Consider the following 72,089-nt stretch of genomic DNA (forward strand, 5'->3'; position numbering starts at 1 on the left):
ATTTTGGAGGAAATGAATACTTTAAAACAGAAAGTAAAGTCTTTATTATTGATGAGTGACCAGTTTACTAAAATTATCAATGCACAGAGGAAATCTATTAAAGATAAAGGGCAAGTAGCATATGAATTTTAAAGAATAAGCTTACCTCTGACGTATAATTGCTAATTATATTGAACATTGCCTGAGTGGTTAAGTGTGAAATATACACTCAATGGCTAAAAAATTAGCAACCTTTATTAAATATATAGTATGACCATCTGAATTAGCCCATACACGTTGTGTCACGGGTTCCACTAGATGTTTGAAGGAGTCTAGATTCACTTGTATATATTAACTGTTTTATCTCTTTCACCAGTGGTTGTGTAGTAACTGTTTATAATATCCTGGTTTACAACAGCGGTCATATCAGTTGCTGCATCGTGGTGGGTAAAGAACTGCGAAGTCCAACTGCCGTTTCAAACATAATTCATACATTGTTAATTGGATTAAATCTGGAGAATTGGACAGCTAGGATAGATGTCGGTAATCTTGGGAATGTTCTTCGAAAAATTTACATACAATTTTTCCATGGTGAATAGTCGCGTTGTCGTCTTGAAAGAGTCCATAGCAATTCGAGTGAAACAGAAGAATCGCAGGGTAAAGTTGGCCCGATACGACTGAAAGACATTTATTGGAGGTAAGACGACTTTCTAACAGTATGCGCGGACCGATTGCGTACCAATAGAGTACAGCCCATACATTGATACCACCTCTAGCCGCTTGAGTGGTGCACATGAGACAGTCTGGATGCATGGCTTCATGAGGATCATGTCACACTTTGGCCCTACTTTTGATGCAAGAAAGTTTAAATCGAGAGTCGTTAAACTACGTTATCTTTTTCCAGTAACAGTGAATTTAGATGATTTGGAGCAGTTTTTATATAATTTATAATTTCTTTTTAATATCTAATAATTTCTTTGAGCAATTACCGCTACCTGTACCACAGCCTGCTATGAATGAGTTAATTACCAAATTTTCACTTTACTCTGTGGGAAATTCCAAATCACAGTTCTGCAGAGGTAAAGGTGATGAGTATGAGAAATAATATGTGAATAAAAGTTTTAAAGTAGACCATTTGAAACGCCATGTTTTGGCAAGTAATTTTCCCACTTATTTCCTCTTTCGCATCATAGAGATAGACCCAAGTTTCGCTAGCCCCTTTTCTTCTCCTATACATGTATTTTCCTGGTTCTCAAGACTTCGCTATGTTCTGTTTTTTAAGTTACCAGAGCAATGAAAAACAGGACATTACAAAGTCTTGTTCATGGTTGAACTTTAATGGCTTAGATAATTACACTCTGTCGAAGGCAGTGATTTAAGAAGAGGGTGGATTTTTAATTAAAACACGGAAAGCTGTACTAAGTATTCAGCAAGATACTCAGCACAACCTTCAACATGGCAACAAATACTGTAGATTAATTTACTTGTGTTATTATAGTATCATAATTTTCCAACCTGATCATATTTTGCACTATTGCTTGTAACCTGTAACGTGATGCAATCTACTTTGTTTTAAGTAAAGCATTCGATACGTTCCTATTGATTGTTTTTAACCAAACAAGAATTTATGGCATCAAGAATTTACCCCTTAACAGGTTGGCATGTCTCTTTAAATGTCCGTATGCATAGGTAGTATTACTTCTCATCTCTTTCAATTAAACGGGGATGTCACTTAGGGTTCTACCCTAGGTCCACTTTTGTTTGGAATTTTTTGAATGCTATTTTCATATTTTCTTGGATTGGTGCATCCGCATATGTCACTTCTTAATTATGCTTACAATATCAAAATTTTCTGCCCTATATCTGCTTTGTCTGATTGCATGAATTTCAGTTCGCTGGCAAACGTGTGTTCAGTTGGGTGAATTCTAATGGTCTTAACTTAACTTAGAAAAGTGCTTTATTCTTACTTTCCATGAATGTCATAAGACAATCTCTAATAACATTTGATTATCGATTGCGAACTAATTGTATTAATAGAACCTTTGACTTTCTGATCGTATATTATGCTTACTCAAACGATATTTAAGGAGTGCTCAAAACTGCTCCTATTATTACCAATTTCAAAATGTTTGTTCTCCCCATTCTGGAATATGAAGTTCGAGATTAGTCTCCTTATTGTGTTAACCACATTAAAGTTTTGGAAGGTCCAGTCGCGATTAAACTATTTTACTAAATCCTATAATGACTGGTGAGCCCATTTTCATTTTCGGCCTTTAGAACGTCGGCGCGCTATACTGGACTTCAGCCTTTGAATATTTAAAAATATTCTTCTTCTTCTTCAAGAGGAGTGCTTCCATTTACAATGGGTTTCTTCAGCCTACAAATTATTTTCTGGTAGGAATTTTTCTCTCCATAAGGTGCGGTTCAAGGTGTCTTGGTCAGTTAAACCTCGTGCTGTCATGCACTCCCGTACTTCATCCATTCATATCCTCCGAGGTCTTGCTCTTCTCCTTTTAAAAATATTAACCTTAATTGCCCGCCAAGACATCTTAGACACTTTCCAACATTTGTAATAGTCATATCTTGAACAAATTATTTAACTTCTCAGTTCTTTAATGGAGTTGTAAAATCATTCAATGACACGAGTTTGGACATCTTTTCATAAAATAGAAAATTCAAAAAAGATGCTTACTCTCGTATCCTAATTTCTGGAAATCCCTATCTAATTAATCATACATTTTCCTTACTTTGATTATTACGTAACATTGTACTCATTATGTATCATTTTTAATTTACTATTATTCGCTGATATGTTATTATTTTATTTTTATTAAAGAAATGAATAACAAAAATTATTTGGAAACTATTACTGCCAATTGTTCCCTAATGTTCTATAATTATAATATAAATACTGCAGCCATTATCAACCCACTGCAGGATGGAAGCCTCCTCAACAGTTCATGTTGAGGGAAATGGACCATAATCTGCCACGCTGGTCCAGTGCGGGTTGGCAGATCGACCGTATTTAGCAGTCAGGGGCTTGAACCCGGTCTACTCAAGGAATATATTGTTGTATATACACTGCATTTGCCTTTTAATATGTATTATATTACCTTTCACGAATTGTAACCTGTTTCTGGAGATAAACTCATAAAATCAGAATTGCATTTTTCAGCCACAGCCCTCTTTAACCGAAAAATAAAAGCAGCAGCGCTAAACTTAGACTCTAATCCGAGAAAATGAAAGCCATTTTATGATGCTTGTCATAGCGATTCCAGTTAAATCCTTGATCATGAAGAATGTCTCAAATGCATTACATCAAATACATAGTAACTGTTGTAGAAACGAACTAATTTACCAAATAAAATAACGAACAGTTCCTTGGATGCATCCCTTCATCACCTTCAGCAATGAAAATTGCTGAAGGTGATGAAGTCTAATCCAAATTACAACATTAATTCGCCGCATTTGCTTCGCGGTAATGAGTGGTTCTTTTTCTACAATTGTTTTGGTGACTTAACTATGTTTGCCTTTAAAATAAAGTATAATGATCTCAAACCATGTAGCACAACATATAATCAACAAAACATTATTCTGTTGAATACAATCACTCGATAGGAAAGCTGGCGAAATATAAATGTCAGAAAAAATATACATCCATCCATGCATCCTCCATCTCAATTGAGAAATTGCATACAAAAGTGTATTAATACAAATGTTTAAGCTCGGTAAACATGAAACATGAATGATTAACATGAAAAAAGTTCAAGTGTCCTAATGAAATTAGGCTAAAGCATCGCTCTTGGCAATTACTACAATGATTGCAATTTTCTTCTGTTATGTCACGCACAGCAAAGTTCAAAAGAAATTACATAAATTGTTTAATATTAAACACCAGTTTTTGCCATAGCCATATTTTGCTTGTTTTTCCTTTAGGCACCAAAGCGACTAAATACATGAGGGGAGGGACACTATACCATGTCTGTAAACTGTGTGGATTCGACGGTCCATCGTGATTCGGATTGCAACTTACATGAAATTTCAATACGTTCCTTTAACTTTTTTCCATCTCTGCTTAACTTCCACAATTTACGTATACGTATAGGTAACAATGGATAGATGTTATACAGATGTTCGCTTTCCTACTTATGTAATTCGAGATCTCCACTAATGACCTTCCTTGCTATCTATCCACATCCATATGTCTCGCAAGATGTCTCATATTCTTGTAAAATGCACCTGGTACAGAGTTCATCTTGGGAAAGAAATCAGTCACATGGACCAATGTCGGTGGAGGGACCAATATGGACAGGTTACCTTTCAATTACCTTACTTCAGATTAGGTTACTGTAAATTGCGTAGATTTATTCTCATTTCAAGAGAAAAAATTTTCATTACAGAATATCAATATGAAATTAAGCTACGATGGTCGCGCCGTCTAGTGTGAAACTTTGTTATAATCTTTTTAAGGTTATAACAAAGCCCCTGGAGGGCTCCTATCTTTTTATTCATTGTTATTGGTTAAATATGGACAAAGTCTCCACATCTTTTTCAAATTGAAATCTAAATTAACTTCCATACATAATGAAACGCGCACTGTATCATCTATATATATTTTTTCGGGTTACAAAGTTTAAGCAGCATATGAAAAATCTATGGGCTTAGTCCTGAAAAGGAAATAGACTTTCGGCGGGTTATTTCAGTATTGCACTACTCTTAAAACTCTCGTTTTTAAAAGGATTGTGAGAATAAATTTTCATTCTTAAAGTGATGTAGCGAGATTTTTATAAAGTTTATCTTTCCAATGTCATGTCATTTACCAGCAAAATTAGAGCTACTGAAAATGTTATTCAAATAACTTGTAAAAAAAAAAATTAGCATTTCCAAAAATTATTTTATGCTTACAGTGAAGTTTAAATATTTTTGAAAATTACATTTTTCATAAGCATAACACAGGGTATGTCAAAATTATGTTAACACTTATAGGGAAAAAAAATTGTCAAAATTATGTTCTTATATGGAATGAACATTTGAATTTTATTTATTTATTTATTTATTTTTTTTTTTCAGATATAATGGCAGATAGGTTAACGCTAGAAGAAAGAAGAGTGGTGATAAACTTGATGGAAGTGTTTCGTTCTCCAACCATAGTCCGCAACAAGTTCCAAGAACAATTTCAACGAGACCCACCAAGCCGTTTAACGATTTATCGTATATACGAAAAGTTTGTTCGAACTGGCTCGGTTGCGAACAACTACAAGGGTAATGCCGGACGTCCCAGAATAGGTAGAAGTGAAATGAATATCCTGTTGTTCAGCTATCAATTCTGAATAGTCCAGGAAAGTCTACAAAAATGATGCAGTTTGGAAACAGGGAGTTAACAGAAAACTGTGTGGAGAATTTTAACGCAGAACCCCAGAATGCGCCCGTACCGTATCCAACTCGTCCAAGCATCGACAGAAGGTCAAAAATGTGATCGTAAATGTGATCGTGTGGAATGCTGCCAGATTTTAGCAGAAATAGCAAACATCCAACCGGAAATTGTGTATCGGATGGCGTTCAGTGATGAAGCCACTTTTCACATTAGCGGTCATGTGAACCGAGACAACACAATCTTTTGGGGTATCGAAAATCCATGAGTACTTCGTGAGCACGAACGTGCCTCCCCAAAGGTGAATGTCTGGTGTGCTGTTACCGCTGCTAGTGTAATTGGGTCTTACTTTTTTGACACCCCCAACAGTGAATTCCGAATCCTGCTTACCCATGTTGCAGTCCTACGCCATCGATGAACTTCCACTGTTAATACACTTAGCGGGGTATTTTCAACAGGACGGTGCACCTGCGCAATTTGGTCGTATTGTTCGTGATTTCCTAGATAACACATTTCCACGAAGATGGATAAGATGTGGGCCTTTGCAATAGTCTCCCCACTCCCCTGATTTGACGCCCTGCGACTTCTGGTTGTGGGGTATGGTGAAAGAGAGAGTGTACAGCACGAAAGTTCGGAATATCAATGAACTCAAGGAAAGAATTACGAATGTGGTAACATCTATTCCCAGAGAATTATGCGTCAGGGCGTTAAATGCCACTTTCAATCGTTTCCTATTGTGTGTTGATAACAATGGACAACAGTTTGAGACCTTACATGCATAATATTCCACATATACAATACAATAAACGTTGATTAATGTTGATTACAATAAATGTTTTTTCCACGTGTTAACATAATTTTGACAATGTTTTTTCCATATAAGTGTTAACATAATTTTAACATACCCTGTATAAATACATTTCATTTCATAGTTAACGCTAGACAAAGAAACGTTAGTTTGTTAGTTTTATTGGTATAACATGAGTTCTATTCAAAAATCTTAGGTTCGAATCTCGTAGATGTGGAGAGTTTTTATTCTCTTTTATTTTTCGCACCATGGCCGAACTATTAGGACTCGGACGGAGAACACCAGATCATTTTTCCTTCTGCGAACTCAGATCTTTATATTAATTTATGAAAATAAATGCTTTTTAATAACTATAAACATGAACGATGATCCACAATGATCCAATGAAAAATCCAAACAACCTCAACCAATTAGTCTCCCTTCGTTTACGGGGCAACTGGGTAATGGGAAGCGAGAGAATCCAATGCTGATATTCAATATCTGATATTTGGTATACAGAGATTTTAAATTTATAAATTTGCAGTTCGTAACAGGAGTAAACTTGAAATTTGATTATCAGTTTTTAAACATTCGTACCCATTTGCAATTCTCTTTTGTAGCAATGCATACTTTAACATGCTGCAGCTTCAATCTGTAGGTTTTACTATTTCAGCATTTAATAATGAGAACAGCTTTAAACTGATTAAAAATTAAAAAAATATTTATGAAAATAAATGCTTTTTAATAAATATAAATTTTAACTATGAATAGTGTTACTTTTGAATCGCTTTATACATCAATACATATATATATATTTTTTTGGTCTCATTTTATCAAGATGCACACTGCTGTTCGAGTGAACCACTATAATATGCATCGTCATATAAATAAATAACATATCAATAATGATTTAACATAATGATAACAAAATACATCACATAACACTGAAATTTTAATAACATTACTCAACACAAATCGCACAAAGTACATCAAATGAGTCATCGTAACAGCATAACGGTAGACGATGATTATGATATGATGGAAATAATACATGATGTAATAACCATTATAACAAGATAATAATACCACAATATATGATAACCATAAGAATATAGTAATCAAAATAGCAGTTGCAATATAACCACAATCGGTCTGGTTATTTTCTGGTTCGTTTGTCGTAGTTTGTCTTGGGCCATGGTTACGAAGTTTTGCTTCTCAATTGCTCTGGGTTTCCCTCTTTCCTCTTCACAAACTGAAAAGTCACTGACGCATCATTTTTAAAAAATACTTCTGCATTCTAATTTTCTGGCATCATTATCGAACAGGAACCGCATCACTAATTCCTGAATTTGGCTAATTACTGAGAAATCTGAGGATGGAAAGAATCTAGGGAAACTAAAGACCGGTTAATGATTATTAAATATAATTACGATTTTAGATTGCGTGGGTTGTAATTTTGCAATAATAACTTCTTTATTCGGGTAAATGAGTTTTTTTTTTTGTTTGTTTTTATTCTAGCATATATTATTTTCTTATTTATTTTTTAATTGTACCACCACGCTTTAAAATTAATACAATTTACCATTCTGACCAGAATTAACGTTCTCAAATGCAAAATATGAAAAGCAACATAAAAGATTATAAAAATTAATAAATATCAATAATAATTAATAAATAAATTGGCGACTTCGCAATTAAATTTATGGGCGCATGTCGTGTTTGTAAAAGTCAAAATTACATCATAGAAACAATATGTTGAAGTTATAATAAATTTGGAATAACGACATCCTCTCAGAAAAAAAAAAAAAATATATATATATATATATATATATATATATCACATCAAATAAGAACCTGTATGCTATTTATGTGATACTAAAATACATAGGACCTAAGTGTATTAAAGTCATATACATAAGCATTTCTTTTCATTTCATATCATTAGGTTCATCTTATTATTTTTTTTTATATAAATTTATTGAGATGAAGTATGATCCACAGGTTAATGGGCGACTAAATCATGTCACTCGACCGTAAAAATCTAAGTTAACCAACGGTCTTCATTTGTTCCATTTTACTCGCCAGATGGCACCACGACACAATCAGCAAGCAGAAATTGCCCTGTACGCTCTCGGAAAATGTGCTCTACCTTCTAAAGGGCGTGCCAAATTTGGGAGTGGTGGAGGGGAACATTATTTTATCTCAAGGAAAAATATTTCTCCTTCCTGCCATCAGAAATTATATTTTTGCTTGGTACGAATATATGGGACCATGTTTTCTTCGTTATGAGCTCTCCTGGATGGTGCAGCTATAATCATCGTCCTACCTATCTTTTCGAACTGAAATATTTTCCACCAGGTGGAAAAGATTTGTTCGAATCCTGTCAATGAGGCGAGGAATTTTTATGGTCCTTTTTCACAAAGTGGCTGAGTTAGTCGGTCTCAGGAGAAGGGAGCATGGTCTTTTCTCCCGAAAACTCGGATTTTTCGTCCATCAGACAGCAAATCGACCACAGAACACACGCAATTTACATATCATACGGTATAGAGGCGATATGGCTTAAGTTGTTGATGCGCCTACAACATCTTCGTCATGGACAGTAATCATACTCATCAGCTGACGGAGAGTTTTAACTCAAAAGTAACGGCACTTTTCTCTTACATAAAGTTCTCTGTGAGCGCTTTAACATCATGCTTTTTTTTTAAATATAATTTGATGTTCTTTCGATATTTAATTAGTTGGCGATCCAAATCGTGGTTGTTGTTATTGGGTTTTCGGAGCATCGGTGACTAAGGCCATGTTGCTCCGTGCATATTGTCTGTAAATTTCGTGTGTTCTGAGGACGATTTTCTTTGCTGAACGAAAAACCCGAGTTTCCGGGAGAAAAAACCATTCTGATAAAAAATGATCTAAGACCGACTAACTCAGCCATGTTGAGTCCTCCAGTCATTGACGGGATTCGAACTCAGCTCTTTTCCACCCGGTGTGGGGAGGACGGTGATCCTACCAACTGTGCTACCCACGAGGGCTCCCAAGTCGTGGTGACAAGTCGCCCATCAATCTGAGGACCATGTTTCTACCCAGTACACTAGGCCATCGACTCATTGATGCAGCGGTAAAAGGCCCTGTACTAATATATTTACAGTATACGAATATTTTTATGGTAAAACTGGGACGCTGATCCTCTTATAAAGTTCAAATACGTAATGTACGCTTTGGGACAATGGTAAAGTAATAAAGCAGTGGTAGACAATTATTTTTATTGGGGAAGGAGCGAACGAGATTTCGAAATGATCACGTCCTAGGAGCTGCGTGAGATAAATTGAAAAATCATTGAAATCCATTTTTCGATCAGCTCGAAATAATATAAATGCTTGCCTCGTTAAATAGAAGTAACAGTAAGGTCATCAGTGTTCGCATCCCTATATCAGTTGGATTTCTCACTATTAAGACACGTAACATAAGCTTCATTTTCTCTGTCCTCTGACAAGTGGTCTCCTTTTGATGAATTCATCACTACTTAAATGTCCATTCTTCTAATTTATAATCTTCAATTAGCTAAACAAACGTTGCAAGCAACCGTGTTCGTTCAATTTTCATAAAATGTTGTTTTACATTTTGAGTTCAAATGCTGTCAGCTCAAGCAAAAGGCAATTCAAATTCTGTTTTCGATCTTATTGTTATACCAAATTCTACTTCCGATCCTGTAATGGCTGAGTTATGGCAATTTCTTTTGAGGTATATGCATACATATTTTAAATATAAAGGAAAGGATAATAGCTAGAGTTCATCCACATAAATATGTCTGTAAGAAATATTAAGCATCCATTACGGTTTAAATAAGACAGTAGTGATTTCTTCAATCTCGTAGTGAGATGCATTAAACACCACGCTTGGATAGGTCTCCCTGAAAATAAAAATAATAATAAATATATAAATAGGAAGATAGTAAAATATTGCGACAAGTACTGCAATACTGCAGTTAACTGAAAAAACATAAAATGTAAATAGGACTGGACATTTTAAATATTTTCATGCAGAAGATGGCGATTTCTGCAACTTACGTTTCGTTCATGAAGTCAACTGGCGTGACTACGACGGACTCAGGCTGAAGAAATGTGGAATTTCGAGAATCATCTTGATCTAATTTTTTACTCCAGTTCACCGAAATACTGCGAGGGTAGCCAATGTCTTTCTCAGTTGATAGCAGTTTGGAAATATTACCTCTCTCGAAAGCTCTACAAATGGATGGCAAATAAATCATAATTTATCAGAGAGAACGTCTAAATAAACACATACATCGAGGAATTGAACAAACAAATAAATAAACTAAATAAACAAATAAATAAAAAACAAATAAATTATGGTGTAGTTTTCTCCGGACGACATTTTTCCATGACAAACTCGATTTTCAATCTTGAACATTGCGTAGAGCGCCTTTCCATTGGTCCAGAGTAAACAAAGATGGGTCGCGCACCACTGCAAAAAATGTTTAGTATTCAAGGGTGTTAAGTTGGTTGGTTGTTATAGGGTTTTTAGCCGCAACAACTTAATGGGTCTGTAAATTCCAGTGGTTTGTGGTCGATTTACTGTTGCTCGGCGAAAGACCTAAGTTTTCGGGATAAAAAACCATGCTTTCCTCGCCTGAGACCTACTTAACCATGTTGTTAAAAGGCAATAAAAATTCCTCGCGTCATCGACGGGATTCCAACTCAGGTCATTTCCACCCGGTGTGGGGACGACAGTGATTATACCAACTGTGATAGCCACGAGGGCTGGTGTTAAGTGCATGTGAATGCAATTGTCGCATAAAGCGAAGCTCGTGGTTTCCGATGGACAATGAATACTTACGTGCAGTACTGATGTTATTTGAAATTCCGTGTCAGGTTCTGTAAGGCCTCCTGAAGATTGATGCAATTGCTCGCTTGGTGCTTCTCAGATTCTTATCCGACATTATTCGATCATGTAATATACACCGATGAGCCAAAATATTATGACCACTTACCTAATATGATGTTGGTCCTCCACGTGCAGCCAAAACAGCTCGTACCCGGCGAGGCATGGATGTTACAAGATTTCTTAATGTGTCTTGTGGTATCTGATACCAACACGTAACCAGCAGATCTTTTAACTCCTGTAAGGTCCATGGTTGAGACGCCGCAGATCGGAATTGCTGTTCCAACACAAACCACAGATGCTCGATGGGATTGATGTCTGGGGAATTTGGAGGCCATTTCTTTTTGGTTTGTTTAACAAACTTTCCTCTCTACCTCTCTCTCTCACTCAGGGTAGTGAGAGAGAGAGAGGTGGAGAGGAAAGTTTGTTAAACAAACAAGGTTGGTAGTTATTTGTCAAATCCGGTTGTCCTCTCTCCTAATGGTCTCTCTTCTCTTAAAGGCCTTAGTCGCGAAGGTGACTTGAAATTGTCCTCGCTTTTTGTGAGTTTTGCCTTGTCAATTGGTGGTGTGGAGTCTACTGAGAAGGAGAGCTCCTGCCTTAGATACTGGTAACAATGACAATCGTTGAGTACATGGTCAGCAGTTTCACGCTCACCGCAGTGACATTGTCATGTCTCTGTTAGGCCCAGTTGGTATAATTTGACGTTTATACTGCCATGGCCCATCATTAGGAAGGAGGTATATAGGCCAGGAGCTAGCCATAATTTTCCCTTCTTGATTAGCTCTTGCACGTTCGGGATGTATTGTCTTGTTGTTGCCCCGTTTCCGTGGTTGCCCAGGTGTTTTTCCATTTCTTCCTCGTCATATTCCTTATTCTTGCTTTTCCGTTTTCTTTTCAACTTGCAGGTTATCAATACTCGTGGGGATTCCTTTGTTTATTCTGTACTTCAGGTATCTGAATTGTACCTCTAGATTTGCTGGCATTTTCCCTAGTAGAGCTTGTAACGCCATTGTTGAAGTTGTTCGGCATGCCCTTGACATGGTTAAGAGCGCCAATCTTTGTGCCTGTTCCAGATATTTGGTTATTATCAACTTGTTTGCTCTATATCCACACGCACTCACTCCGTAAGTAAGAATAGAAAGGAAAACACAGTTATAATATAACCTTAGCGTGTGGGCTTTTAGGTCCCATTCTCTTCTGGTTTTTTGCTTGAGGGCCATCAGAAAGGTCTTGATCTTCTCTTTTAAGTATTTCGTGTGTGGGAGGAAGTTGAGTGTCCCCTGACGCCTAGGTATCTAGTTGTTTGTGTATATTTGATCCTTTGATCTTTGTACTTGATGAGTGGTGGGCGCTCTCTATCGAGTTTCCTCTTGAGCAGCATTTGCATCGTTTTTTGTGGATACGTTCAATTTGTGTTTATCCGCCCATATGGCAAGCTCTTCTAGGATTTGGTTTGCATTATTTTCTATCTCCTTCCTGGAATTGCTGACCGTGACAATAGTGAGGTCGTCTACGTAAGCTATTAATGTTGTCGATTCGAAGGTCTTATGGAACCAGGTGTCGAAAACAAGATTCCAACAGAGTGGACCCAAGACTGAGCCTCGTGGGCATCCCCTTGTGATTTTTCTTCTGATTTCCTGAACACAGCTCCGAACCATCACAAAAGTGATCAGAAAGCAAGGAGAAAAGCGGAACAGAAATGGCGGCTTCCCTGAACCTCGCGAGAGTACTCCGCCACCAGAGTGTGTCAAAGGCCCCTGCAAAGTCCACGAAGATGGCTAGAGGGTACTTGCTGTTAGAGTTATCTCTGGTGGCAATCAATTCCGAGATAGCGTCTTCTTCGGTGCTGCGTCCCAGCGTGAATCCATACTGCTTTGATGAGTATAGGCCTCTTGTTTTATAGGTATGAATCAGTCTGGCTGCAATGACCTTTTCCAGAACTTTGCCCATGATCCGGAGGAGGGCGATCAGACGGTATGAAGTAGGGTCTTGCTCAGGTTTGTCGGGACTTTTCAGGATGATTTTGAAGTTTGCCAGCATGGCGCAGCGGACCACTTTCCACGCCCTCTTCAGGACCTCCAAGGCGCCATGCCCCGGGAATTTCCCATTCCTCATAGTGGCTATGGCTTGGCCTATCTCCTCCAAGGTGAATGGCAGTTCCTCTGGGGGTCCTTGATATGCTCTGTTTTGTCGTCTCATTTCTTTTTGGTGTGATGTCTCTTCATGTTCCAGGTCTTGAGAGGTGATCGTGATCTTGATAGGTGATCTTGCACAGTTTTATCTTTCTTAAATGTATCTGTTCGACAGGCACCGTTCATGACCTTCGCAGGGGTTGACCGAATACCTCCGAGTGAACAGCGTACATTATTATCAAAACTGAATGATATAAAAGTATTAAAAAGAAACAAAAGGATTACTTACTTTGTTTTAAAAGTCCAGCTCTCCGTATCCTGCGTTCCATTAATTGTTAAGTGAAGCTCAAAATTAGTTCGGAACTCATTTTTTGAGCTAAATCGTACAAAATACTGATGAACTGAAATAATTCAAAAGGGGTGGTTATTATTTGAAAAATATCATTTTCACATAGTAGAATTTAAATTACTGTGAAATACTGTTCAAAAATTATATTATGGAAGAGTTTGCCACTCTTCCAGAAAAAGAAAACAGATTTAACACATTTTAAAATTTTTTAATAACTTTCATTAGAATTTTATATTTTTCCTTCGAAACACATTCCCTACACAATTCTCTCCATTTTCCTAATCGCAGCCTAATTAAGAGGAATTTATCGTAATTTTGCTATGATGGAATCCGATCGTCTTATGCCCATGTTGCTCATAACAAATTTGTCATTGCTTTTAAATACTTTAAAAATTCTGTCAAAAACATTGCGATCCTTACCACAACTGAGTTGTAATAGGAGTTGGATAAATTAGGTCGCATGTCCGAATGATAGACAGACAATTTACCAAAGATGTACTCAACTTTCAATGATTTTGAATTAGAATTGCGCGGGACATGAGTTGAACACAGCCTTGAAAGTTTGCTCAGCACTTTAATGCTCCATTATAAGTTCGCAGCAAACTTTAAAGCTGTGGGCCACAACAACACCATTCTAACCTGAACAATTCTATTCTAACAACACCATTCTAACCATTTGGATTAACAACTTATATTAGTTGTTAATCCAAATGGATTAACAACTAATATAAGTTGGGCGGGATACTTTGGTATCCCGCCCAACTTATATTACTAACGTGATCACGTAAATCGATTAGTAACAGAAAATTAACAGCTACAATAGAGCGTATATTCCAATTTTGGATATTAAACTTATATTCAGTCGTCAAAGGTGGTGTTCAACAACTCCATGTAGTTAGAATGGGCAATAGGGTACTCAATGCACCTCTTTCGTGGAAGGAGATGAATTAAAAGTTAATTCTAATCCACGTAACGATTTATGAGCATCCATATAAAATAATAACCAAACGCTTTGTGGGATACCATGCAGAGTCTGCGTATTTAATTCGCAGCAAGGGAGAAAGGTGGACGACCTAATTAGCTCAGATAAGCACAACTGCAGTGCGCATTTCGATTGAACTTATTGTTCAGACAGGTGGGAGGGCCAATTTACTCATCAGAAGTGCTCTCTGTGTGTACGATCATGAACTACATGCTTCTATAAAAATGGAAAAAAGAAAAAAACTGAAAGAAAATAGGTGTGCCTCGTGATTTTCCCAGATTATGTTATAATTATAACTGCTCTCGTTACTACTGTAGTTAATAATGAACTAAAATCGAAATGAAGCAATTTTCTCTTAAAGAAAAGAATAAATTGTCCAGTGAAAGCAGTTGGAGGTAGCAATACAAGGGTGTGTCCAAATTCGGAATTATGATTGACTGATATCCTTAATCGTTCATAAAATCGTCACTTTAATTCCTTTTTTAATATTTTACTACGCAGGACGTTATGCCCATTAAAATGAATCGTCCTAATAACACAACGAAAGTTCACGATCCGGAGATTTTTTATTCATGGTGGATTCAGTACATGTCTTTATACGTTTATTTGATTTGATTATTAGTGAAAAATATTTAAATACACAAGTGGTCATCCCATAAATACGAATCAATATTGCAATAGCATAAAATGTAATGCCCATTTCTATTCAGAGACGATTTGGGCTAAATCGTCATTTAAAAAAATGACGATTTAGCCCAAATTTACTGATCTTCTTCCTCTCTATATATATGTGTGTATTTGCTCACATTCATGAGTCTTACATAAAAATATAATAAAATTTCATGAAAATCCCGTCCACTGGGACGGACTCTCACATGCGGACGGACGGACGGATGGACATTGTGAAAACAATAGGCGCTTACACATTTATGCTAACGCTCCTAAAAATGGCTCATTCCTCGTAAATAGGATTTTGGTTTGAGGTTTTTTGATGCATCACCCACTTAGGCTATAATGCGCCAAAACCATCGTAAGTAGGAATAGAGTGATCGAATAGTCTATTTTTTCCATGAAGAGGAATTGGGCTCATTTCCAGGCAACTGAAAGTTATTTTAAAGCGAGTTTGCAATTAGTTAAATATTATATTTTTACTGCATGTACATTCATGTACTTGCAGATACGCCATTATATACTAATAGTTTGGCACAGTAGTGTACTTAGTCATATGACTAAGTACATCACTGTGCCAAAACAAACTTGAAATATATATATATATATATATTTCTTTTATTTTGTTTGTATTTGTCGTTGTCAACTTACCACAGTAAGGATAACTTCCGCTTGTTTGTAAATAAATTCTTTGAGTGCTTCCGGATTCAGAACTCAACCCATAACGATCAGAGTGCAATCCCATGACATTATATGTAGTTCTGTCATCACATACTCCGGCCTTGTAATTGTCATAAGAATCACACTCTGTCCCAACAAAACGGCAATCCTGGAGATTGATGGATATAAGAAATATATCAACTGCCCTGAAGTGATCACAGTAAAGGGACCGTGCTACACCTGCGGGAAACACAAAAAGAAAATTAGATAACCAAATACGGAACTCTATACGCTTAGTTCTAATGGTTTCAATAATATGAATTCATTTGGGGGAATAAGGATATTAAAAGAACACGGCCTGGCGATATGTCGAATAAATATAGGGCCATGATGAAAAAATGCCTCTGGTTAGGTCAGAATGTGTATTTGTCTGCAATTCTGACTAGATAGGATTGGAGGAATTATATGATGAAATCCTTGTGGATTAACTCAAGACATGAGAGAGTCTACAAGACTCTAGAGGAAAATTTTAATCAGAATGGTCTGCACTTGTAGGTAGAAGGAATTTATTTGGTAGAGATGGTATTCATTTGAACAAAGGTGGTGCAAGGGGCTTTGTCAATATCATTGAAGATACCTTAAGGGTTCAGAGAAACTGCTAGTTGGGGGAGAAGGGTAATAAATCATTACAAGCTAAAGGTTATAATGATTTATGCACCAACGTCGAGCCATGATGATGACGAGGTTGAAGAAATGTACACCGAAATTAAGCGTCTTCTAGATGAGCAGAAAACCCACTACACTATTATTATGGGGGACTTCAATGCTAAGGTTGGAAAAAGACAAAACAGTGCAGAAAGGGAAACTATAGGAAATTTTGGAATTAGTGAAAGAAATAAAAGAGGTGAAAGACTTGTGGAATTTGCAGAATCTCAAGGAATGTCAGTAATGAACACTTTTTTTAGAAAAGGGTGAACAGAAAGTGGGCATGGAATAGCCCAAATGGATTAGCAGCTAATGAAATCGACTTCATCTCACAAATAGAAGATATATTGTGAATGGTGTTACCGTCCTGAATAAGGTAAATGTTGGAAGTGATCACAGAATGGTAAGATGTACACTTGATATAGATGTAAGAAAAGAAAGAAAAAAAACTGACTCGAGTAAATAATATGAGGGTCTTTGAGATAACAGAAGGGGAGAAAAAGCGGTACGTACTGGAACTTAGGAACAAGAACAAGTTGGAGCTTCTGCAGACTGCTCAGGACCAAGATATCGACGAGGAATATAACAAATTTCTGAAAATGATAAGCCCTAGAAACCTTTATATAAAAAAGAAATCCAAAGAAGAAAAAATTAGTCAAGAAACACTTGTTATGATGAACCGAAAGCGACAAATGAAGAGCAAGATAAACACTAACAAGGACAAAATTCAGTATACTGAGTTATGCAAAGCCATTAGAAAGAGACACAGAGAGGACATAAGAAGATTTAATACAAGAAAAGTAGAACAAGAATTAAGGCAAAACAAAGAACTTAAATCAGCAGCCATGAGCAGTAATACAGAAAGACAAATGATACTGAAACTGAAGAACAGCAATGGTGTACTTATAAATAGCAGAGAAGGCATAATTCAAATAGCAGAGAAGGCATAATTCAAATAGTAGAGAAGGCATAATTCAAATAGCAGAGAAGGCATAATTCAAATAGCAGAGAAGGCATAATTCAAATAGCAGAAGACTACTATAGAGAATTATACAAGGAGCGAGGGAATGATGCCAGCAGTGGAGAAGGTGGATCGCAAATTAGTAACACATACAACATACCTGACATCCTTCCTGGTGAGATAGAATATGCATTGAAGAAAATGAAGAATCAGAAAGCCCGGGGAAAGATGAAGTTACTGAAGTTAAAATTGGGAGGAACAAACGACACAGAAACCGACAAGACTTCACAAAATGTATTAGAAAAGGCGTGACGCCTAAGGAGTGGAATAATGCAATCATAGTTTTGCTGCATAAGAAAGGAGATAAATCAGAAATTGGAAATTATAGACCAATTAGCTTGTTATCCCACATCTAAAGTTGTTCACAAGGGTCATTACTAACAGATTAGAAAGAATACTTGATGAGAATCAACCGAAAGAGCAAGCTGGCTTTAGGACAGGATTCTCAACTATGGATCACCTTCACGTAATATCACAGCTAATGGAGAAAGCAAATGAATATAAAACACCATTATGCTTGGCATTTGTGGATTATGAAAAGGCATTTGACTCCATACAGGGTAAGGCAATGTTTCGGGCACTGGAAAGACAAGGCATAGATACCCCCATATATTATGATTTTGAAGAAAATATACGAGAGTGCTACCTCCTTTATTAGACTAGACAAAGACAGTGGGAAATTTAAAATCGAGAAAGGAGTGCGACAAGGAGACACAATATCTCCGAAGTTGTCTGCTGCCCTTCAGGAAGTTTTCAGAAGATTAGACTGGTCGCAGAAAGGAGTCAATGTGAATGAAGAGTACCTAAACCATTTACGATTTGCAGATGACATAAGCCACGATACCAAAGAATTAGAGGAAAATCTTAATCAGTTATGCTAGTTAGTAAGGATTTTGGCTAAAGATGAATATGGCTAAAACAAAAGTAATGATGAACAGGTACGTCACAGGAAGGGATATAATCATTGAAGAAGCAGAAATTGAAGAGGTGGATTCATATACTTATCTGGGACAAGTCATTAGCTGTAATAATGATAAATGGCTGGAAGTCAAGAGAAGGTTTAATTTCGGATGGATAGCTTTCAGGAAATATGGTCACATACTGAGGAGCAATATCCCAATTTGTCTGAAACGTAAAATAATGAACCAATGTATAATCCCCACCATGACGTATGGAAGTGAAGCTTGGGCACTCACCAAAAGAATGGAAGAGAAGCTGAAAACTACACATCGAATAGTGGAACGCATTATATTGGGATTCAGACTGTTGGATAAGAAGAGAAACACATGGATTAGGCAACAAACTCAAGTAAAGGACATTCTTATCAAAACTAAAGAAATAAAATGGGCGTGGGCAGAACACATAGTTCGAACACTTGATGACAGATGGACTTAGAAAATAACAGAATGATATACCCAAGAGGAGCTAAAAGAAAACCTAGGCAACAGCGGAAATGGACTGAAGAAATTCAATAGTTCGTTGGCGGTAAATGGATGGCCATTGCACAAACCAGAAGGAAGTGGAAAGTTGCTGGAGAGGCCTTCAGAGTTGGAACAGCAACTCTGATCTGCGGCGTGTCAATCACGGACCTTACAGGAGTTAAAGGATCTGCTGGTGACGTGTTGGTACCAGATACCACAAGAAACATTTAGAAATCTTGTAGCGACCATGCCTCGGCGGGTACGAGCTGTTTTGGCTGCACATGGTGGAACAACATCATATTAGGTAGGTGGTCATAATGTTTTGGCTCATTGGTATGTTTACATGTTACATGATGATTCCTAACAATAAGGCGATTCTCGCTTTACTATACAGTAAATTACTTAGCTTAAAAGGGATGCCATTCCAAAACTGTGATCTTGAAAAACACAAATTACTTATTCAATACAAAGTGATAGAAAGCGGTGTTTTAATGAAATTACAAACAAATGGCAAACACGATGGGACACTGGAACTACAGGAAGAGTTACTCGACAGTTTATCCCGGACGTTACGTTTTTGGTTAATAGGCGTCTTGCGAGTTGGTTTACTCCTGGCTTGGAAGCACTGTTCTTGGTGACGGGCCATGGATCTCTGAATGGGAAGTTGTTTGCACTTTGACTGATTGGTGTCTGTGGCGCTAATGAGGACTGGTATCATGTTTTGTATGATTGTTCTATCTATGAGACCTATAGGACGGCACTTTGTGGAGTTATTGGATCTTTTGATACCTGGAGAGGAAGTTTTACTTCTCTCTGGGAAGCGTAAATTTGATGCTTTTCAAGAATTCTCGAAAGCAGTATTTCAACTTAGATCTCTGTATAGATAGTTGATATTTAAGTCTTAGTTCAACATATGCCTGATTGGTTCTGGATGCTTTGAACGAATGTGAAGGAGTCTTCTTCTTTTTTTTTATTACTCTGGACTGGGCCTCCAGAGGTTTTTTATATACATATATATATGTAACTGTTTTGCAGAGTCTGTATATAATGTACAACGAAACGAGGCGGATTTGAACGAACGTCCTGGGAGCTGTCTTACCTATATACATACATATTCAATACAAAGTAAACACAAAAAACGTTACCATCAAAGGCACTGTCACCCTTCCGGGTCGCTTGTGGCTTATCACATCCTGGTTGGTGAAAACCATCATTCACATAGAAGTCTTTATGCCCAGTGTTAGGGACTACATCCGTATAGCCTGAAATAGAATTTAAATAAAATGTTGATGGTTAGTTATAATGCATACGATACATTTGAAATTCAACTTGATTTTTGTTACAATCAAAAAATTCAAGGATTAGATCCAGTTCATACTTAATTATGTTTGAGAAGAGTGTATTGTTTATCTTACTACAGCCACGAGCCAAAAATTTAGAAACCTCTATGGCGTCAACAGATAATTAAACGTATACCACATGCTACGAAGTTGTATATTTGCACGCGGTTACTCCTAAGTTGCCACAAGGCATGATCACAAGTTCGTTGGTATCCAGTGCCAGATTAAGGTACGGGCTACCAGTGCTCTTGCCCGGAGGCCATTCTTTAAGGAGTGCCAAAACAGAAGAACAATGAGGCAAATAGATATCCTTAGTAAAGGGTGCCAAAAAAATCTTTCTGCCCGGGGCGCGGAAATGCCTTGGTCCGGCGCTTTTGGTATTAGATAAGTATTGACGCCTACCTGGAGCTTCTCAGTCGATCCGATTCATGAGAAAGATAAGTGATATTTCTGATTTTCAGGAAGCTGTTATCAACAATAAGTTATGCCGCCAACGCAATGATTGGTCTGTGGAACAGTGGAAAAAGATCATATGATCCACACTTCCCTACCGATCATATGATCGGTAGGGAAGTGTGGCATAAAACTCATGTGTCGTGAAACACGATAATGGAATTATCCATCATGAAAAAATTGTACGTGAATGGTTCGAGGAACATTCCCAAAATTTCTAACATCTACCTGACGGGTAATTCTTTAGATTTCATTCCAATATATCCCAGACATTCTGGGATATGTTGCAATGGACAGTTCAGCTTTGTAGTTCTCTTCCGGCCACAATACAGCAGATGAAAAATATCCTGATGGAGGAATGGTCAAATCTGGAGCCAGACTCCTTCAGAAATCCAGTGGAATCCATGCCACAATCTGTACGGACTATAATTTGGGTGGCCATACTAGATATCGAATAAAAGCTTCTGATTTATTTACTTGCCAGTGAATGTACTTATTACATAAATCGCAGTCCTATAATCTGTCTTCTAACACGTAATGATTGCAACTTCGAAGCTTTATCTGGTATTTAAATAATTGACAGATAAAGTCGACTCTTGTTCCCATGCTCTTCAATTTATACGTTAATGATTTACGGTACTTTATTATCTAGAAAATGTTGTATTCCGACTATCTGAAGTTTTATAAAATTACTGAAGTTTGAAATTTCAAACAATTTGAAATTTCTAAATGTATATCATCAATCTTCGGAGGAGTGAATCAATGGATCACCTTGTCGATAAGCCAATGATTTTATCAAAATAATTGGCTTATCGACAAGTTATAACGAAAACTGATGACAACTCTACAAGTTGGTATAGTGTGGCATTAGGAGAAAGTTACTGCCTTAGATTAAAAGACAATTGAAATGGCAGAAGACAGAGGGTGGTTATAAATGGGTACAACTCTTCTTGGACTAATGTTATTCGTGGAGATCTTCAGGGTTCATTGGGCCCTTACTGTTTACAGTATTGATTAACGATATTAATTTAGGCACATCACGCTTAAGTCTTCAGATGATTAAAAACGTTAGTAGGATGGTCATTGAAGGGAATCGAGGCATATAACGGTAAGAAGACCTAGAAAAATTAGGCAGATGGGCTGAGAAGTGGGAATTGAGGTTTAAATATTCATAAACGCATAATACCACACATGAGCAACAGTAAACCTAGAATAACATATCAATTAGGTTGTGCTACACCCAGAGGAATTTTTATGGACTTTTTTTTTGCAACATGGCTGTTAGTCGGTCTCAGGAAAGGGTAGCTGGTTTTTCTCCCAGAAACTCGGGTTTTTCGTCCAGCAAACAGAAAACTGACCACAGAACACACTCAATTTACAGACAGCATTTATGGAGCAATATGGCCTTAGCCGCTAATGTTCCTAAAACCCAACTACAACAACGACACTGTGCCACATCCAATCTGGTGGAGAACAAAAGAGACCTAGGGGTAATTTTACAGTTCGACATGAACTTCTCTGAGAGTGCAGACAGGCTGCTAGAAAGCTCATGGAGTTCTGTCAATGATACACAGGAATTCTGCCATTAGGGACAAGGTGGTAATTGTCCCGTTGTACAAAGCATTGGTTTAGCTCTGGAGTGCTGCATACAGATCTGGAAGACTCATTTTAAGAAAGATGTGGTTCTCTTGGAAATAGTTCAGAGAAGAGCAACCATATTAATGAAGAACACAAAGGGTACTTTTACCACAAAAGACTTCAGGTCTATTAAAGAGCAGCACTTGCAAACTAAGCACAAGAAGAGTTCAAGGCTTTAAATGGATTGAGTAAACTTAATGATGACGGTAACGCTTTCGCGGACAACGCAAACAAGGGGACATAAATTTATATTGAAAAAGTATAGCTGCGGGGTAGACGCGTGAAAATTTATTTTCAACGAGATTAACTAATTGGTGGAACAAACTACCATCTGGTGTTGAGGAAGTGGTCTGAATAAATTCAAGGAAAAATGGCATATTATCACAGGGATGGACAGATGAGTTTTTTTTTTTTGATAATAATAATACTGACACCTCATCGCCTTCGATACTTTGGCACTCGACGTACACTGAATCCAAAGTGATAAATAAACTCAATTTATGCGTACCGATAGATATTGAAAATACGACATCAAATTCATTTTATTACTTTAGCTTTGCACTTGACTGATTTAACAATAAAGCATTCGTTTCATCATAACAGTCCGGTATCTGACGTGTTTTCAACGACCTGAAATACAAAAGCAGCAGCTATAAAGTAGATGGCAGCAGAGGAACGAATGAATATGTTCTTTGTTGTCTGGGAAGGGTGAGGAAGAGATATCTGAACTTGACAGAAAAGAAATCATTCTCATAGCCTATTTTCTTTTCAGACACTATTAGGAAAGATATGTTGCCGATATTACGTCCTACTGACCTAGTCAAAAGGAATAAGACATGGTATGTTTAAATAAACAGTTCGCTGAGTAACCTACTTCCGTTCTTATACGAAATTATACAATAAAGTGGTTTAAAGGTCGGCTTTAGAAATTGCAGTCATGGAGTATTTTAATAAATTTGTGATCTTAACTACTTGATGTATGTACGCGTAATAAAAAAGGTTTTGATCATACGAATACTGTTCTACACTCCTAAAATTGTCTATTATTTTTGCACCCATTGCTGATAGCATAGTGGCTATTATCGCTATCCTTTCATACCCGGGTTTGGAAAAGGCCCGGGTTTGAATCCTACCAAGATGGAACGATCTTTGCGGCTTTTTCTGTTCTGTGACCAACTTAGTAGATTTCGGATAAGCGTATACCGTCCCAAAAACCCTCAATTTTATCCAGGGAAACAGGCAAAAAATGTTCTATGGCTATAAATACACGCAAATTATTTTAAGTTAAAATGTTATTTTCGCCTTACTGGACGTGTTTTTCCCCTAGATAATCAACAGTTTGAGCTAATCCAACAGACAAGTTTAGAAGTCAATGTGGAGTAAGATTGTTTCCGATGGCTTACAGAAATCTAACATTATCATCCCATGCTGATCCAACGCTGTCCAACGCCATGAGAGTTAATTACAATTTAAAGAACGTCTTTAGAGACATTTGGTGGCTCAAATTCGCTTGGTTTGCTGTTTTTCGGTTCCTCGTTTGGAGAAGTCTAGGTTCAAATCCTTTGGTGACTAAAAAAATCTGAAAGTATTTCTATAAAGTTAGTTTTGAAGTTATAGCAACAAAAATAAAAGAAAATAAAAACCACGAGCCGCATACACGTTATACAACAGTTTCAATTTTCATGTAGCTAAAGATTTGATCATTATGTATTCATCAGATTTGGAAGAAGAATTCATTGACGAGTTTGTAATTTTCAACCAAGATATATGTAACAAAATTGATTAAATCAAATAGTCGAAAATATATTTGGGGCATGTAAATCTATCTTTCTACAGCAGCAGAAAGATAATTTTTGATCTGCTTGTTTATGAAGCAGATCAAAAATTACATTCGCTCAACTATGATTCAATATCGCTTGTCTTCTTTGGCTCTTCTCTGCATTGAAAGCTAACGTCCAGTATCAAATTTGATGACGTTTTTAATGATTTTACTAAAGCTGAAGAAAGAAATTTCGTTTTTCCTTGTAGGCTTTAGGCAAATCACCCTAAAGTGGTTAATGGAAAAGGCGGTTCTTCTCGACCTGCCACCAAGGAACTTATTCTTGCCTGCAAAGTTCTCGAAAAAAAGTTCTCCATATTATAAACAGATTCGAATCGGAAACGTTTCGAACTGTTCCCAAATGGAGCCGAATGATAAAGCTATTCAGCCTTGAATAGCAAGGATCACCTTGCTATTCAAGGCTGATCACTACATCCTTGAATTTGGTGATCAGCCTTCAATAAAGGCTGATCACCAAATTCAAATTAAGTGGATCTTTCAATTCACCACTTGAATTGAAAGATCACCACACTCACCTGAAGCTTCTCCATTACCACCGAAGCTGTAAATTACATCTACATAATCGGCATCGGATATATCGAGCCTTTCCTTCAGCCGATTATCAGCAAAATATGTTACTGTCGGGTCCAGCGCTGGAAGAAAATAAGGGAAAAAATAATAAGAATTGTATTCGATGATAACGCTTTCCTTGAACAACATAAAACAACCTATTAAACAAACTGGAAAATAAAAAATTAAAAAGTAAACATTTTCCACGGAGGATTTAAAATTAATATAAAAACTGAATTTATTTTATTCAAATACAAGGTATTCAGATTTTCTCTTAATATATGACAAAAATTGGGTTTCCCTATTTACGATTGTTTTTTTTTTTTATTTGAAATGTGGGCTAGACAAGTACCACACACTAAGAATCTCGTTTAATAAAGACAATTTTTTCAGACATACCTAAAGGACAAATAAATATTTCTTCAGAAATATCAAAAGGTGTTAAATGCGATCTCGTTACAGATGGAGTGCCAACTGTAATAAATTAATACAATCACGAGTTATAAATACACATGGCATACTTTTTCAGCTTTTTTCACATTTTATTGATAACAGAATTCCATTAGAATTCCTACTCATATAACTGTAAAAAAAAATTTAATCCCGAACAAAAGGGTTGTTGACACCAGTAAAACTCCATTACCAGGGAACTCCGATACTTCGGTACCTTTGCGAAACTCGTTAACATTTAGCTAAGTTTCTGTTCACTTTTAGAAATTCTAAATACAGGAAAATCAGAAGATCAAAAAACTTTATTAGTTTTTCTCTTACATATGATTTTTTATTTAGAATATTCGAATTATGATTTTCTCCTTGCTGCTCATATACCCAATAACGTTAACATTCTATAATTAGCTAAATGTCTCTTATGTTTCATCTTAATGGCGCAAAAGTCCTCGATGACGGTACAGTGGCTTCACAACTTTCCACTCATTTGGAAAGATCTGGATTCGAATCCCGTCTATTGGAAGAATTTCTAAAGTCCTCTTCAATGAACGCTGTAGTTTATCGATCCCAGACAAAAGGCGTAGGTTTTCTCCACGTGAGTTATTCGGGGTCTTTCAGACCCCGAATAACTCACGTGGGGAAAACCACTCACAACATACAAATCGACTCGTGAACACACACTTCAATTGAAAAAATACACAGGCAGAGATTTCGGTAACGCTCTAGGACCACTAAATTTAATTATTATTTCATAAAGCGTATTATTGCACAAAATTTCAAATTCCTTAGTAAAGTAATACCTACCAGTTATTCTTCCAGGCTTGTTAATGTATAAGCCAGCTATTCCAGCAGCTTGACCTCCAAGACTATGCCCAATTATATGAAAACTGCTTTTATTAGCTCCAAAATTACTCTAAAAACAAAATTAAATATATATTGCTTTGAGATAAGCCTACTAAATAATTGACATTATTTTTTGGTTAAAATACCGCAAGTTAAACCGCAGGAAAGAGTGGTTCAGTATTAGGTCAAACAAACATCTAAAACCTGATATTATCTAAAGAATATTCCGGCTCATAAAGTTCATCGATTAATTAAATTAAGAGCCTAATCGATGGAGCCATTAAATTTCTGGTGAGCCATTTTTTTTTTAATTTTATATCAACCATTTTAGGCGCATTACAAATTTAAATCACCGAAATTTATTGAGAGGAAGGTAATCCATAAATGTCGTTCATTTTCCCAAGATTCTGAAATTCAGGTTTTTCCAAGAGTAAATCTGATTTCTTTTAAAAGTTCTTTTGTCGTGTCCTCTCTTTTCAAGGATTATTTTTCCCCATCTGATTTTATGAATGAAAACTTGATTGAGTAGTAAGGACATGTCCATGACGTACTTGTTCAACAACGGTTGATGTTATTAATGTAAATGACATGTTTTTCGACGTTTTGTTCAACATTAATTACTTCCATGGTAGGCTATTGTCGTTGTCTTTTGTGATCCGTCAAAAGATGTCAAAAGTAACCAGGACAAGGCTGACACTATGAGAAAACAGAGATCTTCTAGGACAACACGCTTGAAAAAGCAATTTTGTTGTCGTAGACATCAATGAGGTGAAAGAGAGAGAACAAGAAGATCATCATCTTTAGGGTATAGGGCAGGGATGACGAACCAATGACATGCATACGGGCACGGTTGATTTAGAAGATTAACCAAATCTTCTAAATGGAGAAAATGCGTTAGATACGTTGGAAAATACGTATTACGTTGGATCCTTACTCTGTTCCCCCTACTTTGGCTAACTGGTGTGGTGAGACGTCCTTATGTTCTAATAATCATGGATATCACATTTCTTATTTGGAGTTTCAGGGGCGGATTACTTCCTGACCATTTTAAGGTTTACATCGCTACTCTTTAAGAATTCTTTGGGACAAATTTAAAGAATCTATTAACTTGGACTTTCCTATTTCACCTTTAGAGATACCCAGTCTGCTGATGATTCTGCTTCTTATAAGGCAGCAAAGCAAAGAAGTTGGTGCCATCCCACCAAACAGCATCATGGAACCATAACTTAATTACACTGCGTAGTTAAGTTAACCATAATTTAACTACGCAGTGTTCATAAGGTTTGACATTCATTTCAACGTCAAGCCGGAGCTGGTCTCGTAATGAAGTTGATATATTAAAGCAAGAATATCATGACCCCAAGAGATGTAAAAGAAATTAAGACCTGTAAAGTCAACTTCTGGGCCAATCTTCGTTCTCCAGACAATTCTGATCCTTGGGGATCTTATTTACCGCCTTATTCGTGACAAAATTCATCCCCTCCCCTGAAGTTTGTTCTGTTTCAGCTAACGATCAGGAAACTGTTACTTGGCAGCAGACAGTTATGCTACCTTGGCTGCTGCTCCCTTATGCTCGAATAATGCTTCTGAGGATAATGACTTCCCCGAGGTGCCGCTTGACAGTCAACACTACGTATTCTAAATGGCTTCTATATCAGTTCCTTGCCCGCTTCAGATTTTCTCAAAGAGAAAAATTTGAAGAGAAAGAAAAGAAAAATCAATCTATGTATCCTTATTTATGTCTGGTATATTTTCTACGCTATGGAATTCTGCTCTTTTTAAACTGATTCCAAAGCCGTCCAACAGTAATTCTACAAAGCGCTATCGGTGATAGCTTTTCTCATTCTAACATGGGTAAGACTTTTGAGCATCTATTGACTACTAGGATTATCACGCTTTTCCACGAAAAATCCCTGATTTCCCGTGATCAGTTTAGTTTTAGCCCAGTACGGGGAATGGAAGACCTTTAGTTGAATTTCTTTACAAGGTTCGCATTAGCCAAATGAAATATGTTTTAGCCATTTACACTGATTTTACTGCTGAATTTCATTCCTTATGGTGAAACAGTTTGTCCTCTCTCGTGTGCGCGCTGTTGGCCATCGTAGGTCGCACAGTTGGTAGGATCATCGCCCTCCCCACACCGGATGAAAATGATTTGAGTGCGAATCCCGTCGACGACGTGAGGAATTTTTTTGGGCATTTTTCACAACGTGGCTGAGTTAGTCGGTCGGGCTCAGGAGAGGGTAGCATGGTTTTTTCTCCCGGAACCGGGGGTTTTTCATCCAGAAACATAAAATCGACTAGAGAACACACGCAATTTACAGACAATATACACGGAGCAATATGGGCTTAGTCGCTGATGCTCCTAAAACCTTACAACAACAACAACAAGGTGTTGTTGACCGTCCTTTTCTTATTTCGATTACTTTAGCAGGAATACTATTTCTGTTATTTTAGGATCTTAGCAACTCACTCGATTGGTTTTGCGTGGCTACCATCAGGGTTCTTTGCTTGGACCTCTCGTCTGAAACCTCATCCTGCACAAGTGACTGCTTCACACTTTTCCTAAGGTTACCAAGCTCACCTACGCCAATTGCCTTACTCTGCTTATTGAGGGGAATTCACGTGCTTCTCTTGAAACTACTTTCAACAACCTATTTTTATAGATAAAACAAGATTGCGATTCTTAAAGGCAACTTTGATCCACGTTTCCCTCCTAGAGTAAAACTTAATGTGCAGTCTCTTTCACGTAATATCATAGTTATTGACTAGATATTCTCGACGAAACATTCTGAGCTGATCTTGTAGCAACCATTAATTAAAAAATTAACACGACAAAATATTACAGAATTGACTTAAGAAAATATTATAGAATTTAAATTAAGAAACTACCAAAACTTTAGCTACTGCTGAACTTAAGAATTTAATCTTAGAAGAACCGAAAAAAGGATATAACCTAGCAAAATTAACTTTATAAAAGGTAAGAATTAAATTTACAAAATATTAAGAAAATCACCCAATTAAATAATCTTAAACAAAAGTAAATATTTTTTGCTTCACAAGTCTGTATACTTCTACTTTTACAAAATATACAGAATCATTCTCATGCACGTACTGGCAAATGTAAGTGCTAGTACGTGTATATTCGAATATATCGTACGTAAATATAAAAATTACAAGAAAAATTACTCACAACTAAGAAATTAACCAATAGACCAATTTCGGCTCCTACGATCATACAATTTGCAGCAGCTTGCTTCAGTGTACCTCTGTTTCCTTGGGCCCAATCAGTAAAGATGACATTGTAATTATCGTAGTGTAGCAATTCGTCACGAATTTTCTGCAAATTATTACATATGAAACTATGAGACTTATTGAAAACACGCAACAAAATAAGAATTATTAAAAGCGAAATACTTTCTTTCACACACCTTTTAAACTTTCTGATGCTTCACACTGGAATCTATATAATGAAACCATCGGTCTAGACATCCATCCATAAAGGTATATCTTTGTTTCTCAGAAGCTACTTTCGGTTTGATGGAGAAACTAGACATTTTTACCACTCATTTTGAAATTCGGCCTAGGTTTGCTCAATTCTTTGAATTTTTTCAAAAAGTGAACGAAGTCAAGACGAGGAGATAAATAAAAAATAGTAAATATCAGGAGAGCGGCCACTTAAAAACCAAACAAGACCATCTAAATCAGATATTCTTAATCCAAAATGTATCTCAGACTGGTGGATAGCAATGCTGCACTCAGAGCTGTTGGAGTAGGGTTTTAGGAGCAGCAGCCACTACTATATTGCTCCTTTGTATCCGCTCTCTGAATTGAGTGTGTTCTGTGGTCGATTTTCTGTTTGCTCGAAGAAAAACCCGAGTTTGCGGGAAAAAAACCATGCTAGCTTCGCCTAACTCAGTTGTGAAGAAAGGCCCATAAAAATTCCTCACGGGATTGACGGGACTCGAACTCAGGTCTTTTCCACAGGTTGTGGGGAGGACGATTCTACCAACTGCGCTACCCACGAGGGCCACACTCAGAGCGTACAGATGTAGGCAGATCAATAGTTAAGAAACACTGACCTAGATCCCTCTTTCTGAATTTCCGATCCGCGAAACTCATTTTCATTGTCCCAACTAGGTAAATAACATTACTTTAAGATCGCACATTAAATTATAACCATTATGTAAGTAAAATAATTCAAATGTTCATTTGGAAGCACTTAGCTACTAAATGATTTTTGAATTCCTGAAGGGGTTTCAAGGCGTAATGGCCCTCGCAGCACAGTGTTACTACCAACATCCAATATCAAAAATGGGAGAAACTTTTACTAGTTTTTTTTTTTTTTTTACATCGTAGACGAATGTTGGTCTCAGTCGAGGGTAGCATGGTTTTTTCCCCCTCCGGAAAAAAAACAGGCAAACCGACCGAAGAAAACACGCAATTTACAGATACAATCTATATTTTTTAAGGTGCAGCCCTGAACGAAATGAGACAATGAGCTTATGATTGTGATTGACCAAAACTGAACAATTTTTGAGTGAAGATGCGTCGAAAACTGCATGGAAGTGGTAACAGCGGACAAGAGGTATGAATAATTCCAAAGATAGTATCATTAGAGTTCTGCTACTTTACTTCCCGTTATTTAAAAGCCAAGACATTTGCTTTTGAGGAAGTGTTTTTAGCAATATGCTCTCAAGTTAATTTGTATATTTTCCTTTTCCTTTGAAGCCCCGAAATAAAAATTGGTTATTAAGTTTTTTGTATGCTGGTTAATATCTTTACGGCATATTACTTTATGACCACCTGTAATTTGAATGCCATGTGGGAAAACAGCGAGTAAGTAGGGAAATAACAGAAATTAGAAGGAGGGTAATGGATCAAAAACGGAAGTTTGTATGATGCAACAGAGCAGAACGGATGGTTTGGTTTGTGTAACTTATTTTATACTGTAATATTTCAAAAGTAATAGTGGTTTCATTAGCTAAATTCTAAAGTCATCTTGGTTTTTATTTTTATAAGTACTAGAAGCCAGCGATATACAATCGCGTCTAGGATTTTTTGGTTGTTATCATTATAGGGTAGACCTGCACTGGAGTATTTTTGTCGAAGCCCAGTACAAAATACGCTAAAAGAGTTTATTAGTTTTTATAAGAGCCTGTATTATTAGTAATCTCCTACAAGTTGAGGAAGTCCAGGGTTCGCTAGAATAACGTAACCTCTGTGTGTGACGCAATTTTACCGAAGAGCATGCTAATTTTAGTATTACGATAGTAGTACTACTTTGGTAGTGGCAAATTATGCAAAGCAACTTATACAGAAAAAAAAAACCCTGCCCACCTCATCTGTCTCTATCCTTTTATGATTTGTCCACTTCTTCCTTAACTTTATACAAGCTTCCGACCTCCAAAACACCAGACGGAAATTTGTTCCAACGATCAATCACTCTCTGGTGAAAGAAAAATTTCACACATCTGTCCTGCATCCATCCTGTTTCTATTTAAGTTTATGTGTCCTTATGAACGTTGTTGAGAAAGAGTAAGGATGCCATCAGTATTTAGTTCATTCAATCTATTTAAAGTCTTAAACTTCGGTCAGATCTCGCAAGGGCCTAATTTCCAAACGCTGCAATTTGCAGAACGGAAGCCTTTCTGTTCCCCACTAAGTTCTTTGCTCTTCTCTGAAGAAATTCTAAACAGATCAAAGTTCTTTCTAAAATGATGGCCCCCTGACCAACTTCCTGTACTCAAGATGCCTTAACAATGAGGTAATCTCCTCTTTGTCACTGCCGACAAAATTCCTATATATCATGTTAATGATATATAGGAATATTGCCAGCCCATGAGCTGTCCTAGAAGCCTGTCTCTATTGCTCACAGATTTAATGTTGGCTGGACAGTACGTCTAAGTCCCTTTCATTCTCCGCCACCTTCATAGCGGTACCACCAAACTGACTACGTTATGTCCATGGCGAAGTTAACTTTTCAAACAAAACGGTATCGTATCCCTCGTGGGTGGGTTACACAGCTGGTAGAATCGCCGTCCTCCCTACACCAAGTGGAAAAGACCTGAGTTTGAATTCCGTCAACGACGTGAAGAATTTTTAAGATCCTTTTTCATGGTAGCATGGTTTTTCTCCCAGAAACTCGGGTTTTTCATCCAGCAAATAGAAAATCTACCTCAGAACACGCAATTTACAGACAATATACACAGAGCAAAGTCATGTCCTTAGTCGCCGATGCTCCTAAAACCCAATAACGTAACTGGATTACGTAACAGAAACGCTGTTACTTCCTAGCGTCGAACTTCGGCCCTCGTGGGTAGCACAATTGATATAATCATCATCCTCTCCACACCGGGTGGAAAAGACCTGAGTTTGAATCCCGCCAATGATCCGAGGAATTTTTATAGGACTTTCTCACAACGTAGCTGAGTTAGACGGTCTCAGGCAACGGTAGCATGGTTTTCTTATCCCAGAAATTCGGATTTTTCGTTTAGAAAATCGACCACAAAACACATTCAATTTACAGACATATTATATACGGCACAATATGGCCTGAGTTGCTGATGCTCCTTAAACCCAACAGCAATAAAAACAACGTATACTTAAAACAAATAAACAATGGGTTTACTTTTAAAAGTAATACTCTAGATTGGTTTCATTACAAGTAGAATAAATGTCAAACGTCCGAATCGAAAGAAGAAGAAGAAGGCAGTAATAAAGTATTTTAACAATATGTACATCTTATTTTAATATAATTTATTAATAATTATTTTTCTTCTTGTTTGGGGATGAAAAACCCTACTTTTCACGATTCAGAAACAATAATGGAAAAAAAAAAACCCATAAATATTCCTTTCTGTCTCAACAGAACCAGGTTACTACCAACCTGAGAAACAGAACCAGGTCTCACGTGGTATAAAAGAACCGTGATCGACAGGACCGAGTATAAACGAGTGGCAAAAGTGCGCTGCATATGATCCTACATGCCCGTGCTATCTCTGTTACACTGGACACTAAATAGTAATTGCTAGACCATAGTTTGCACCGAAAATCTCAGGAGCAACTTAGAGCCGGCCATGGCGATAAAAGCTACCGCAAGCTCAGAGAGAGAGAGAGAGAGAGAGAGAGACCAACCAAACAGATAATTATCTATCGCTACTCACCTGCATCCATGTGGAGAGTCGCATGTTATCCAACCATCCGTGGCAAAGAATTTTTGTACCGACTTTTGGATTAAAGAAAGATTCGTCAACACTGCTTTTATTATTTGCCTTAATGTGATGACCATCTTTCTGATTTTTTCTGGTATATAACCAAAATTTTGTGCTGATGGTTTCTCGATCATTTGGATAATCACCTTCTTTGCGAGGCAATGAAGCAAAACAGCCCAGCTCTCCATAGCATCTCTTTGCATTATCTGTATTGAAATTCCAAAGAGAAACAGTAATTAAAGCTTAACAGTAATTTTAAACAATCAAATTAACATATTTTATGTTAACATATTCGAGCAATTTACAATACTCGTATAAAATGGCATATATACTGAACATCAAAATATTAGGGATCGTTTAACAAGTAAAACAATAAAGAACTGTATGATCAATTCACATAATCTTCTGTCCCATTAATACCTCTTCGATGTTTTTACATATAAACATAATTATATTACAGAATAAATTAAATTTAATAATTTATTATGTAAAATTTTGTACTTAATTTTTAATTTTTTAAAATTTCAGCTGGAGACTATAAGAATTTATGATTTTATGGTATCACGTCAGTTCAAACACACGATGTGCTAATCCTATACTTGTCCCCTTACCACTCGGCTATGGTGGTACCTGGCTCTACTCCTTTGAAAATACGGAAGTCATTGCGTTGGCAATTAGTGGTCGTTATATTTAAAGATGCTTGAAACTTTTAAACTTTTTGAAACTGAGAACTAGTTACCAGAGCGCCTTCCTTGCTTGGCGTTTGTTTTTGTGGTGAAAAAATAATAAAAGCTCCTTCATTTTGAAGAGATAAAAATATACCTTAACTTCTATTTACGTACATTGAAAACAAAAAAGGAAATTATTATTATTATTATTATTATTAGCCATATGGTGCAAGGAAGCCTGAGGCTTTAGCTGCACCAGCCAAAAAAAAAAAAAAAAAAATTATTTCTGCATTGCTGAAACTACAGCAAGTCTCTTACACTACACTCTGAACATCGCTTAAGCCCAGGAAATTAAAAATAAAAGCACTAACTTTCATTAAAAATGAAAGCTTTAGTTTTTCATGCTATTATGTATTAATAGTATAAAAAACTATTTTTTAAATTCTCTCTGAATTACTCATAATACAGCAGATTGTCACAAATCAGAACTGTGCGCTAGGAATGCTGGGAATTTGCAACGTTAAGTATCTTTTATCGGGTGTTGATGAATAAAATTCAATAATTAAATTTTGACAATTTAGCCACTAATTAATTTTATTTTATTTCACTTATTTTTTTTCTTTTAGAAATTACCTACTAATTTAAACGGAATACTGAAGAGTGTCTCACAAAACTCTATTGTAGACTGATCACCATGCTTAAGATTTATAGAAATTACCTCTTCCTAAAGTCGCTTCAGAGTTTTTTTTTTTACTTAATTACAGCATGAAAGTTGTAAATAACAGCATTGACTTCAATGAATCCTTACTTTTAGTTTTTGCAGGTCGTTGTACTTTGTATAGTGTACAGGCACAAATCTAGCAATTTTCGATATTATTCAAGCATAAAGCAACATCGTCTGTTAACACTTAACTGTAAGAACTGACATCCAGCGCTCCCTTTAAAAAATTTAAATTTTCGTCAGAAATTTTCAAAAATATTCATTATTGACTTATTCACTAGCCCAATTCAAATTTTATAAAAAATTTATACAATAATGCAGAATGTAATTACATAATGAATTAAACCTAAAATAATAATGATCATTTTTGTAATTATTAAAATTTAATTTTTCCATTAATTTCTTTGAAAATATATGTTTGTTATTGATATTCTTTGGCTGCAAAACCGGTACAGAATAAAAATATACATCTAGTATAAATAATAAAACATGTACAATAATTAGCAGCGCAATTAAAATAAATTTCTCGATTACCGTGTTTAACTATACCGTATATCATTTTATTTTACCTTTACTGATTTAATCGAAATAAGCAAAAATTAAAATAAAGTTACCTTTATTAGGTCCAAATTCTTCATACGTTGAACTACTCTCCCATTCCGAGGCTGTGACACAGTTATAGTAAAATGTGGTGCAGCATATCATGAAAACAGAAAATGAAAGAGACCTTGGTACTTCAGTAGCCGTCATCTTCTTGACACAGTTCCTCTTGATGAGTGTCAGAGTTTCTTCTGTAAAGATGAAATAATCCAGTTTTATATATACAACGATAAAACCCAACTTCCAATCGTTTTGTAAGGTTGTATAAGCATGAATAATTAATTAAACTTTTTCTTTTTGTATGACCAATAAAAAAAATTTCATGAACAAAGATTTTTCGACTGTGACGGAGTATGAACTTGAAGGAGAATAAAAGTTTAAGATAACTAGGTTTTCGATTGTGAAAGGAACTCCTTTCTAGCTTTCATATATGTATGTACGTGTGAGTGTGTGTGCATGTTAAAATTGCTATACAAAACGACTGGTCAAAACTCATAACCACATTGGATCAACATGATTGCTATTTCTTCCGTATTTTCCCCCCTCTCTTATGAACGCCTGCGGAAGGATACAAACACGTTCCACTTCTTGCATTTGCTCTTATAATTCTTTTAATAATGATAGTTCAAACTGAACGCTAAGAAAGCTTGTTTCATCTGATGACATTCGTTCTACCTTACTCACAAAACTGCGCCCATGTGGATGGATGGATAAATCTAAGAGAAAACCGGTTCTCTAGCATTAACTACTGAGCAGTTCATTGAGCGAATACGACATCAGTTGTTCAATTGTTCGCTAAAGGTGGGAAAATTAATCGTGCTTAGCTTATTTCTCTGCGTGATATCGTGTATTAGTGCATGAGATAACTTAAGTTTCGAAGAGTTAAATTGAAGTTTACTAGTTCTTATACTGATGTAAGTTTCTTTGAGAGAATTTTCTCAGATTATATGCAAAACCATGGCCGACTGACGCATGTCTGTTTACAATATATTGTACATACCATTTTTTTTTCTATAATAAATCTTTCATAATATAATTTGTTACATATAAGTTGATCTTTTGATATTACTCACGGCGTAAATATGGTGACTTCATGAATTATCACCAAGTTTGGAAAGTCTACATTCGATTCCGTTTCCAAATCATAGTGGCTCATAGCGGTTTATTATACCCTATATATTAAGTCTGTAAATTGCATGTGTTTTCTGGTGGATTTGTATGTTTTGATGGGCAAAAAACCCGAGTTTCCGGGAGAAAAACCTTGCTGCCCTCGTCTGAGACCAACTAACTCACTTTAAAAGGTCTATAAAAATTCTTCGCGACATCGAAGGATTCAACGCAAGTCTTTTCCATGTAGTGTGTGAAGAACGTATACCAAGTGCGTTACCCGCGAGGGCTAGCGGTTTGTGACGGTAGCGCCTCTAAAAGGCTTTCCAACCCGGTGGCCAGGTTAGTAGGTCTCTGGTAGCTGTAGGTTTTCATTCCCAAAAGTACAAATTTCTCTTCCATCAAGCCATCATAGCACATGATATTTCCAGACATGATATACTGTGATCTTATAGCCTTAAATTTTTGAAACACGTTCAAAACACTTTGATATTTGTGTTGTTATTTTTATCATTCAGTTATCATTAGCAGCAGTCAAATCTGAAAGTTTTTTGCGTTTCTTAAAGTTTTGAAAATTAGGCAGTTATTTTAACTGCCGAAAGCCTGTGGGACCAAACTTACCTATTAACTGTTTTGATACGATTGTAAGGTTCAAATGATTGAAACTTTAAAGTACTGTGCTTGAATTCCCTAGAAGTGCACTTTCATCCTCGGTTCGATATTAAATAATTTAAAGATATCTAAGCAGTTAAAATAATGGAAAGAACTGAGAGCCATAACTACAGGGTTTCGCGACAAACATATTACCAATCAGCTCGCATATAAAAAAGGAGAGATATTGCATTAAATGGAGATTAATATTAGTTCTTGCTTGCCCCGAGATTTGGAAAATTTTATGTGTTTTAATTGCTATATTGAAGAAGGTTCATCGGTAATTTGACATTAAGAACATGAAAACGCGAGTTTTCGAGAAACCATTCTATGGTCAAGACTGTGTGCATGAGATAGTAGTAGTAGTAGTAGTAGTAGTAGTGGCACATGATGCAAGAAAGCAAGTGTAGGAGCTTATGCAGCATCAGCCAAAAAAAAAAAAAAAAAAATCACACCATTCCCTCCAAATGCCTGTCCAGTTCCTCCTTAAATTTATTTAACCTATGAACTTCCACAACGACAGATGGAAATTTGTTCCAGCAATTAACCACCCGCTGGCTAAAGGCAAATTTCCGCACATCTATTCTACATCTGTCCTTTCTTAATTTGAACTTATGTCCCCGTAGGTTGGTAATCTGAACAAGTGGAAGGATCCCATCAGAATTCAGCGTGCTCAACCCATTCAAGGCCTTGTACACCTCAATCAGATCACCGCGCAGGTGCCTAGTCTCCAGCCACTGCAATTTGCAGAACTTAAGCCTCTCTTGGTAAGAGAATCCCTTCATTCCCCTCACCAATCGTGTTGCTCTTCTCTGTACACGCTCAAGCAAATCTACATCCTTCCTAAAATGAGGTCTCCAGACCTGTACGCAGTACTCAAGGCGTGGCCTGACCATTGCCTTATACAGAGGGACAATCACCTCCTTTTCCCTGCTAGCAAAATTCCTATATATCATTGACAAAACCCCATGACCCGCCCTAGCAGCCTGTCTGCACTGTTCAGAAAACTTCATATCTGACTGCACAATTACTCCCAGGTCTTTTTCATTTTCTACCACCTTAAGTGTAGTACCACACAGTTGGTACGTTTCTCTGGGGTTACTTCTACCCATATGCAGTACTTTGCATTTGTCAAGGTTAAACTTCAGTTGCCACTTCTTAGCCCATCTGCCCAAATTATCTAGATCCTGTTGCAGTAGCACACTGCCATTACTGTCATTAACAACCCTGCCAACCTTCGTGTCATCTGCAAACTTCGACATTAAGCCTGATATACCTTCATCAATATCATTGATAAATATACAAAACAACAGTGGACCCAACACCGAACCCTGTGGGACTCCACTAATAACATTAGTCCACGAAGAGCAGCACCCATTGATTACCACCCTCTGTCTTCTCCCACTTAACCATCCTTTTATCCATTGTAGCAACTTACCCTTAATACCATTCTGCTCCAATTTGTACAGTAGTCTTCCATGCGCAACAGTGTCAAAAGCTTTCCTGAAATCCAAGTATATGATATCAAAATTATTTTTTGCATCCAGTTCCTTTGTGACCACATCATAATAACCAATCAAATTTGTCAGACAAGACTTTACCTTAACAAACCCATGCTGTGTTTGAATTATTGCTGCAGTCTTGTCTAGATGATCCTGCAATGCATCTTTAACCAGCGACTCCATTATTTTACCCGGAACAGAAGTTAAACTAACTGGTCTGTAATTACTCGTGTCACCCTTCGATCCACCTTTGTGAATTGGGGACACATTTGCACATCTCCAGTCCGTGGGAACCTCCCCTGAGTCCAAGGATGCTCTCATAATTATGGCTAAGGGTTTGCTTAGTTGCTTTGCCGCCTCCTTTAAAATAACTGGATAGATCCCATCCACCCCAGGTGCCTTTCTTATGTTTAACTTCAACAATTTCTCCTCCACTTTGCTCTCAGTTATTACAAAATCATTAAGCACACTGCTACAATTTGATAACCTTCTGCCATTTTCAAATTGTAATAATTCCTCACGTGTGAATGTAGATGCAAAATACTCATTCAGTTTGTTTGCTATCTGAGCAGGATCATCAACAGTCGAACCATCGATGTCAAGTGGACCAATCATATTCCACCCCTTCCTTTTAGAGTTTATATAAGTAAAGAAATCCTTGCTGTTTTTCTTAGCATCTTTTGCCAAAGATTTCTCGTAATCCGCCCTCGCCTGCCGAACCTCCTTTGTGACCTGATTACAGACTAGCTTATATCTGCCACAGGCTTCTGCGTCATCTGATAATTTATATGCATCCCATGCATTTTTCTTCTCTGTCACGAGTCTCATTAGTTCATTTGATAACCATTTAGGCCTAAACCTTGAACGATATTTCTTAATCAGTATGAAAAGTCTAGTAGCTTCCACGATTAATTCTTTGAATGCTTCCCACTTAGAATTTACTGTTTGTAACATCGTCAGTTGATCCCACTGTACAGAATTTAAAAACTGTCTGAGACCACTGTACTCCCCTTTACGGAAGCAAAAACCCTTTCCTTTACCCCTTAAGATAACTTAAGTTTAGAAGAGTTAAATTGAAGTTTAGTAGTTCTTATACTGATGTAAGTTTCTTTGAGAGAATTTAGAACAATTACAGCAATTTATGACTGTAACTTAATTTTATCGACATTTTAGTAAAATTAATTTGTTGTTGGTGTGTATAAGAAAATACATGCTAACTAAGCTCGGTAGCTGAACTGTTGGTCCATAAATTAACTTGATCATAATATGCGCGTGCATTCGATACATCTGTTGCTCCATACTTTACAGTAGTACTACCAACACAACAGGAAATTACAGTTTGGCTGGCATCGTAACATAAAAATTATATTATTAATATCTTGGATGGAATATCTGAAGGCGTCTTTATAACTGTTAAAGTAGGCGAATTTCATAACAAGACGGTACCTTCAGAATTTGAAGACTTCTTCATTTAAAGAAGAAATTTTGTACAGTCTTCGAATGATTTGTTTAGTTCCTGCAGCCCAAATATATATATATATATATATATATATATAACATTTATTTCACCTCAGAGCTCTTAGAACCCTCTTCAGGATAATACGTGATAGAATTAATAGAACCCTCTTCAGGATAATACGTGATAGAATTAATAGAACCCTCTTCAGGATAATACGTGAAAAGGGCAGTAAACGCATATATATGCTAATGCTTGTGATGAACTGGAACTGCATTCCAGCGTTCCAGGATCCATTCTAAACCCTGATTTAGGCTAGCCAACTGAGGGAAGGAAAGCATATAATAAATCCTTGCTTACGTTTAGTTAACTTTATAATATAGAAATGTAAAATCAAGATAATGCTGTACTCTGTTCAGTCTATTTTTAATCCCGACATAAACAAATACACACTTTCGAGTAAAGCTCTTATTCGTCAGTTGTCGAAGTACCACTGCATTGTTTAGTGACTGAATCACAAAAGCTTTACTTTTTAAGTATATTTAGTTATGTCACGACTAAAGTTTGAATGGAAAGAGTTAAAAATATTTAAAAAAAATAATAATAAAAGCCTCTGGGAAAGCGATAAATTTAGAAATTTAGGATTAAAAACTCAAATGCTTTTAGCAGAGGGGCTTTCTCAACTGAAAAATTCAAGTTACATTGTTCGAGCCGTAATTATAAAAAAAGCCTGATTGAGGACTATGAGACTGTGTTCATTTGCTGATCGCAGATGCACACAGTCTCATAGTCCTCAAACTGCTCATAGTGCATTCTGCGATCAGCTTGTGTTCTTTGTTTAATTTGAAAATCAGACAAACTGATCGCAGAATAGATGTAATTTATAGACAGAATACAACCTCGCTTTATCTCTGTAGTTGATTTGGTACAAAAGCAAAACAGACCCTGTTTTGGTTCGACTATTTTTTTGGATGTAAAACCAGAGTATTTTCCATGAAAATCTTTCACGAAACCGTTAATTGACAGAATGAGAAAAAAATGCCCTCAGAATTCCCCCTCTCTTGATGGAATCAAATATAAGCTTTTCCCTCACGGTGTTGAAAAACAGAAGTCATAAGTATTGCTTATAACTAGGACAACTTTAATCACGGTTATTGATCAGTACAGCATTAACATCAAATCTCATCGTTATGATAAAGAAATATGAAAAATAATTACATTTTTGATGTTTTTTGTTGCTTCTATAAAAACAAAGAAACAAAAAAAGCAACTGATAGCGCAATCAATACGGATACCGTTTCAGAAAATTCTAGTTTGAATAGTTTCCACTCCAGGAAAAGAAGTGTTTTTCGGCCCATTTCTAAAGAAAGAAAAATGAAAAGGAAGGGAAAAAAACTTGTAAAAAACGATAGAATAAGTGAGCCATTCGACGTCAGACCCATTTCAACAGCTTCCTCAATGATAAAACTTTTTAAAAGAAATTTTAAAAAGAAGTTAATTGTTTCTTAAAAAAAGAAGAAATTTTAAAAGGAGTAACCAAGTTACCCGTTTTGGCAACTCGGTTACTCCTCCAAGGACTAAATAAAAGTTTTAAAGAACACACACATTTTCAAATACTACACAAGGACATGTACTTAATCCATTGAATATTCCGACTAAATGACAAAAAAAACTAAATTTCCAATATTATTTGAACGGGATTGGCGTTATTGTTCATATCCGTATTTGTATATTTGTCTATAGAAATTGTGTTCATTGGGCCGATTTGTATGTTATGTGTGCTGAAAAGGCAGGAATAACTCAGGGGAAAAACCGTACCTCCCCCTTCCCCCACGTCTGAGATCGACTAACCACATCTTAGATTGAAGAGGACTACAGAAATTCTTCCAGTCGTCCATGGGAATTGTGAATTATTGTGATGGAGAAACAACTATATTGTGCGTAGGTAAGAATGAGACATGCCCAAACATGTTTTGCTCAGTCAGTGGGTTGAATTGCCTCGACAAGATAAACTGGATGCTTTTTTGAACAGACCTCCTGTCTTGGCCCTCTTTCAATTTCAGTGATTACAGACAGTATTTACTGAAATTGAAAGATACGAGATGAAGAATTCTCGTATCTTTGAGTGTCATGATGTCTCAGTAAGCTTAAATATATCAGCAATTACTGACCAGATTTGACCAACATGTGATACAAAACTGGAATTACTGTATAAAAAAATTTGAGGTATTTTACATTTTTTCTTTTGACAATCCTGATGCATCCCTTATGCTAGACAGAATTGTTTTTTTTTTTTTTTTTTCCTGGTTGTCTTCGATTGCTGATGGATTTTGCTTCTAATACACTTTCCTTTTCAGTATTTAAGATTATTGATGCTTGCAGAGACGCGCTCGCTTAGTCAGAGAGCAAATGAAATTTTGCCCCATGGCAATGACTTGACTGATCTTTTGCCGACATTTCAAATCCCTCCACGCTTCCTCGGATTTTGCATTTCCCTGAACTCTTAATGCATTCTCAATTACATAGAATCGCAATGTAGTCTGCCAGGAGGAGACTTATTGTGTGGAAAGAGTAAAATACCATAATCCAACAGTTTTTAATTCTTCACATTACTTTCGCAGCTATTATGGGAACCAGGCATAGGCCGATTGTGAGCAGAGATTTGGGCAGTTTATTTGAAGAGAAGCAAGGTAGTCATAAATTGCAACACTTAGGACACAGTTAATCTCACAGAAGCTGTAGAAACTTTGGAAGACTGGATTGCTGTAACTGTAAAGCTGATGAAGGAGTGGCTGTCCTGGGTAGCACAGTTGTCCCCACACTGGGTGAAAAAGACCTAAGTTCGAATTCCGTCAATGACGCGAGGAATTTTTATGGTTTTTTTTTTCATAACGTGGCTGAGTTAGTTGGTTAGGCAAGGGTAGCATGGTTTATATTCCCGGAAACTCGGGATTTTCGTCCAGCAAACAGCAAATCGACTACAGAACGCACGGAATTTACAGACATAATATATGGTGCAATATGGCCTAAGTTGCTGATGTATCTAAAACCCTACGACAAACAAACACAAACACTGGACAGGGGAGTCCTAATGAGTAAAGTTGATGGAAGAGTTCTATATAGATTGTCCACTCAAAACATTATGACTACCCATCTAATAATGGACATGTCCTCCTCTTGCCTCCAGTACCCTGACACACACATCAAGGCATGGAATCTGTAAGACCTGTTCATATGGCTCAGCTTCACTCACAATGCCTCTCCTCGGCTTAAAGAGTCTTTCGTCAGTAAAGACCAATACGAAATACCTATTCAATTCATTAGCAACATCGGTTGTGTTATCATCAGTTGGGTTACACTCAGTACACAAGAGTCCAATCTGATTGGTTTTCTTCTTTTTATTCACATACATAAAAAACTCCTTGTGTCCATTCTTTGTTCTCTCAGCCAGTGTTTTCTCATACTTAGCCTTGGCTTCCCTAACCTCATAAGTGGTACTATTACAGATCAAGTCTATATTTACATCATTTTCTCTTTAAAATAACGTAAATATTGAAACAGAAATATAATGAAACAGAAAGTAAAAATTCATAGCTAAATCCATTCATAAAAATTCAGAGCATACGTTGGAATTCAGTATTTTTCTACATTTTATCTCGAAAATCATGATATCCTCTAATAATCTTAGTATCTAAAAATAAAATGTATTAAAAGTTAAAAGAGAGGTTATTCGAAATTAAAACTCTTCGCATTAGTTTTTACTGTTAGAGGATACTATGTTCCTAAAGTTCCCAAAATAGATGACTTATCAGAGACCCAAAACCATCACTCATTCGTTACGAAGACGAAATTTAAATTTTTTGAAAAATTAATTATTAGCAAAAGAAAAGGATTATTCAAAATATATGTAAATAATAATTAAGTCTCCAGTATCAGATTATCACTACTCAATGTACTTAAATACATTGGATTTTCTCGCCGTTCTCGTTGGATTCCACACCATTTTAAAAGTGATCAGAAACAAAACCAGCGCGTTCTAGGACATACATTCTTCTGCCATCTACCGGCAGTTCTCCGAAACTTGAGTGGTTGTACTGAGTGGTGGCACTGCTATTCCGTGCATTAAGGTGATTAGAGAGAGAGAGAGAGATAATCTTTAATGCCCTTCACGGCCAAAAAGCCAGGGGTTTACATTTGTACAACTTCCCGAAACGTCCGGGAAAATAGAACAATTAATTTACAAAAACAGGTAATTTTACAAAAGAAAACATATTTTATACAAAGGAGAGAACTCCTTACGAGAGTTAGGTCTGATTGAGCTGACTTAACATCGAGATAAGAGCACCAGCTCAATCAGACAGGAACAGATGCAAGGTACACATGTCAATGCAGATTAGTCCTACTAGACATAATTTTTTTCCTGTAAGTCCGGTCAATAGCGAATTTGTTCAGGTCGGCGTCAAGTGCCTGGGTTTGCTTGAACATCTGCTGAGGAAGGAACCTGTCCGAGAGATGGAGTCGCGCTGAATGCGAGTAGAGCTCGGGATTGGCCCTAAGGGCAGCAGGGGGGATCCTCCAGCCACAGGTATCCCAGAATGAAGGTGTTGCGATTATGCCTGTTATCATCTTGACTGTTGCTAGGAGGCGTTGGTCTTCGACTAAGGTGGGAAGCCGTGGAATCCCGAGAGAGTTGGCAAGCTGCGTGGTGTGAATCAGAGCTGGAAGGTTGTGCTTCCTGTTGGCCCACTTTAGGAGCCAGAATTCTGTGGCAAAGAGTGGTTTCTTTATTGATGGTGCCGCTGACGCCCAAATTTCAGCAGCATAGAGTAAAGGTGGAAAGATGATTGCTCTTATGTACCTCACGGTTGTCTTTTTATCTCTGATATGAAGGAGATGCTGTTTTGCTATCCACCGGAGTCTTGAAGCACGTGTGAGGAGCATGTCTATGTGGGCGTTGAATTGAAGTTTGGAGTCGAATACAACGCCCAGATCACGATGGCTGGATGCAATTGGGATGAGGATGTTGCCGACCGAAGGCTGGAGAGAAGAAGGAGTTTGCTTCAATGAATACACCATGAATTCGGACTTAGCAGGATTGATCTTGAGCCCGAACTGGCAGAGGTAAGATGTGACTGCAGTGAGAGTGTTGTTAATTTCCGTTTTTACCAGATCAAGGTCTTGACCAGAGATGATGGGAGTCAGTATCTTGATATCATCTGCATAGCTCAGTAGACATCGAGAATGTGCAACCAGTGGGAAGATAATAGATGAGAACAGAAGGCCGGAAAGGACCCCTCCTTGTGGGACTCCTGCGGTGACGGATCTAGTAAGGGTGCGATCTCCTGTATGAAGCTTTATAACTCTGTTATTCAGAAGAGAGGAGAGAAAGCATAATATGTTCCCTGTGATCTGGAAGTGGCATTCCAGGAGAGTGAGTAGTTGGTTTACTTGGACGGCATCAAATGCAGCCTCAATGTCTAAGTAAGTCACAGCTAGTTCGTGCCTTTTCTCGAATGCTGACAAGATAGTATTCGTTGTGGCTAGCAGATTTGTGATCGTTGATCTGTTTGGAAGGGAGTAGTGAATTTGGGCTGGATTACTGGGCATGATCTGCTTGGTGAGGATCGGGAGTAAGGTCTTCTCCAGGAGCTTCAGCAGGCTGGAGGAGTTGGAGATGGGTCGGAAATGTTTAGGTTTCGATGGCGACTGAACTTTGGCTAAAGGTTTGATAAGATAGTTTTCCCATTGCTGTGGGAAAATCTGGTTCGAGAGTAACTGGTTGAAAATAATTAAAAGTGGCTGAATAATGTACGGACTTAGGCATTTGAGCATGAATTGGGGAACTCCATCATCACCAGCGGTTGACGAGGCAGGTAGAGAATTGATGGCGACGATCAGCTGTTGTTTTGTGATCTGAATGGTGCTCAACACTTCTTGCTGGGTGGGCTCTGTTAGTAGAGCCAGATCTGAGTTTGGCATAGGATTACGATTAAATCTTGTGACGAAATCGAGCCACAATTCAGGATCAAATTGCAGAGGAAAATGAAGGTTCACTTTCTTGTATGGAATTTTTCCTTTAGCCAGATCTCGGTTAACATATAATTTGATTGCCTCAGATTTCATGCGATTAAATTGAGCTCGTGCCCTAGAATAAACGATGCGATCATTGACATTTTGCGACTGTTTCCATGTGCGATGGAGCTGTTGCTTCAGCTGGAAACTCATTTTGAGTTCTGAATTCCACCAAAGTCTTGTATATGGACTGATTGTGATTTTTTTAGAGGCGGCATATTTGGCAACCGTGTTGATCCAGTTTGTGAGAATGTTCACAGCTATTTCTGGGTCACAAGTCTCTAAGGCCACCCAGGGAATGAGAGAGGCGGCTCTGATGCACTTATCTACGTCAAGTAAGTCGGGGCTAGTGATGTCAACCTTTTTTGTTGTCCTTCTGGTTTCTAATTTGGGGGCTGGCAGATATGCAGTCACATGTATTGGGACATGATCAGAGTCGAATGACGTTTCTGCAATGTAATCAAGGGTGCAAGGGATAGAGGCTAGAACTAGATCTAAGAGGTTATTCCCCCTGGTTGGAGCTTCATTAATAAGTTGTAGATCAGCACATCTCAAGTGTGCCAGAAGATCCTTTTTCATATTAGATAGCTGAGGAGGTAAATTGAAATCACCACAAACTACGTGAGAGGCTGTAGGATGCAGCTGATTGATTATCCAGTTGGAAACTTCAAGGATGATTTGCGGGGAAGGCGTTGGAGGTATGTACACCACACAGAGGTCAAACGTCACGAAGTTGTATCTTAACGTAACGAGGATTGCTTCATAGTTAGGGGAGTTACTGGATTTATTATCCAATAGCTTGAAAGTGGATTTCTTGTAAAATATTGCGACGCCTCCACCCTTGCGTGCAATCCGAGATGTGAATACGACCCCATAATCAGCTGGGGCAGCTGCTGCTAGGAATTCTTCATCGTCATTGAGCCAGGTTTCGGTGATGGCGAGCAGGTCAAAATATCCGGGGAGCAGAATTTGCTCCATAGTGTCAAGCTTGTTCCTAAGACTACGCACATTCTGATAAAATATGGTGCAGGCAGGTACTGTAGGTACTTTGATACGGACAGGTGGTCTCTGACATCGCACGACTCGATTCAGCGGGGTGTGTCTAGGACTGATGAGCACAGGGATCGGCATATTGGTGTTCCGTGTCTGTGGTTCTAGTTGCGGTAACGAGATCTGGGATTGCTATGAATCAGGGTACCATTGGTGGGAGTCCTTTCCATTACTTCTATATCGCTGCCCTTTATGTCCGAGATATGGCATAACAAGAGCTCCAGCAGGCCAGATTTCAGGATTGAAGAGTGCTTCAAAATCTGCATCAGCCACATCGATCTTAAAGGAGGCGTAGGTGGGATATTTTGTGGATAGCTTGGTGACTCTACCATTCATTTTGAAAGCAGCAAGAAGGTGTTCCACATCATCAGCTGTGGTAGCAGGGGAGAGCCTACTAATGAAGACATTACGGATCCGCTTGCTCATCATTCCAGTGTTCGCAATTTGCATCTTGCTGAAGTGCAAATTGGTTCCAATAACTTTAAGATTGGGGCTCAGTTCCTTAACAGTTGGATTACGGGTCAGTGTTTGTTCTTTTGTTCGTTGGCTTGCAATCATTGCATACGTTGTAGTGTCTCTATGGGTCTTTACATTAGATGCAATCGTAGTCCCTGCATAATGGTTACCTCTCACGTTGTTTGAGGCGGAACTACAATTGCGATGTACTTCAGCAGCCAAAGCATTATCCGGTTTTGAGCGCGAGGACCCCATATGTGAGTTTTGTGATCGCGAATAGGTGCGATTTGGCAGATTCTGCTCCTGATGAATTCTTTGGGTCTTCTGTGAGGCAGTATTTCCTGAGTATCCGTTGGCATCTGCTGTGATTTCAATATATACTGGTCTAGTGCTACGTTCAGGGCACACAACTTCAGACTCACATGTTGTAAGAATGGGGGCTGGAGAGGGGTCAAGTGGTAATAAAGATGGGGTGGTTTGGGTAGGAGCTCTCGGTTTCGCGTGAAAGTGTTCGTCCGGAGGCTGCTGCTCATGATGGTTAGTTTGAACAGCAAGATCACAAACCGATTGCTTCAGGTCCTCAAAATTTTTCCGCAACACCTCCAATGTTTTGTGTATGCATTCATTGTGTTCTCGTAGTCGCTTGTTTTCTAGCAGTAGGTCTGCGAGGATATTATGAATTGGCGACAGCTTTATACATAGAGTTGTCTCAATATTTGTGAGGAGCGAGACCAGGAGTGGACTGTGTTCGAGTGATGTTTGATTAATTATTGCGGAGATCTCTGTTGATAGGGTGTTATCCTGTTGGGAGCTACTAGATTTTTGCATGATGAGATCTGAATGGTCATTTTGTTCTTCCTGTAATGAGTCGGGTGGCAATTCCACATGTGCATCTGGCGATGTCAATTTTTCCGTGTCTACCTCAGGTTCGGGTTGGGTCCTGTGCTCAGGTGAATCCGAAATTTGGTTAACGTCGTTAAAAGTTTCACCAGTTGTTCCGAGTGAATGCATATAATTTTCTCCCTTACAGGGGGGACACTGCCAAACTTTCCGTCGCTGCTTTCCGAGCCTCTTTAGGTCCAACGCGAGACATTCGCTTCCGTATGTCTTGAGACAGGAAGTACATTTTATAGCTACGTCCGGAACAATTCCACAAATTACACAGCTTTCATTATTTGGGTGATCTTGCTTTAAAGGCATTTTCAGATTTTAGGCGCAGATAAAAGGATTACTAGTAGTGGGCTGGAAAAGAGTTTACAATTGTGTTTAGTAGTTGCCTTAACTACGTATCGTATTCCAAGTGATACGTTTACCGATCAGATACAAAATAAGTCAAAAATTACGGCTTATTTTAGTTGGCTAGACTTGTAACTGTTGGATGTAGAAATCCGCTTGTACGAGGCGTGGATAATTGCTAGGAGGCAGTAAATGACGTGTGTTGCCATGGTCACTTGACCGCAAGTACAAACCCACAGCGCATTTGCCTGACCTTGACCTGTAGCCGGAAGCGATAGGTATCTCTGGTCAGCCGTGAGTAGCAAAAACAGCAAATTTTGCAGTATAAGAAAACTATAAATAATAAATACCTGGATGTCCAGGTCGCCACACAATGGATATCCTCTTGTTCAGCATCAAATTAGGAATACACCAACATAAAAATCATCATATAAACCTGAGCATAATTCTGTTAATTTAACTGATTAACCGGAGCCACAAAGACACACAGCCGTACAACTGAACAACTCGTGCTTCTCTTCTAGCACGTATATATGAGATAATTCCTGTTGGAAGAATTTATTTATTTATTTGGTACATTGGGAACTTTTTGTAACTTCATTGAACTTTGATGCCACTTTATCTATTTAAAGAGTTCTAATGCTCTATTTCAATGGCATACCACCACATTATCTGATGCCTCAGAGACCATAACAAAAACCAACTCCAAAAACTGCTATTAAAGGAAGACCTGCAACTAGGTGGTAGGATGGGATCAATGAACTTTTGGGCGTGACATTATGCGATGCCGCCCGTGTAGCACAGGTCGATGCAGTTAGAGGAATTTGTTGGTGGCCACAACAGCTACTCCGGGAACTATGGGACTGGAAGAAGAAGAATGCTCTATTTGGTTTTCCTACCAAGTTGAGAATAAGAAAAGATTTCGCTTTTTTTGGGAATAAATAAAATCCATATTCTAAGGAGCGGGAGCAGGTCATCAAGTTGGTTGGTTGTTGTAGGATTTCATGCGCATCAGCAACTTAGGCCATATTGTGCCATATATAATATGTCTGTAAATTGCGTGTCCTATGGAGGTTGATTTGCTGTTTAATCTATAAGGGTAATCCTTGCAACCGGAAAAGTGGTTAAGATTAACAGCATATCATGTGGAAAAGGTCTGACCATTTAGAGTCCCGTCTAAATGGGATAAAAACATTTTATGAGTTAATTAACTTGGTCATGTCCCTTGATGGTCATCCATAATTTTTATGCAGTTTATGAGAAAGAATATCACTTTTAAAGATCTTCCATTCTGTCTTGATCCCTGCTTAAACAAACTGCACAGAAATAATCATTCCTATAACATCCTACATAAATTATAGTCCAAGGTAATAAAGGCGCCGGAAAAAAATTAGTCAGTTGCACTCAGAATATATAACAAATTGAACAAAGGAACTGTAATAGTAGGGCCACCCAAGAGCTACCTTGTTTGCCCATGTGCATTATGTCCATGAATTGTGTTTTCTCTCATCGATTTGACCATTTTGCTGGAGGAAAAATCCAACTTTTGGAGAGGAACTATCTTGCTATCCACATCTGATACTGACTGACTCATCCACGGATGTGAAAAAAAGTCCATAAAAATTTCTTGCTTCATTGATAGGATTGCAATCCGGACCTCTTCCACACAGTGTAGGGAAGACGGTGATTATAATCACTGTGCTTCCCGCGCAGATATAACAAATTGAACAAGTGCTTCTTCCATGCTTATTTCCTTTCCATGCTTGTTTCCTTGTAGTAATGAATATACTGTACAGGTGTATATCAGCTGTGGCTAAAAAAGCAAGGTTTCAAATTCAAAAGGTGGGGCACAAAACAGATATTAGTGAGTGGCAAAAACGAGTTTTTGCCATTCTTTTGGAACAGGATGTGTTTATTATTATTATTAATAATAATATCAATTTATTTCCTAAGAAATATCCCTTTAGAGCTATGCAGCTAGAGGACACGAGTTACATACAGAGATTAAACATAAATGACAGACAAATGCATTGTGTACAGAGCCTAGATACAATACACGGCCTTAAACAGTCTCTCGTGAAGATACATAAACATAAAATACAACAAATAAAAGTACATACAGTTACATCAGAGCGTGGACAGCGTGGCAACTCAGAGAGTCCACCTAGAGCATAACGAGGGCATACGTCTGCAAGAATGGAAGATCTATAGGTTCTGTCCTTGAACAGCTTCTCACCGTCTATGGCTAATCTATTCAATATTTGGAAGGAGTTATGTGGAAACATGTTGTCTAGGAGGACATGCTGCGCAGCTTCGATCTGTATGGGGATGCGTTGGTCTGGCATCTTCTCCTGTCTGACGGTCTGGCGATGATATCCCATATATCAGGTGAGCTCAGTTTTCCGGATAGAAGCTGAGAGAGGGTAAGAAGATTTATAGAGATAATGTGATACCTCCAAGGAAGCGTATTAAGGTTGGTGACCAGAACAGATTTTGAGATTGCAGGTGTTAGCCCGGCAACCCTATTTAGCCATTTCAAAATCCAATATTCCAGGGAAAGGAACCTGGCTTGGTATGATGAGGGTGCTGAGGACCATATAGTCGAGGCATATAAAGGAATTGGGATTATGCATCGAAGAATGTATTTGATGATAAGGCCCGGGTTATGGAAGTTGGAGATCTCCTGCTTTACTGCCCATAAAGCCGAATAAGTTTTCATTAAAGTGATATTAGTGGTATTAGCAAGAAGGTGAGGTCTTTGTCCCAGGTGAAACCCAAATCCTTACGGTGGGTGACTTTTTTAACTTGAGAGTTCGCTATAATGATGTTTACATCGTTGGTATTTTTCTTCTTGGTGATAGACAGTTGTGAAGTTTTCTCTTTGTTAATGGAGAGCCCAATCGCATGAAGGTAATTCTCCAGTTCTTGTAGCTGCCGGTTGGAGCTCACAGTAATAGACTGGAGAGACTGGGGGCATTTTGTGTTGATGAAGAACTTAATATCATCTGCGTAATGGTAAAATTAGTAAGGTTTGCTAGAAAGGGTTCTAAAGATGCGGCAAGGGGGCGGCAGAGAGAACGCCCCCTTGGGAGAGCCCTCTGGAGCAGAGAATGTGGTGATTATGGTTCTGATCTATAGGGTCCTGGACGGAAGGAGTTTCCTAAGGAGAACTAGGATGTGACCAGAGATTTTGAAGTAGTTGCAGAGTATGGTACATAATGCATGGGTGGACAGATTGTCAAAGGCCGCCTTAATGTCGAGGAACACAATATCCAGTTGCTCTTTGTTGCTTAAGGTACCTTCAATTCTGAAGAATGTGCCCATGAGGTTGGTGATCGTGGATCGTCCAGGTAGTACACTATGGAGGTATGGAAGTTTGTGGCCGAACATGTGATGGGTGAGAGCAGGAAGTATGGCTTTTTCCAAGATTTTGAGGAAGGTGCATACTACGGAAATTGGTCTGTAGTCATTAGGCGATTTTGGGTTAAATTTATGGAGGTGCTGACTTGTGGGTCGGGTGGGGAATGTTGGTCTCACGATCTTCACCTTAGAGGATGATGTGCTTCGCTGGTTACAACTCTAATTACGCTGAACAGATTTACTTGACATGTGATGGCATGTCCTATCTTATTTCTGTTGTTAGGACATTTGTTGAAGTAGCACTCGTGTGTTGAATTTATCACTTGAAATTACACATAACAGGCTGCATTCCCGCTCCTGACCACTCGGCTACGGAGGCCTTGTACCATACTATAAATAGGTGGTAGGGTTGCCAGAAAAGCTGATTGGGACCGCCTAGTTTAATAAATAAATAAAAATCTTTTAGAAGTGCCGAAGTCCTTTTGACCTGCATTTGAAAAGTCTAAAAGACTTCATGTTAAAGAAGTAGCCGAATTTAAATTTACTAGTGTTTCAGAAAGAACGGTAATAACAGTTTTAAGGTATGGTACGAGTTGAAGTCAATCAGAAATCAGCGGTAGAACTGTGGTCGAAAGTCTGTTCCAAGTGACCGTGATCGGCGTTGAATATCGCTTGTAAAGGAAAAACGATTTCAAACAAGACACACAAAAAATCCTGCTGCAACCAGTTAGCAGAAGAACTCATCAAGAAATATGATATTTGTATTTCTGAGAAAATATTGCGAAGAGAATTATATAACATGGATTTCTAGATTAGGGTTCCACAAAAAAAAATGTTCAATGTTAGCAGATGCGCATAAAAATCCCTGTTAGTATGGACTAAGAGACAATAAAACTGGACTAGTGATGATTGTTACTCTGTGATGTATTCTAACGAATTCAAATTTTTCTTATGTTCTAATGATGCCAGGCCCAGAGTTCACAGGAGCAGCAATGAGGCGGTTCGTCCAGACTGTGCCATGTGTCGTTCAAGCTAGTGGTGAGTTAGTGATATGATGATTTGAAGTCGTTTTACCTATTATGAAGTGGGTCCCGTACTTGAAATACCAACCAGAATGAATCATGCTGGTCAAACAAATATTCTGGATGATCAGGTTGTGTTTTTTGCTGAACTGTTATGGACTGTTATTCAGGGAGAAAATAATATAATATGACATTAATATGGTGAACCAAACCTGAGCTCTGATTTGAGTCCAGTTAAATCACCGTGGAATGATTTATAAAGACGTGATAGGACTTTTCAATCGAGCCAACACTTCTTGCCCAACTGAATACTATCTTGTTGGTGGACTGAAGAATATTAAAAATGCTATCAACAAACTGCTGTTGCCATTCATCATTACTTTCGTATATTTTTGGTGACCCAGTCAAGGCGGGATTTATTGAAGAAATAGCCAGGGGCCCTAAGGTCGTGAAGAATCCGGAACAATGAAATTAATATCGGTTTAAGACGGCCATAATCTTAATTTTAGGGCTTTTAAAAATATGAGTGAAGATCCCCAGACTATCTGGCATTGGTCACAGAAACCTTATTTGTATGTGTGACTTTTTGAAAAGTCACTTTCAGTCTTTCTCTCTTATGTAAGATGTAATTACGTTTTGAAAATAAATTTATTAAATTTAGCTGCAAAATAAATTCTATTTCACAAAATTAGGAATAACAAGAATGCATTACTAAGTTTTATTACTGAGATTTTTATCCCCGAAGAGTTTTCTGAAGAAATAACCCGGTTTCTAAAGAAACCAGGTTAGGAAAGTATGTAATGAATACATGGATGAGGACAAGAGCAGCAAAAAGAGACCTCTGCATCAATGAATAAATAAATCGTCAGTTTATTGGTTTTTATAAAATTTTATATTAAATTCCAAAGTAAACATTACCCTGAGTGTGCTCATTCAACAAAAAACAACCTAATAGTTTCAAAAACGATACAACAAAGAAAGTTATATGTATGTGGATTTGCATAAAGATGAAAAACAAGAACCAGCATAGTCAACAACCAATAAGAGTGTTGCGTATGAGGAAAAAAATATTGACACTGAAACATCTTATAAATGGATGAAGTGGTCATTGGCATGGAATTATTGTTTACAAGACTTTTTTTTCAGTTTTTCTTTATATTTTTTATTCCTAATACTGGGATCGGTATCTCTTTTGTAATTATAAGTTATAACAACTATGAAGAGAAATAGAGTGGGCCACTAAATCAGTGTCTTATAATGGGGGATTTTAACTTCCCAGATATAGACTGGAACTTGTGAATTGGTCGCTCGCACACGAGCAAGGCTTTTGTGGATTTATTGGATGATTGTTTTCTACAGCAGCATGTTCGAGAGGCAAGAAGAGGGAGTAACACTCTTGATCTGATTATCAGCAGTGATTATTCATGCATTAAGGATTTACAGATAAAGGAACCACTAGGTGGCAGTGATCACAGTGCACTGATGTGGGATTTACTTAAAGATATAACTACCACCAGGGGTTAAGGGAAGGGTTTATGCTTTCGTAAAGTGGTCTCAGAGATTTTTTAGGTTTTATACAGTGGTACCAACTGATGATGTTACCAACAGCAAAATCTAAATGGGAAGCATTCAAAGAAGTAATCTTGGAAGCTACTATGCTTTTTGTTCCAACTAAGAAATACTGCTCTAGCTTCAGGCCCAAATGGATGTCAGATGAACTAATCAGACTCGAGGCAGACAAGTAAAACGCATGGGATCCACATAAATTGTCAGGCGACACAGAAGCCTATGGTAGATACAAACTAGTCTGTAATCAAGTCACAAAGGAGGTTAGGCAAGCGAAGGCAGATTATGAAAAAGCTTTGGCAAATAATTCAAAGGAAACAGCAAAGATTTCTTTACTTATATAAACTCTAAAAGGAAGGGGATGAATCAGATTGGTCCACTTGATATCAATGGTCTGACTATAGATGATCATTCCCATACAGCAGCCGAACTAAATGAGTTTTTGCGTCTACATTCACACATGAGGAATTATTCAAGGAGGAGAGGGCCAGATGCTTATCAAATTCTAAAAGATAGTTAAATGATTTTGTAATAACTGAGAGCAAAGTGGAGGCGAAATTGTTGAAGTTACGCATAAGAAAGGCACCTGGGATAGATGGAATATGGAATATATCCAGTTATATAAAGGAAGTGGCAAAGGAAGTAAGAAAACCATTGGCCATAATTATGAGAGCATCCTTGGACAAAGGGAAATCCCCACGGACTGGAGATCTGCAAATGTATCTCCAATTCACAGAGGTGGATCAAAGGGTGCCACGAGTAATTAGAGACCTGTTAGTTTGACTTCTGTTCCAGGAAAAATAATGAAGTCGCTGGTTAAAGAAGTATAGCAGGATCATCTAAACAAGACAGCAGTAATAATTCGGACACAGCACGGGTTTGTCAAAGGGAAGTCTTGTCTGATCAATCTGATTAGACAGTATGATTTGGTCACAAAGGAACTGGATGCAAAAAAATAATTTTGATAGCATATACCTAGATTTCAGGAAAGCTTTTGATACTGTTGCACATGGAAGACTACTGTACAAATTGGAGCAGTATTACATTAACGGCAAGCTGCTACAATGGATAAAAGGATAGATGAATGGGATAGGACAGAGAGTGGTAATCAATGGGTACTGCTCTACGTGGACTAATGTTATTAGTGGTGCCTTAGGGCTCGATGTTGGGCCCATTGTTGTTTTATATATTTATATGATATTGATGAAGGCAAATCAAGCTTAATGTCAAAGTTTGCAGATGATACAAAGGTTGGCAGAGTTGATAATAACAGTAATAGCAGTATGCTGCTGCAACAGGATCTGGAAAAGTTAGGTAGATGGGCTGAGAAGTGGCAACTGAATTTTAACATTGACAAATGCAAAGTACTGCATATGGGTAACAGTAACTCCAGAGAAATGTATCAACTGGGTGGTGTTACACTCAGGGAGGTGGAGCATGAAAAAGACCTGGGGGTAATTGTGCAGTCATATATGAAGTTCTGAACAGTGCAGACAGCCTACCAGAGTAGGTCATGGAGTCTTGTCAATGATTACAGGAATTTTATGAGTAGGGATGAGGAGGTGATTATCCTCTTGTATAAGGGAATGGTTAGGCGACAGCCTCCGTACTGTGTGCAGGTCTGGAAACCTCATTTTAAGAAGGATGTAGAACGGGTATAGGGAAGGGCAACAAGACTGGTGAAGGGAACAAAGGGGTGCTCTTATGAAGAAAGACTTAAGTTCTGCAAATTGCAGCTTCTGGAGACTAGGCACCTGCGAGGCGATCTGATTGATGTGTATAAGGTCCTGAATGGATTGAGCAGGCTCAATGCTGATGGGATTCCTCCTCTTGCTCAGATTACAAACCTGAGGGGATATAGTTTCAAAATGAGGAAAGACAGTTGTATAATAGATGTGCAGTGTTTGCCTTTAGCCAGCGGGTAGTTGATTGCTGGAACAGATTTTTACTGTTGTGTGGAAGTTGATAGCTTAAATAAATTCAAGGCAGAACTAGATAAACATTTGGAATGAATGGATCTGTGAAATGGGAAGGATTTTTTTTTTTTTTTTTTGGCTGATACTGTATAAGCTTGCTTTCTTGCGTCATGTACCGCTACTAATGCTATTGAAAAGAGCATCTAGACCAACCTCACCTCCAAAAAAGTCGCACGTGGGGTTCGAGGATCTGTTCTCCATACCTCTGCGCAGTTACAGTGCCCCTATCAAAAACATGAAGAGGGATATGGCCATTGTTCTTATTATTCTTCCGCGACACACGAGAACCGCGCCTGCACTCTAAAAGTATCTTTCTCTGGGGTTGGAGGGGTGGTACCGCATTCCTCGTTGCCTCCAGATGAAATAACGTCTAGAATCTGTTTGTAGGCTAAAATGGGACTCATCGGAGAAGAGAACTGTATCTCATTTGTCAGGGCTCCAAGTCACATGTTCATGACACCGGTTTTGATGAGCTCTCAAGTGGTTTGAGTTAAAGGGACACGAAACCACTGTCTTCCTTGCATAGAGTCCACTGGAATCGAGCTTTCTTAACACAGTCTGGTTGGAAATGTTTTCAGCTCTGATAGCAGCAACCTCAAAAGATAGTTGATAAGAGGACATCGTTAACGTAGCCATCGGGTGATCTTGGGCAGCTCTTCTTGTAATGGATCCTGTTTCCTGAAACTACTACCATAAAAAAAAATTATGGTTACCCGTAAATGATTACGGGTAACCATACCCATATGACATCTACCCATATATTTATTTTGTCTGTAAATTGCGGGTGTTCTCTGTCGATTTGCATGTTTTACCGGACGAAAAACTTGGGGGGGGGAAACCTTGCTATCTACGCCTGAGACCGACTAACTCAACCACGGAGTGAAAAAAGCCCATTAAAGTTCTTGGCGTCATCGACGGGATTCGAACCCGGGCCTTTTTCACCCGGTGTGGGTAGGACGGTGACGATATCATTGTGCTACACCCGCAGACAAACTGCTTCCACAGAGTACAGAGTATTTTCAGGTCTAACGGCACCAGGGATTAATCCCATCTCCGAGTATGTTCTTTGCATCGAGGACCGTACGCTGTCAAGGCCAGAGGTTTAAAAGCGTGTGGGTCATGTGTTGTGTAATATGTTGTGCCCCTTGTTCATCTGGCGTGTTAGCCGCCGGGCCCCCGATGGGATCTGATATTTACATACTCCGCCACGTGGAGGCCAGCCAGGTGTTCCCTTAAAGTTTGCTCTGGCAGGTTCTGCCACCTGCTTTCCTGAAATTTCAGTGGCTAGGACCTGAAAAAAAAAAAAAAAAAAAATTCTTCTTTTCTTTTGGGCACAGTTGGGATGATATATTATATGCTGTTTAATGGGGCTATAAGGGATATGCGCTGGAAGTGATCAGATTTCCTAATAGTTCGGGCATGAATTTTGGTGTTTTAAATTTGGACGTGTGGGGGCAGCGCTGTGTAAGGGGAAAGGCATGTATCCCCAATTCACAAAGGGAGATCGAAGGGTGACACGAGTAATTACAGATCAGTTAGTTTAACTTCTGTCTGTTCCAGGTAAAACAATGGAGTCACTGGTTAAAGATGCATTGCAGGATCATCTAGACAAGACTGCAGCAATAATTCAGACACAGCATGGGTTTGTTAAAAGAAAGTCTTGTCTGACAAATTTGATAGGATATTATGATGTGGTTACAAAGGAACTGGATGCAAAAAATAATTTTGATATCATATATTTGGATTTCAGGGAAGCTTTTATTTATTTATAGATCTTATTAATTTATCTTTTGATACTGTTGCGCATGGAAGACTATTGTACAAATTGGAGCAGAATGGTATTAAGGGTAAGTTTCTACAATGGATAAAGGATGGTTCAGTGGGAGAAGACAGAGGATGGTAATCAATGGGTGCTGCTCTTCGGGGACTAATGTTATTAGTGGAATAATGTTATGTTATTATTACTATACAAATATATATATCGATATCATCGATAAATATACAAAACAACAATGGACCCAACACCGAACCCACAGGGTTCGGTGTTGGGTGCACTGTTGTTTTGTATATTTATCGATGATATTGATGGATGAAGGTATATCAGGCTTAATGACGAAGTTTGCAGATGACACAAAGGTTGGCAGGGTTGGTAATGGCAGTATGCTACTGCAACAGGATCTAGATAATTTGGGCAGATGGGCTAAGAAGTGGCAACTGAAGTTTAACCTTGACAAATGCAAAGTACTGTATATGGGTAGAAATAACCCTAGAGAAACGTACCAACTGTATGGTACTACACTTAAGGTGGTAGAAAATGAAAAAGACCTGGGATTAATTGTGCAGTCAGATATGAAGGTTTCTGAGCAATGCAGACAGGGTGCCAGGGCAGGTCATGGGGTTTTGTCAATGATATATAGGAATTTTGCTAGCAGGGAAAAGGAAGTGATTGTTCATCTGTATAAGGCAATGGTCAGGCCACGCCTTCAGTACTGCGTACAGGTCTGGAGGCCTCATTTTAGGAAGGATGTAGATTTGCTTGAGCGTGTACAGAGAAGGGCAACAAGATTGGTGAGGGGAATGAAGGGATCCTTTTACCAAGAGAGGCTTAAGTTCTGCAAATTGCAGTGGCTGGAGACTAGGCACCTGCGCGGTGATCTGATTGAGGTGTATAAGGCCTTGAATGGGTTCAGCACGCTGAATTCTGATGGGTTCCACTTGTTCAGATTACGAACCTAAGGGAGCATAAATTCAAATTAAGAAAGGACAGATGTAGAATAGATGTGCGGAAATTTGCCTTTAGCCAGCGTGTGGTTAATTGCTGGAACAAACTTCCATCTGTCGTTGTGGAAGTTGATAGGTTGAATAAATGTAAGGAGGCACTGGACAGGCATTTGGAGGGAATGGTGTGATTTTTTTTTTTTTTTTTTGGCTGATGTGCATAACTCATACACTTGCTTTCTTGCATCACATGCCACTACTACTACTACTACATGGGAGGGGGAGGCGGAAGACAGGGGGGTTGTAAATTGCAAGTAAGGGATAGATAGGGAAGATGACCCCTGTTGAAATAGTGCCCATTTCTCCTCTGGTGGGGCATGCTCATGCCCCACCAGAAGAGAAAGAGGGGTAGTAGGAGGGGGAGGAGACAGCAGGCTGCCCCCTCCCCTGCCAGGGAAAGAGGAGTAAAAAGCAGGCTAGGCAGAGTGTCTAGCCGGGGCGCCATATGGCTCTATGGCATCATAAGATGCAATCTTCACCTTTGTGTTAGTCCAGTGGAGGTCCGAGTCCAAGTTGCAATCTTCATCTTTGCGTAAGTCCGGTGGAGGTCCAAGTCCAGAAGTCAGGTCCAGTTCGTCACGTTCATGTCTTGTATCTACTTCAGATGGTCACTAGTTCAGAGTTTTGCAGTTATTTCCGGTAATCACGTCTGTGTTTTCATAGGTTAGTGATGATATGGCAGGGATCTTTGTCTTTCAAAGAGTTCGCGGGCAAAGACGGTGAATGCCCGGTAATTATCTTCTTCTTGCAATATTATTTCTTCTCGGTTCCTTAGCAAGGAGTTGATGCGTGTGTATAGCTGACATCTGAGGTCCTCACAGTTGTCACAGTCGTGGATAAGGTGTTCCCAGGTTTCCTCCTGCCCGCAGTTACAGCTCGCGTTGTCGAACTGCTTCCACAGTGCCGAGATGACACTGCGTGACACATTAAGCCAATGTGATATCTCCGCTTGCGACTGCTTCAAGTCGTCCAACGGATCGCCATCTCAAAGAATCATCTAAACGACGATGACTTTCCATCCTGAGTACTGGAGATGTGACTATCCCACTGAGCAAGCCAAAAATCTAGAATGAAGTGATATTCTAGGTCGCAACTCGTGTTTTTTTAGGCATGAATAATTTACATAATGTGCGGTTCTGTCAGGTGGTAGAGCGATTTCTATCGAATTTGCATACCGGGATGTTTATTATATCAAATATTCGCCTTCGGCGGCACTGCTCACAATAAAATATTCATAAAAAATATTTTGTTCTGTTAACTTTGTCGAGAAATATAGATTCGAAAAGAAATCAAATGAAATCAACTCCTTTGTACGAGTTTCGTGGGTAGCACAATTTGCATAATCACCGTCTTCCCACATCAAGTGCAAATGAACTGAGTTATAATTCCATCAATGATGCGAGTAATTTTTTTTTTTTTTTTTTTTGTCTTTTGGACTACGTGTATGAGTTAGTCGGTCTCAGACGACAACAACATGGTTTTTCTCCCCGAAAGTTGGGTTTCCGTCCAGCAAACAGGAAATCGACCACAGAATAAAAGCATTTTCAGTACGACGCAATATGGCTTAAGTTGCTGATGCGTCTAAAACCCTACAACGACCAACTACTACGAAACGAGGAGTATATACCCACCTTTGTTACATTATAAGGCGATGGTCAGGCCACGCTTTGAGTACAGCGTACAAGTCTGGAGGCCTCATTTTAGAAAGGATGTACATTTGCTAGAACGAGTACAGAGAAGGGCAAATCGAGGACAGAGAAGGGTAAGATCGATGAGAGCAACGAAGGGGTCCTCTTACCAAGAGAGGCTTAAGAGCAACGCCTTTAAATATTCTTCCACCCAGATTTCTCTGACCACTGAAATAAATGAATGAACTAGAAGATTCTCAAATAGGGGTTACCCGCTAACCTATATAAACAAAGTTAAAACAATAGCCCGTGATAAAATAAATAACAACAACCTCGCAACAAACATTGCACAAAATCCGACAAGACCAAAATACATTTCATCACCATTCCATATGTCGAGTACTGGTACAATAAACTTAACCAAATATGCAAGGGAACCGACATGAAAATCATAGCAAAACCCATGAACAAATTATACACATTCTTCAGAAATCGACCTTCAAACATCACATTCCAATCACAGCATGATCTGGTATACAGCATCCCATGCAAAAATTGCGAAGCTGTTTATATAGGATCTACCATGGGAGTAGCACAGCTTCGAGCAAAACAACACGAAGCTTCTGTGCGGGCGGATCGTTCAAATTTAGCATTAGTAGAGGCATTTGATGCAAGAAAGCAAGCTTATGCAGCATCAGCCAAAAAAAAAAAAATAATAATAAAAAAATAAATAAAAAATAAAATAAAATATAAAAAAAAAAAAGAAACCACTTCCACTTCAACCCTCTGTTCGTTCAAAATACCTGTCCAGCTGAGCCTTAAACTTATTTAGGCTATCAACTTCCACGACAAGGGATGGAAGTGTTCCATCCACCCGCTGGCTAAAGGCAAATTTCCGCACGTCTATCCTACATCTGTCTTTCTTCTATTTGAATTTATGCCCTCTCAGGTGATTATTCTGAGCTAGAGGAAGAATCCCATCAGCATTGAGCATGCTCAAACCATTCAAGGCTTTATACACCTCAATCAGATCAACTCGCTGGTGCCTAGTCTCCAGACACTGTAATTTGCAAAACTTAAGCCTTTCTTCGTAAAAGCAACCCTTTGTTCCATTCACTAATCTTGTTGCCCTTCTCTGTACTCGTTCCAGCAGCTCTACATCCTTCTTGAAATGAGGCCTCCAGACCTGTATACAGTACTCTAGGTGTGGCCTGACCATTGCCTTATACAAAGGAATAATCACCTTATCCCTGCTAGAAAAATTCCTATATATCATTGACAATACACCATGAGCTACTCTTGCAGCCGTCTGCACTGCTCAGAAAACTTCATATCTGCCTGCACAACCACCCCCAGGTCCCTTTCATTCTCTACTACTGTCAGTGTAGTACCACAGAGTTGATACGTTGCTCTGGGGTTGCTGTTTCCCATGTGTAGTACTTTACATTTGTCATGTTAAACTTCATTTGCCACCTCTCAGCCCATCTGCTCAACCTTTTCAGATCCTGTTGCAGCAGCATAGTGTCAGTAGTGTCCTTGACAACCCTGCCTACCTTTGTATCGTCTGCAAACTTTGACATTAAACTTGACATCCCATCATCAATATCATTCATAAACACCGAAAACAACAATGGACCCAATACTGAGCCCTGAGGGGCTCCAATTATAACATTAGTCCACGACGAGCAGTGTCCATTGATTACCACTCTCTGTCTTCTCCCCCTCAACCACCCCTTTATCCACAGCAGCAATTTGCCTCCAATGCCACACTGCTCCAATTTGTGCAGCAGTCTTCCATGTGCAACAGTATCAAAAGCCTTTCTAAGATCCAAGTATATAATATCAAAGTTATTCCCTGCATCCAGTTCCTTTGTGACTGCATAATAGTATCCAATCAAATTCGTCAGGCAATACTTCCCCTTAACAAAACCATGCTGTGTCCGAGCTATAACTGAAGTCTTGTCTAAATGATCCTGCAGTGCTTCTTTAACTACTGCCTCCATTAATTTTCCTGGAACAGAAGTTAAACTCACAGGTCTATAATTACTTGTGTCAGCCTTTGATCCTCCTTTGTGAATTGAGGTCACATTTGCACATCTCCAGTCTGTGGGTACCTCCCCTGAGTCCAAGGAAGCTCTCATAATTATGGCTAAGGGTTTGCTTACTTCCTCTGCTGCCTCCTTTAATATAACTGGACAGATCCCATCCACCCCAGGTGCCTTTCTTGTGTTCATCTTCAACAATTTCTCCTCCAATTTACTCTCAGTTATTACAAGATTCTCTAGCCTACTGCTAGAGTTGAATACACCTCTGGCTTTCCCCTCGCTAAATAACTCCTCATGTGTGAATGTCGATGCAAAATATTTATTCAGTTTGTTAGCTACCTGAGCAGGATCATCAACAGTTGACCCATCGATATCAAGTGGTCCGATCTGATTCATTCCCTTCCTTCTAGAGTTCACATAAGTAAAGAACTCTTTGCTATTTTTCTTTGCATCCCTTGCCAAAGATTTCTGGTAATCTGCCTTCGCCTGCCTAACCTCCTTTGTAACTTGGTTACAGATCAACTTGTATCTATCATAGGCTTCTGTGTCACGTGTTAATTTGTAAGTATCCGATGCATATTTCTTCTCTGCCATATGCCTCATCAGTTCATCTGACATCCATTTAGGCCTAAATCTTAAACAATATTTCTTAGTTGGTATGTATAGCCTAGTAGCTTCCAAGATAAGTTCTTTGAATGCTTCCCATTTTGCATTTGCTGTTGGTAACATCATCAGTTGGTCCCACTGTAAATACGGTCTCAGTCCATCGTAGTCGCCTTTACGAAAGCAATAACCCTTCCCTTTACCCCTAATGGTAGTTACCTCTTTGAGTAAATCCCACTTCAGCACACTGTGATCACTGCCACCTAGTGGTTCATTTATCTGCAGATTCTTAATGCATGAAGAATCACTGCTGATAATCTAATCAAGAGTATTCCTCCCTCTAGTTGCCTCCCGAACATGCTGATGTAGAAAACAATCATCCAATAAATCCACAAAAGCCTTGCTAGTGTGTGAGTGACCAGCCCCCAAATTCCAGTCAATATCTGGGAAATTAAAATCTCCCATTATAAGACTCTCTGATTTACTGGCCCACTCTATTTCCCTGTACAGTTTCTTATTATACTCACCAGAGTCATTAGGCCTATAGCACACTCCTACTGTCAATTTTGATCTCCCAATGGCTATGTCACACCAAACTGACTCGACACTGCACTGTCCAGCGATGTCCACTGGCTTCACTTCCTTGGATTTTATGTATTTCTTAACTAATAGCATAACCGCTCCCCCCTTCCTATCCTGTCTATCCTTTCTGTAGACGTCGTACTCCCCAAATTCCAGTTCTGCATTCCTTATATCTGTGTGACACCACGTCTCTGATATCCCAACAATATCTGCCTTTGATGTTTTGAGCAATACCTCAAATTCATCAAATTTATTTACTAAACTCGTAGCATTAGTGTACACGCAAGTATACATGCACCTATTTCTATTCTTAGCTACCCTAACACAACCCATGTGTTTTCTTGTACCGCAATGACTCCCAGCAGTCTCTGAAATATCCTGCATCTTGTTTTTCAGGCTTCTGCTGATTCCAATAGAAGCAGTGCAAGAATCTCTTTCACCTCTGCCAGTGGCTACTGTTAATCTATTCGTCTTTGTCTCCCCCCAAGCTAGCAGTTTTCCGACTCACCTAACACTGCCTCGATGGCATCAGCAAATATTCTTGCACCCTTTCTATTTAAGTGTGTCCCATCCCTGTAGAAGCAGTCCCTTCTGTTAACAAGTACAGTCCAGGCTGAAAAAAAGTCTACCCCTTGAGCCTTGCACAATCTTTCCAGGGCCGAATTGATCGACAAGGCTCTCATCATATACTCCCTCCTATCGTGTCTGGGCAGAATTGCAGACACTTTCAAATTCAACCCTATTTCATGGCTTTTTTTTCAACAGTGACCTGTACTTGTTAAGCAATTCTGCCCGTCTCCTACTCTTGATATCATTAGTGCCAACTAATGATATCAAGAGTAGGAGACGGGCAGAGTATATCACCTTTTGTGCCCTTAAAAGACGATATCTGCTCTACAACGTCATCAACCTTTGCCCCTGGCAGACATACCCTGGTCCTGTTCCACCTATCCTTTTTACAAAGCATGTTCCCCGTTTCCCTGACAGTAGAGTCACCAACAACTACTAGTTCCTTTGGGACCAGCGCATTCTGCCTTGGGGGTTGCCGCTGTGTTGCGCGATGACCAAGTGCAAGCTCTGGCGTTGAAGTGGGCAGCTAAGAGCTTGATGGGCCCCTCAATTTAGTTCCTTCGAGGGCATCCACCCTGTCCTTCAAGCTCTCATATAGGCCCATAAGAACGCTCAGTTGTTGCCTGATTTCGATACACTCCTTGCATTGCGCACACACAAAGACATCCCCCATGGCAATATCATGTCCCGTACCTGAGTGCTCCAAAACATCATGCAAGCTGTGCATTTTAGAAGGCTGTGATTCAGAAGGCAACTGCCCCCCTCAGTTCTTTTCTGAGCCACAGCACTTCCATTAGCTTGAGCCTTTTGTTTTGCTGCTCTGGTCTGAGTCATGATTTCTTTTAATTTAAATAAAATTTCAATTTCAGTTTATAACCCTAACTTATCTCCCAACACAGTTATAACGGGATATATATTTTTTAGTGTCAAGTATTAATTATCTCCGAGTTCCCTTTATATAACTTCGGTATCAGTTATGTATTAATTAATTATGTTACGTTTGTAATCTATATGTATTTAGTTAAAAGTACAATTGAAATGCCAACGAAGATCAACAAGTTTAATAGATTTTACCGATCACTGAAAATATTATAACCTATACTATACTAACGCTAACTAGGTTCGATATATAACGATCGTATGACAAAGACAAGGGCGGGAAATTACGAACGGTAAATCTATGGACACTTAAGTATTAATTAACTTTCAAATCTCGCTGTCTTAATTCAGAATAAACTAACGATCCTTACTAGGTCTATAAGCTACTTACAAAAAATAATTTGATGTAAAAAATATTCAATAAGCGGCTAAATATGGCTAAAAAACTTCTCGTTCAGCGGAGTTGCGACTTGTAACAGGTGGATACCCTTACCGATACTTTTATGCAATTGCAAGGCCGAGTAAAGAATAAATACACAAAATTAATCAGAAAATCACAAAATAATGCTATACTACTAAATTTAAATCAAAAGTTTTAGAAAAACAATAATTTCAAATCAATAAATAAGAAAAATCCACTTAGCGACTTTGAACACGTCTGGCCCCTACTAGCCTCGTCAGCAGACTGCATCGGAACTTTCGTTCCACGCAATAAATGAACGACAATCATTCGGCTTTAATGAAACAAAAATTATTAATATTCAACACAACTACCACAAACTACTTAATACGGAAACCTTAGAGATGAAACTACATGAAACTTCAATCAATATCCGTAGACCATTCCTGTTGTCCGACGATTGGTCGCTTATACGCATGCGTGAAGAACAAACACTACAACATAAGACAAAAGTTTCGGATTAATTGTGAGTTGCTCCGTTCCTGTGAACATGACGCCCCAAAAAGTTCTAGTCCGACTTAAGGAATGTAGAGAATAATCCCCTCATATCCATTTTATTAGACCCCTAAATTTAACTCTAAAGTCAAGCTACAGGACCAAAAGAAATAATCGGTCCATATTTATTAAGCAGTTTAGACCTTCAAAAAATCTAATTTTATGTCAATCCACGTAATGGTTTCCTTGCTGACAGAGGTATGGTGATTGAAGACAGTAGTCTTGAAGGCTCATTGTTGAGACCGTACGGTCTGAACACTACGGTTCTCACAGTGGGGAAGATGTCCCACATGTTTTGCAAAATTGATATCGCCTTCCCTAAGAATTATTAGCGAGTTGGACTAGGAGAGTTGGTTGGAAAAGAAGCTTCCTATATCTAAAATAAAGGTAATCCTGTTGATTCATAATAAATTGTCTATACATTGCATATGTTCTTTAGTTGAGTTTCTGTTTTGCTGGACGAAAAACCGAGTTTTCGGGAGAAAAAACCATTCCCTCGCCTGAGGGCGACTAACCTCAGCCACGTTGTGAAAAAGGCTTATAATAATTCGTCGTGTTATTGTCGGGATTCTAACTCAGGTATTTTCCACAGTGTGTTAGGAGGACGGGGTTTTAGGATACCAACTGTGCTACCACGAAGGCGATCATGTGAGACCGGCTGATGGATAATTAACTAATATTTTAATGAGGATTGAGACTGACTTGCATGCAAATGGCGCTACAAAAATTTTGAAAACTGAACAAATGAAAATTTTATCAATGTCGTAAATTATGACTTGATAAAATGCCATTATTGCAGTCTATTATTATTATTATTGTTATTATTGAAGTCTGCCATTATGAGTCATAATAGCAGACTGCAATAATAGGACGACATCTAGTGTTACTTACTGTAAACAAAATGAACATGGCTGGTAAGAAACGGGTGAACGCTCCAGCTAGTGCGAAATGGCAATCGGTTCCTTTACGACGAGGGCCCTCAGCTGGTAAAAAACCCCTTCCAGAACCTACTACAGTACAACAGGTGACACTTATGTTAATTTTACACGTCTGCAGACGGCTAGTATTGATTGAACCAGAAATCAAAATAGGTGCCTATTTTGTTGCACTCGTGTTTGGATCTATAATCACCGATTTCTTTCCTTTACCAAGGTCATACTTCTCATCGAGGAATAATATCTTCAATCAATATTTTGTTAAGTATGGATGGGGTTGGACTCTATGTATTGGGGGAACTTTTGTTTTTCTTACAAGTTGGACCTATTGTTGTGGTAAGAAAGAACTGGTGAGGAGGCATATTACTCGCTTGCTTGTTGGCACTGCTGCTTGGTTTATTTGGACATCTCTGTTTGGCTCTATTGAAAAGTTTACGTCATCCTGTACCAATTCGAAGTACACAACGAAAGCTTTATGTGTGAAAAATAAGCATAGGTGGATCGGTTTCGATGTATCAGGTCATGCGTTTTTACTTATTTATTGCAGTCTTCTTCTTATGGAAGAGGCAAAGTGTATTCGTGGATGGGAAAGAATTGGTGAACTGTTACGAAATGAAGAGTTTGATGAAGATAGTCCTCTTAGGGTTGTAACAGAAACCGAATTGAATCACCTGAGGAATTCCTATCACCAGTATTCTCTATATATAAAGATCTTGTTTATTGTGATGACTGCTTTGGTGGTACTGTGGGATGTAATGTTAGTATGTACAGTGTTATATTTTCATTCAATGGCACAAAAAGTTGCTGGAGGATTGATTGCAATAATAACCTGGTTTATGACATACAGATGTTGGTACTATTCTGCAGCCTCTCCAGGGTTGCCAGGTGAAGGACCATTTAAGTATGATATTCAGCCGGTGAGGTCACTAAGAATGTCAATTTCATAAGTGGACTTATTTATTTTGACTCCCTCTGAATTATTTTGTTTTATACATTATGCTCTTTGACAGCATATAAAATATATTCCGGGTTGGGTGGCTTGCATAGTCATGTGATAATTATCCTTCACAAATTAATTTCATTATATTTGGCAAAGTGTTTTCCTGTTCTTGCACAAATTTAAAATGATTTCTTTTTGTCATTGTTAAATATTGCTCAGCTGTTAATAAACAGGGATGTTAGCTTTTATGTTCTGATACATTAGCGTGTTTTTTTTTTCTGCTGTTTTAAGAACTACATCTGAGTTGCGCACGATTATATTTATGAATAAAACAATGGGTGTTGGGTGTTATTTATGAATTAAAATATATACACGTATGGCTTTAGTTGCTTATTTTTTTAAACTAGCAAAAGAAGAGCATTTTCCTAGCAGTTAATTAGTTTTAAGCAGAAATGCTGTGTGATGTTTAATTATTAAATGATTTATTGACCCCCTTCCCTTGGGCCTCAGGTGATAGAATGATTATCATCATCATTCTACTAATTAATACTCACCATTTATAATTGTATTTTTGACTCTGTTTGTATATATTATATATGTATTACTTGGATATCATATTAGAAAAGTGCCTATTTTGGTAAAACTTTAGTATCTGGTAACCCCTGGCCTTGGCCAACGACTGGTTTTTGCTTGAATCCCTCCTGAAGTTGCATAAAAACTTAACATGTTTTCACTAAACAAAAATGAAAGTTGATTGAAAACACGACCTTATAAGTGGTTTTTTTCTTTTTTCTTCTAATTACAGCTATTTTTCTCAGTTCACATCCTTCACGCAACGTTCTGTTCGTCACATAGCATAACACAAGGGGTACTGGATACTAAATTTCGGCCCCTATTTTATTAAGCAGGGTTAAGATGAAACCCAATATGCAGGAGCTAAAATAGTGCACATTTAAAAATTCTAAATAACTTAAGGACTTCCTTATAAGCATTCTCATATGGCAATTGACACTGCTATTTCAACTTACTTATGACCTTCCTTGGAGAATACTCAAGTTCAGCCTGAATTTTGGTTAATTTTTCCTCTTTTAACACTGGTTTTAGAGCAGCTATGTTTTTTGCCACGACCACGCCCAGTCTCTCGAAAACAATGTATAAAATAATGAATGGTAGATTTACTAGACATATTCGGAAAGGATTCTTGCAGCTCTTTCTGAACATGCCTAGTAAATGGAAAATTTTGAATTAAATTATATGTAATATATGAAATTTGAATAATTACAAAGGAAGAGAAAGAAAGGTGTGTGTAAAGCATTTTTATAACTGCTGTTAAGATTAAAGAAAAGGGAAAAAAATTGAATGTAGTAGTGGTTGTGGAAATGGGAGCGTTATAAATGTTCATGACATTGCTGTAGGATACAGGCATACTTTGGAAAGCTGTGATTCAGTGTAGCTTTTCACCAGTAATTTCTCATGTATATGATCCTTAATTCATTAAAGTGCAACTTATTGTAAACTTTATACGTGTATTTTTGAGTTGAACATTGTGTCCAGTTATGGGACTTTCTTGGACAATATTTGTTCAAGCTTTATAAGCCTGTATTTTATTTATGTATTATTGGTTCTTATCACATAAAATATTTATTAAGGGGAGTTTTAGGCTTGTTTTGTTTTAGACTTAAAAGTTTTTATTCTCTTTGTTAATTTTTTAATAGTACATAAGCAATTTAACTAAGATGATACCCATCTAAGAGTATAATAATCCTTATGTGGCACCTGATATCTAAGAGTGCTCTACTTAATCTTTTAACTTTATATAAATTTGTATTTAACATGAAAATCAAAAAATTAGAAAAAAATCAAAAACCTCTAATATTTTAATAAAACTTATGTAACTATTTTTGTACCAGATACTTTGTTGAAAAACTGCATTTGTATTCGCCTTCAAATTCGTTTCGGGAAATAGTTTGGAATCAGATACTGAAGGAATGTTCATAATAGCCATAAAAGATAAGATTTAGAAATTAAAACAAGGAACATGTTTTGTTCGGTAATTGTTGATTACTTTGTGATATTAAAAATTTGTTTTGCATCAGTTAATTTTGTAATACCCTTGAACACATTCACTGTCAGCATTTTGTTTCAAGGCTCTTTTTTTCAAAAAAATTTACACCATTCCAGCTAACAATAAATAAACATTGAATGGCTTTTGTTTATTCTTCTGTCATCAGTTAAATTATATTATGCATTCAATATGTATTAAGGAATAAATACCTATTTTACTTGAATATTAGTTTTTGCATTTACTGGGATCAGTTCTTATCAACCAGACTGGTAGTTAGGCTCAGGCATAATTATCGTAAATTATAAGTTAAACATTCAGTGGTTTTGGAAAATGGATACGTGAGTATAAGTTTTATCCATATTTTAGCCCTTCAGTATTGTAATCAACTTTCGATGTTCTTGATATATGTTATTTAATTCGTTATTTCCTAAGCAGTCACAGGATAAAATTACTTCTGCAAACAGATTTCTTCTTTATGGGGATTTTACTCAATACTGTCAGTATGGAGATTGTGTAGTGCTCCCCCCCTTTCCACTCCCTGTAGCAGATGGGGAGGCATGGTGTAAGGTAATTTTCTCCTTGTGATTCACAGGTTTTATCCTGCAGAACAAGCAACCGGACCACAAAACGTTCAATTAACCAACCAACAAGATATATTGTCACTTCATGTCTTTAGTGAACTTGAAAATCAGAAACAACCTAACCCCATCAACATAAGTTTAGATAAAAGAATGTTATATAGGCTTCCAGAGTGGTGGCAAGGTGAGTTGCTTTTTTTTTTTTTTTTTTTTTTTTTTTGCACTTGCCTGTTATCCTCCTGCCAGTAGTTATGATGTCACCCCTCCTGCAGTGTAGCCTTTGTCACCATTAAATATATATATAATTTGGTTAGGTTATTAGACTTACCCGTAATTTACACTGGCAGAAGCATAATAGAGTTTTTTTTTTAATACTTGTAATCTACTTATTAGTTAAAGAGACTGTTATAATAAAAGATTTGTTTATCAGGATGTCCAATCAGGCAGTTCACAACCTAACTGTTATTATTATTATTATTATTATTATTAGCCATATGGTACAAGGGAGCCTGAGGCTTATGCTGCACCAGCCAAAAAAAAAAAAAATTCCCGAGTTACCCTGAGAGAGAAAGAGAGAGTAGAAAGGAATCACCAAGAAAGAGAAGAATGGTGATATCCAGCTCAGGACCCTGGGTTTGCCAAGCCCATACTCACCAGATGTGAGCCCCTGGAGTTAACTGTTATTGCACTTGATTAACAATCTGTGTATTATCTGAAATATCACGTAAACTTGAATGTACCTTCAAATAAGCAGTTCTCACATGGCCACAGCAGACCAAATACTGCTAA

General features: G+C 38.0%; 2 protein-coding genes across 2 annotated transcripts; one reads left to right on the forward strand and one right to left on the reverse strand.

The window, feature by feature from the left end:
* Positions 1-13,231: 13,231 nt before the first annotated feature.
* On the reverse strand, positions 13,232-35,438 carry LOC150082648 (phospholipase A1 member A-like). The gene is made up of 9 exons (XM_090378228.1): positions 35,303-35,438; positions 33,252-33,505; positions 26,047-26,155; positions 25,195-25,269; positions 24,762-24,878; positions 20,121-20,237; positions 15,820-16,068; positions 13,458-13,569; positions 13,232-13,412 (listed from the first exon to the last, which is right to left on the reverse strand). Exons 1-9 carry the CDS (start codon positions 35,436-35,438, stop codon positions 13,232-13,234), a joined length of 1,350 nt encoding a protein of 449 aa, XP_090234354.1.
* A 32,250-nt stretch (positions 35,439-67,688) lies between these two features.
* Fitm (acyl-coenzyme A diphosphatase Fitm) lies at positions 67,689-68,741 on the forward strand. The gene has a single exon (XM_090378726.1). It carries the CDS (start codon positions 67,690-67,692, stop codon positions 68,662-68,664), a length of 975 nt encoding a protein of 324 aa, XP_090234852.1. The 5' UTR covers position 67,689; the 3' UTR covers positions 68,665-68,741.
* Positions 68,742-72,089: the final 3,348 nt, after the last annotated feature.

Source organism: Mastigoproctus giganteus, chromosome 7, assembly GCF_048544385.1.
Source record: "Mastigoproctus giganteus isolate SK-2022 chromosome 7, ASM4854438v1, whole genome shotgun sequence".
NCBI lineage: Eukaryota > Metazoa > Arthropoda > Arachnida > Uropygi > Thelyphonidae > Mastigoproctus > Mastigoproctus giganteus.

Excerpts from the sequence above, each read along its gene's own strand:
- LOC150082648 (XM_090378228.1), bottom strand. The coding sequence starts at position 35,438 with ATGACGGCTACTGAAGTACCAAGGTCTCTTTCATTTTCTGTTTTCATG. Across the intron at positions 25,270-26,046 it reads CAAGCCTGGAAGAATAACTG|TTGGCACTCCATCTGTAACG; the intron begins GTAGGTATTACT and ends AATTTATTACAG. Across the intron at positions 16,069-20,120 it reads GGGTGACAGTGCCTTTGATG|GTGTAGCACGGTCCCTTTAC; the intron begins GTAACGTTTTTT and ends TGTTTCCCGCAG.
- Fitm (XM_090378726.1), top strand. The coding sequence starts at position 67,690 with ATGGCTGGTAAGAAACGGGTGAACGCTCCAGCTAGTGCGAAATGGCAA.